The sequence below is a fragment of the Protobothrops mucrosquamatus genome, unplaced genomic scaffold (genome assembly GCF_001527695.2).
Source record: "Protobothrops mucrosquamatus isolate PMUCROS unplaced genomic scaffold, P.Mucros_1.0 scaffold709, whole genome shotgun sequence".
NCBI lineage: Eukaryota > Metazoa > Chordata > Lepidosauria > Squamata > Viperidae > Protobothrops > Protobothrops mucrosquamatus.
Window position 1 is genome coordinate 20,180 of NW_015386990.1, and position 72,089 is coordinate 92,268.

The 72,089-nt window shown below is 36.6% G+C and overlaps 2 protein-coding genes across 5 annotated transcripts; both read left to right on the plus strand.

Annotated features, from left to right (window-relative positions):
- The first annotated feature begins 4,346 nt into the window (after positions 1-4,346).
- On the plus strand, positions 4,347-36,490 carry ACSL6 (acyl-CoA synthetase long chain family member 6). Of its 4 annotated transcripts, none has more exons than XM_015818260.1 (20): positions 4,347-4,565; positions 7,870-7,984; positions 9,148-9,212; positions 10,420-10,521; positions 10,610-10,709; positions 11,757-11,935; positions 12,508-12,540; positions 13,821-13,872; positions 15,784-15,857; positions 17,534-17,611; positions 19,401-19,535; positions 26,302-26,436; positions 26,975-27,070; positions 28,022-28,094; positions 28,645-28,733; positions 30,455-30,571; positions 31,296-31,439; positions 31,914-32,015; positions 33,880-33,951; positions 36,286-36,490. In XM_015818260.1, the coding sequence occupies exons 1-20, from the start codon at positions 4,371-4,373 to the stop codon at positions 36,424-36,426; spliced, it is 2,097 nt and encodes a 698-aa protein (XP_015673746.1). In that variant the 5' UTR covers positions 4,347-4,370; the 3' UTR covers positions 36,427-36,490. The 4 variants fall into 4 exon arrangements, with proteins under 4 accessions (XP_015673746.1, XP_015673747.1, XP_015673748.1 ...); XM_015818261.1 differs by lacking the exon at positions 17,534-17,611 and adding an exon at positions 17,673-17,750 and having other exon boundaries at positions 4,356-4,565; XM_015818262.1 differs by lacking the exon at positions 17,534-17,611 and adding an exon at positions 17,673-17,750 and having other exon boundaries at positions 4,356-4,460.
- A 9,546-nt stretch (positions 36,491-46,036) lies between these two features.
- On the plus strand, positions 46,037-70,011 carry MEIKIN (meiotic kinetochore factor). Its single transcript, XM_029284547.1, has 14 exons — positions 46,037-46,041; positions 49,017-49,255; positions 53,172-53,262; positions 53,803-53,881; positions 54,955-55,015; positions 58,655-58,798; positions 59,282-59,398; positions 60,971-61,007; positions 63,640-63,698; positions 65,890-65,984; positions 67,534-67,692; positions 68,976-69,095; positions 69,183-69,306; positions 69,965-70,011. Exons 1-14 carry the CDS (start codon positions 46,037-46,039, stop codon positions 70,009-70,011), a joined length of 1,377 nt encoding a protein of 458 aa, XP_029140380.1.
- The last annotated feature ends 2,078 nt before the right edge of the window (positions 70,012-72,089 follow it).

The window sequence follows — 72,089 nt, forward strand, 5'->3', positions numbered from 1 at the left end:
AATTAAATCAAAAGGGTAAGAATTAGAGTAAGTTACTTGAAGAATAACCAAGGGATTTTATTTAAAATCATTAGTCCAGTAGTACGGAAAGAAAGGGAGAGGGGAGGAAGTGGTACTGTACTCTGTAATTAAAGTATAAGCAAAGAAAAAGCATCTCCTCCTTCCCCCACAACATTTGGTGGAATTTAACTTGTAAAGAAATGAAAGAAACTGGAATAAATAATGATTTATTGATGTGATGGCTGTAACTGGAGCTTCTGAGACAGGACAACTACAGGTAGTCCTCAACTTATGACCATAATTCAGCCGAAAAATTGTGTTGCTAAGCGAGATATTTGTTAAGTGAGTCTTGCCCCATTTTACGACCTTTCTTGCCACCGTTGTTAAGCGAATCACTGCAGTTGATAAGTTAGTAACCCGGTTGTTGAGTGAATCTGGCTTCCCCATTGACTTTGCTTGTCAGAAGGTCGCAAAAGGGGATCACATGACCCTGGGACACACAACGGTCATACATATGAACCAGTTGCCAAGCTTCTGAATTTTAATCACATGATCATGGGGATGCTGCCAAGGTCGTAACTGTGAAAAACAATCATAAGTCACTTTTTTCAGTGCTGGTGCAACTTTGGTCACTAAATGAATTGTTGTAAGTCGAGGACTACCTGTACTGCTATTAGAGCTCCTTTCTGCTTCTTAATTTCTTTATGATAGCCATCAAAGGTTAGGTTTACCAAATTTACCATTCATTTTTGAAATATTATTCAGTTGTATCATAACTGGCACTATGGTTCAGCCCAGAGAGATGATTTCATCTATACTTTGGTGGTTACCTAGCTTTTTAATTTTCACTTATGTATAGAGGAACAGTAAGTTTGTTGTAGTATGTTTGGAGAGAAGCCATACTTGTCTTATGCTTGTTACCGTATTAACATAAATAACATTTATTTCTCTGATGCTACCTCATTAATTTATTTATATGTCATCTTTATGATTCACTGCTCCCAGTGTGTTGGCCATTAATTATTATAAATAAAAATTCTAATTGATGAAATCCAACTATAGTAAGAAAACTAAAACTTCAAAGTACAATATAAATTCTATAAACGAGAGCAGTGACCCTATATATTGCATTATATGATTTCTCAATTGAAAACAAATATTAGGAAAGGGAGGCTTGAGTGTAGAAATGAGAGGGAGGACTTCGTACATATGCATCCCACAGAAAGCTCTTGCCTAGGGGTCTTCAAACTTGGCCCTTTTATGACTTGTGGACTTCAACTCCTAGAATTCCTCAGCCAGGCATGCTGGCTGAGGAATTCTGGGAGTTGAAGTCCACAAGTCATAAAAGGGCCAAGTTTGAAGACCCCTGCTCTTGCCCTAGTCAGTTCCAACAGGTTATCTTTCCAGGTCAGCACTTGCAAAAAATCTTTGGAGCTCCAGGTTTGTAACATATGTAAGAAGCTGCTGCTTCAAACAGATAGGCTAATATCCCCAAGCTATTTAAGGATTCATGTTGGGCTTCAGCTGGCAGAAAGGAACCCAAAAGGCAAGTTTAACAGAAGTCATGAACTGTTGATAAGTAGTATTGAAAACTATGCAAATGCAGCAATAGGAAAGTGGAGCCTAGCATGTAGGAAGGTGGAGCCTAGCATGATGGAAAGAATACAATGCTGAAGTTGACAAACATCTGGGAGATTCAATCCGCTCCATCAGCAGATTAGGACCTAAATTTGATAGGTTCTTCTTGACGGCCATAAAGACAAAGCCAGGATCAGTAGTACTCATTACAATATGTTCATGGTTTGATATGCCTTGTTAATTTTTTCCCTCTTTCTCTATTCAACTCAAAAGAAGCACAGCAGCAGAAAATTCAATCCATTTTATATTCAACAAGAATGTATACACCGTGTTTCCTAATCTAAAGATTTTAAAAATAAGGACATCACAGAAATATATAATAAAGAATTTCATCAAATTACTTGACAACCTTTGTTTTTTCCTTTTTTCAAGGAATCATTTCAAAAACTGAAAAGGAACATTTGTTAACTATCCTCTGTTCAAAGTTCTGTAATTATTCTCACACTGAAGCTCTCCATACTTGGTATGCAGTCTAGGAAAACTGTCATATCTTGTCACTGTATTGCAGTATTTTTACCAGGAGTCAATGTTCAAAATGAAAAGCATCACATTACATAGACTATGGCATCTAGAAATGAATTTGTTTTGACAGCATCTTCTCTTAGTAAGAGTTTGTTGTCACAGGATAGGAGTTACCACACATAGACAATAATCTAGAGCTAGTATATACATTATTTTAGTCAGAAAGGCTGGCAATTATACGCTAAGTATTGGAAAGAAAAAGAGATGGTGACTGTTGAAGAATGAACTTTAAAATTTACTCAACTGGCAGAGATAGTGAAATTAACAGCATTGATTAGAGCAGATATCCCCAGCCTGTGAGCCGCAGCCCACTACCGGGCAGTGACCTATTCCCAACCAGGCCACGTGAGTGGTGGGTTGGTGCGCATATGCACGCAGCCCCACTCACGGGAATGGTGGACACCCACCAACCTGCCATTCTCACAAATGAAACTATGCGCGTGCGCATTTGCCCCTCGCTCAAAACCATCCCCTTTCCCCCCCCCCCCGTGCCGGGTTGCCAACCCAGAAAAATTGGGGAACACAGGATTAGAGACAGTGGATTAGAAAATGTATAAGAGTTTGGAAGCTGTTTGTGGAGTTTCTGCTTGTTAAATACAATAATCAGTGGTTAAACAGAGGGCTTCAAAGATTAGTTTTATTCTTGGGGTTACCTGTTGACTGTTTTCTTTTTTTATATATAGTGAACAGATGATGGGTCGACGGATTGTTAAATAAATAGCTTTCCAAATAGGTGACTTTTTTTATGAAACAGTATTTTTATTAAATATAAATGGGAAAGTTTCTAATTACTTGCAGACCTGTTATATAAGGGGGGAGAATGTACCAGATACATCAGATATATTTTTCAGCATTCAACCAGGGTGGACAATTTATATTTAACCTTAGTGCTAATAAATATATTTGTCATTTGTTATATTTTGTACACGTGGTTTTTATTTTTATTGTCAGCATTTGATGTTCGTTTGTTTATTTTTTTCCTCTTTTTTGTTTTTCCCAATTTTATATTTTAACTTTGGACATAGATAGATAGATAGATAGATAGATAGATAGATAGATAGATAGATAGATAGATAGATAGATAGATAGATAGATAGATAGATAGATAGATAAAGACTGACCGTTGAGTGGCAAAGGTCCTATTTCTTTCTTTCCTTGGAAATACTGTGAAGCAGAATATATTCTGGAAATCAGAAGCTCACTGACTGGCCTGCTGCAATGTGCTTTACATAACACAGAAAATACAATTGTTTCAAATGGCAGAAGCCCACATGCTAATATGTCAGGACCACTTCAACCTTGTGACCCTTACTCTGGCCACTGCATTACCTCCCAGGGATTTCTTAGTTCTCTGGTTTGTCCAGGACACTTCCTCAGGGTAGAATTAACCCATCCTGTGTGCACATTTTTGTTAGAGATGCTTGGTATATGAGAAATGAGAACTGTGGGAACCTTTAGACCGGGAGTGTCAAACTGCCGGCCCGCGGGCCGGTTGCATCATGCGGAGGCCACACCCACCCCAGCTCCAGCAATGCGAGAAAAGTCATGATACGTCACGACACGCCATGTGACATGGCAAGTTTGACACCCGTGCTTTAGACAATATTTTTCCATTGCTTTTTGGGCTGCCAAGATAGGACTATTCCACCGGGCTTTTGAAGTAAAGTACTGTATTGCCATGATTGATTATACTGGTGCATGTGGTTTTACTGGCGCATGTGATTTTATTTCATTGCTTTTATTGATTGGCAATTGTAATAATATATCTGTTTTATAGTTATGCATATTATAAATCATTACAATTTGCCCCAAATTTGGTAGTATAAATGTGGAAGGAAGGAAGGAAGGTTCAATGGCTTCAAACCTCATTAGAAGTGTTTGAAAGGACCAATAATATCAGAATAGAAAGTTGTAGCTCTATTTTGAAAGTTCCTGGAGAAAATCTATGTGATCACTAAGACTGAATACCATCAATCCATTTTAAAAGTAATGTTTAGGTCAGCCCCTTAGTTTCTTTTTAACTTATTTAAGCCTGGGAACATTTTAACAATTGCACTGTGATTTTTTGTGCTGAGATTGTAAGTTGAATTTTGGCCTTCAACCTAATGGAGTAGTTCTTTCTCTGGTCTGCAATTTTTAGACCTTGTCAACTTAATTTCATTATTTCTTCTCTGGATTCTGCAGAGGTGGTCATTTCAGTCTTTGAAAAGATGCAAGCACAAGAGATTCTAAGGAATTTACGCCTTCCAGAATTTGAAGACTTCAGCCAGTTTTTCCGAAGCCTACCAGCTTCTACTTTGGTGGGAATTGGTGCCTTTGCAGCTATCATTGCATATTGGCTTGTCAACCGTCCCAAAGCGGTAAAACCACCATGTGATCTTTTAATGCAATCAGAAGAAATTGAGGTGAGGATTATCTTGATAGAATTTTATGGCATGCCTTTCTCAGCAGTGTTTTTATTAGCAGTTGCTGTTCCTTTTATTAAATTGATCTTTTGACAAAATCCATAAGTAGATTTGTAAATATTCTAGCCTGTCCATTTAATAATTAGTACAATGGCTGACCCAGAGAGGCTTTTCTGGACCTTAGTTGTGAGAGACATGCTATTCTACAAAATGTGAATTTATATTTAGGTACATGAAAAGAGTCTGCAAGTGATGCATAGTATGCATTTTATAGGATGTATTCTTTGTGTGATGATGTATTAGTCTTTTTAATAGATGACTTGATTCTTAGTAAATATTGTCTTAGCCAAGATTTTCAAGAGGAAAAACTTGAGGTTAGCTCTGTGGAAGTGTATGAATTAAGGCAGAATGGTTATGTCCTTTATTATTTGCTTATTAAAAGAAATCATATTAGTGAATATGGTAAGCCAAATAATACTTCAGCATTTAATTAGTTTGGTGTTGATTAATAAACAGGTTAATTATGGCAGAATGTGCTAAAGTGAAATCTGATTCAGGAAAAGAATATCTTAAAGATATTCTTTGAAAAATGATATTTTACTGGGTACGTTTCCTGAATAACATGGATGATGTAATCAATTCTCTTAAGGGTTTTTTTGTTTGTTTATTTGTTTGAAATATGCTGTGTAATCCTTGGAGATATATTTGTAAAAGCACAGACAAAACAAACTAATTAAGCTATTGAGATTTCTTTTATAGTATCTGTGAATCTTCATTATTGCCTTATTTAAAATGTATTTCATTTCCTATGGAAATGATACACATACATTATTTGATTGTGCTTGGGACGGTTAACATGGTTATTCAAAAATGTTATTTTGAGATGTTCCAAGCCCATGTTTGAGCATGACATCTTAGATGTTTGAAGTAATTGTGGTTTGTGGTTTGTGGAGCTATTGCTGAATTAATTGAGTTGTTTAATCCAGGATATATCTGGCATTTTTCTTGAGGAAAAACATTAAGCATTCAGTAAGCTGGAGATGGTTCAACTAGAAAGGACAATTCAGCAAAAAAGAACCAAGATTTAAAACAATAACAACAACCAATTTAATACTATACCATTTTTCATCTCAGCAATCAAATTAATATTTATTGCTTTCTACTTTTCCTCCAGGAATTCATGGCAGCTTAACTTAAATTCCTGGAGCTTATTATATCTCCCCTCATTTTATTCCTACACTGAGAGATTGGCTGGGCTGAGAGTAACTGGCTACATTCACCTAGAGAGCTTTGTGTTTGAGTGGCAGTTTGAACCCAGGTTTTTCTGTCCTCAGTTCTTAACTATGGCATTGCACTATAGAACATATATTTTTATATTTTAATTATAAATTATGAAGGCATCTTCTTTATTTAGTACCACTAGTAGTGACGTGCAAAATATTTCAAATTTGAATGGTTTAAATTTGAAATGACCCAAATTCAGTGATTTTGAAGGAATTATTTTGAGTTCTAAACTGTTCATTTGCATTCAAGATGGCCTTCTGGTAGTGTTTTAAGATTGACATTGTTTTCAACACAAATCAACTGATTCAAATTCAAAAAAGGCATTTCCAGTTTGAAAAGCTTCACATTTTGTACACTCTTTAACAGTCATATAAATTGATTGGCCTTTTTGAAAAAAAAAATGCTGGACCATAGAGGTTTTGTCTAGAACAAGGGTGTCAAACTGTCAGCCCGCAGGCCAGATGCATCACGACGAAACCGCGCCCACCCCATTGCCGGCAATGGGGAAAAAGCTCCAATACATCGTGCGATGTCACGTGACATGACTGAAATTCTTTTGCATTCCTTATTATTATTATTTTTGCATGTTCAATATTTGCAACCATATTCTATTTATTAAGTCATATTTGAATTTAAGTTTCTTAATAGTATTTGAATTCCACCTTATGAAAATATGAGTTGTTCTGGAGATACCCTTCAGTTATTGATTGATTGAGGAATTCCTTGGCTGAATAGTTCCTTTTCTGTGACTGTCCATCCCACAATGCTTATTCTTTAAGCCCAGGGTGTAGACATGGAGTGTTCCAAGGATGGATTATTTTGAGAGAAAGAATCTTTTGGGCATCAAAACGGAGATTGGTCTATGCTTCAACCTGGTTACTTTTTCCCCTCCTGAGCTACATAATCTCTGTATGTAAAACTGAATATTTAAACAGAATAGTTTTTTAAAACTTAGTTATTTATTCTATTATTATGGATAAATGTAATGGCTTCCATATTTTATAAATTAAAGATAAGCCTACAGTGTCAACCAACATTTTGGGGGGACTATTTCCCTGGTGTAGATGTTTGTAAATATGTATATTCCAATTCATACATATGTGCCCACGCAGAGATGGATGGAGAATTCACTTTATCTTTGTACTTTGTGAGCTTGCCTGAGGCACAGTAAGGAAAAATATTTACAGATCTGCTTGACATAAGCATTTTAGCAGTGCGTTCCCAGCAGTTAAAACAAAAGAATTGTGCACATATTCTAATACCAAACCTAATAATTAATAAGATACTATTGATGTGTTTCCTCACTCAAGTTTTACAGAATAATGTACTGTACTGCGAAATACAAAGTGTTGTACTTTGAGTTGCTTGCAACCTACATTTTGACACCAGGAGAGACATTTAAGAGGCAGGGAAGCTCAGAATTACTAATGGTGAATCTGAGCAACCTTGTATGTAGTTTTTAGTTTGTCTGGGGACTGAAAAACGTTAAGCAAAGTTCTGTTATTTCACAATACAATTTTAATGGCTTCTGTAAACTTCCAGAAACTGGAATCAGGATCTAGCTATAGATACAATGCACCTGTATGTACACAGATAGTCCTCGACTTATGACCACAATTGAGCCCAAAATTTATGTTGCTAAGTGAGAAATTTGTTAAAAGGTTTTGCCCTATTTTACGACTATTCTTGCCACATTTGTTAAGTGAATCACTGCAGTTCTTACGTTAGTAACGTGGTTGTTAAGTGAATCTGGCTTCCCCATTGACTTTGCTTGTCATTAAGTTGCAAAAGGGGATCACATGACCTCAGGATAGTGCAACCATTATAAATATGAACCAGTTCTCAGGCATCCGAATGTAAATGCCATGGCCATGGGGATGCTGCAATGGCCGTAAGTCACCTTTTTCAGTGACGTTGTAACTCTGAACGGTCACTAAATGAACTGTTGTAAGTCAAGGACTATCTGTATTGTTTCCCCTTGATAGATTCTTGATCTGCACTTACCTATATTTCATTGTAGGGCTGGAATGGTGCACGGAGATCTGTAATTGGTGACAGGACACATTTGCTAACTCATTACTATGATGATGCAAGGACCATGTATGAAGTTTTTAGAAGGGGTTTTAATATATCTGGTAAGTTTTTGAAAGACATTCTTTGATCATACTGAATTTATTTTAAGCAATAATATTGTTACAGCTCTGTATGAAACTCCAACTTCTACAGAGGACAGATGTAGGTACTTAGATGAAGAAACTGTATTTAAATGAAAATTCATTCTTGGGGGCAGTTAAACTTTGTTGTTGAGTGTTCTTGAACTTACCATAGGGACAGTTACAGGGGCTAATCTTAGTTTAGAAGGGTTAATAGTTACCTTCAATAAACACGAGATTTTACTGCTGTAATAGCATAAATATTGAGTACACATTTTTAATCACAATTAGGAAACAAGTCACTCTTATTTTTTTCAGTCCCCATAAATTGTAGGGTCACAAAAGTTCTCTTGGAATCTTTCATAATTGAGTGGTTATTTTAGCTTATTTACAGAATTTTTGATCTACTGTTGGGGTAATTTATGATCAGATAGAAAGCCCACAATAGAGGGAAATGTTGATTATTTATTCTGGGCTACTATAATACTAAAAATTGATGATTCTGAACAGCTTACGTACCCATCATCTGTAAATCAAATTAATAAATAACAATTACACTTTAACACTTTGTAGGAGGAGAGTTGTGTGACTCCATGGGGTCTGATAGCACGTTTTCCAACTAATTTCATATGTCTGATGAATGAGATGTCACCGACAAAAGCTTGTGCCTTTTAATAAAATTTATTACTAGTAAGAGTCCTTACCACTCCTTCTGACATAAAGCAGCTTCACCATGGCTTTCGTGAATATTGCTTATGTTATAGGACACACCAAACCAATGGGATATTTGGAATGGAAGCCAATTTTGATTAGCTCATTGTAGTATTATAGAGAAAAGATAAATGTTAAGAGAGCATGTGTGCTTCATGTCAGGGTCTTACATCAAAAATAAAATTGTCATTGCTGGAATTATTTAAAAAAATGAAATCCCATTTATGAAGATAACTGTGTTTTGTGTTTTATGATCCCTGATATAAATTCTTGAATGGCTGATACGGCACATTGTCAATAATAGCACTGGTTTATTTTTAAATATGCTAACCTGCTGAGATATACGTAGGCCATCAGGAAATGCATTATTAAGCAGCTTTGAAAATGGCTTATCACACATACTATTCCTGATTTCGGGGTTTTTTTTTCTGTAGAAAATGGTCCCTGCTTAGGATTTAGGAAACCTAATCAGCCTTATCAATGGTTATCCTATAAAGAGGTAAGATTGATATTATTACTTTTTCTCTTAATTGAACAACAGTAAAAATGGAACTGTAATCTGAAATATTTTTTCTACTGCACCCTGATCTGGATAGCTAAGATAATTACCTGGTTAGAGATGATTATACTAACAGAACAGAATATTATAGGGCAGTGCTGGCAGGGCGGTTTTTGGGCACTTGGTCTCTAAAAGGTTTGCCAACATTGTTATAGGGGCTGCTGATGTGCCTTCCCCACTCCCAGGATACCCAAACTCTACTGTATAGAATATGCAATAATCCTCCTCTATTGTTTAGTTTGTAAGAAGCACCTTTTCAAGTGGACTATGCCTGCAATAATGGCAAACAGGTAGTACCGTGTTTCTCTGAAAATAAGACCCAACCAGAAAATAAGTCATAGCATGATTTTTTCAGGATGCTCATTAATATAAGCCCCACTCCAAAAATAAGCCCCAGTTAAGATCGTCAGTCAGATGGATGCATTTAGTACCGTATTTCCTCGAAAATAATACCTAACTGGAAAATAAGACCTAATGCGTCTTTTGGAGCAAAAATTAATATAAGACCTGGTCTTATTTTAGGGAAAACACGGTAGTCCTCGACTTATAACAGTTCATTTAATCAACATTTGAAGTTACAACAGCACTGAAAAAAGGGATTTATAACAGTTTTTCACACAACCATTGCAGCATCCCCATTGTCAGGTAATCAAAATTCAGACGGTTGGCAACTGACTTATATTTATGGCGGCTGCAGTGTCCTGGGGCCATGTGATTGTCTTTTGCGACCGTCTGATAAGCAAAGTTTATGGGGAAGACAGATTCACTTAACAACCTTGTTACTAAATTAACAACTGCAGTGATTCACTTAAGAACGGTGGCAAAAAAAAGTCGTAAAATGGGGCAAAATTACTTAACAAATTCACTTAACAATAGAAATTTTGGGCTCTGTTGTGATTGTAAGTCGCAGAGTACCTGTACTGTTATATAGTCCATTTCTGAATCACCTGGAAATGAAGTAACTGGAAATGAGTGGGGCAAAGGCTCTCTTAAACAATTAGTAAACCTGGAACCGTCTTGAGGTGAGACAACAACTAAATTAATTGGTAGTACAATTCTCAATTTTGAGGTAAGTTGAAAAATTGCTTGTGGAAATGTCTCACTGAATTTCACCTGGCATTTTAAAGTGCTTAATTTCCACTTTCAGGTTGCTGAAAGAGCAGAAGCATTGGGATCAGGCTTACTCCAAAAGGGATGCAAATCATCACCAAACCAATTTATTGGGGTCTTTGCACAAAACTGTCCAGAGGTGAGACTGCAAGAAATAGAATCTTATTTCCAGACTCTCATTATATTCACATTTTTTTCTATTTATATCTTTTATCATCTTCTTCCAGTGGATCATTTCTGAGCTGGCTTGCTATACCTATTCCATGGTTGTGGTTCCCCTGTATGATACATTAGGCCCCGGATCCATTCGTTATATTATTAATACAGGTAAAGAGAGGAGATTTGTTTGAGCAATTCTTCAAATACACTTTTTGGTATTTTAAGCAGGGGTCTGGTTGTTCAAAAGATGTATTTCAGTAGCAAAAGTCCCTTTAAAGTTGATTTCTCAATGAGACGTTAGAAGAAGGATCAAGATCATACAGGAATAACATTCAATTAATTGGATTTTTACAATTTGTCATTTTACTACATCTCTGCATTTAATATCTGCAGGATCACATGGACCACATGGATCCTAGAAAACCATGTAGCTTTCTTTCTCTGTTTCTTCACTTAAAAGGTCCTCATTCTAAAATCTAGAAATAATATTTTACTCAAAATATTTTGCTTTTGAATCAAAGTTGCTTATGTAATTAGAATTTTAGCAGAGAATCAAGGTCCAACTATTAGATCTTAAAATTCAGATGAGATTTCCAATATGGGAATTAACTGTTTAAAATTTCTATATTTTGAGCTTTTGAAGTTTACTAATCACTTGGAGAGGCCAGGTTAAAAAAGTCTGATTGACAATCTAGGGATAAATATCTTATGGTTTAAAATATAATTCCTGTAACCATTCACAAATTATATGATACCAGAAATACTTCCCATTTCTCTTCTGACTTTAAAATATAAAAATTATTTAAGCTATGAATTAGTATTTTGGAATGGAACAGTTTTGAACTGGTTTTAATTTAGTTTGAGTTTTGAAGCTCATTTTGATTACAGCTTAAAAATTCAGGTTAGTCAATTCCTTAGTCTAAGTCTCTTCTAAATTTTACTATTTTAAAACTAGAATAATCCAGACAAGAGGGAGAACTAGGGCTGGAAAATTGGGAAGATATTGATTCGGAATAAAAAATTCTGTACCTCTGTATACACAATGGAAATAAGAATACATTTGCAGTGGTTGGCTATTAGAGGGTTGGAATTTTCAGGAATCGATACATATTCTTCTTTGAATAAATTTCATAATTTAGATGGCTTGTGATCTGTAAATAAAAATGCAATGATATTTCAGTATAATTATCTGTATCATTTGATTTATTTTATTAGCTGATATTTCTATAGTAGTTTGTGATAAACCTGAAAAAGCCAGAGTCCTGCTAGAACATGTAGAGAAAAAACAAACACCAGGCTTGAAATCAATTATCTTGATGGACCCCTTTGAAAAGGATCTTAAAGAAAGAGGACAAAGATGTGGAGTCCAAATCCAGGCAATGTTGGAAGTAGAGGTGCGGTTCTTTTCCAGTGCTTTATTTGATCTTACGTTGTACTTTTGTGAAATGAAAAACTATTTCAAGGGGTGAGAATAAATGTAGTATTTTGTAATATGCTGAAGAAAGACGATTTTTAAAAACCAAAGACAAGTCATAGTTAATAAATATTACAATTTCATTTTGAGTCAGTGTTAATTCTTAGTGACTGTATGGACAAGTCCCTGCATTTCCTTGGAATGGTTTTTCAGAAGTGGTTTGCCTTTGAGTGATTCCTAGGGCTGAGTGAGAGGGACTGGTCCAAGGCCACTTAGCTGGCTTTATACCTAAGGCAAGACTAGAAATCACAGTTTCCTGGTTTCTATCCTGATGCCTTAATCACTACGCCAAAGTAGTTCAATAATAATAATGTTCAAAAATCTTTTAAATTTGATAGTGTGAAATTTCTTTATTAGTCCTATCTTTCCAATGTATCACAGCATGATGTAAGTTTAAAGAAGTAAACAGCAATAGGAAAGATAAGTCAGGCTAGAGAACTGTTCACATATTATTACAAATATGAATTATTATTATTTTCTTGTATTCTTCAGAATTGTGGTCGGGAATGCTGGCATGCTCCTGTAGTGAGTATAACCCATCCTTTTCTATCTTTAGTATTTATTGTAAACAACTATAGTAAATCCACCATTAACTGTTCAAGGAAAGAATGAAAATCGCAGAAGATCACACTGGATGCTTGTTCACATTGCATTTCTCTTAGTGGGAAATGGTACAGATGTTTTTGTTAATTTTTCAATAAGCAACTTATAAATAGCACTTCAGGAAAATATAGCATTTTAAAAAAATGGCTGTTCATTCAGAAAAGAGGTACCAGAGTTGCCCAGTGCATAAAAATACTTACATCCAGAGAATTCCTGTATCTTGTGAGGTATTTGGCATATTCCAGACTAAAATACAAAAGAAATAATTATTTCATGCTATTTTCTACTGCCATGGGAGGATGTTACTGAGCAGAAGCTGGGTTTCTTCTCATAGTGTGAATGTCCCATGAGAGAATTTTCTGTGCAGAAGAAGATTCCGGTTTTGTGCGACTCTTAATAGTTTATGTTTGTATGCCTTCACAACTAATATGAGGATCCTGAGAAAAATGCTGTGGTTCTGAGCATATGAGAATTGTGTAATGATAACTTTGCCCAAGCTATGATGTGAAAGCTCCAAAAACTCATTGTTGGATACTTTGTACATTACTGGAGTGGAGATGATAGTTGATGGGATGTCTGCGGCCTTCATTTTCCTCTTTGTAAGTCCCAAGCACTCAAGAGTTATTTGGCAGTACAAGTTGAGAGAGAGAGAGAGGGAGAGGGAGAGAGAGAGAACGTGATGAACTTAGGATCTCATTGTGAAGTGCTTAAATCTCAATCACATGTCCGTGGAAACCCTGCAACAGTTGTAAGTGCAAGGATCAGTTATAAATTTATTTTCTCAGTGCCATCATTACAGTGGTACCTTGGTTCTCAGTTGCTTTGAAACTCATCAAATGTGGTACTCATTTGACATGGAAATTTTGGTATTTTGGTATTCAACACACAAGCTAGAACTTGTCGATGTTGGCTGCCTTGTGACTCACTACATTATTCCTTATGGAAAAAAATTGTTTGGTACTCATCCTTTTGGAACTCTTTGTGCCTCCTGGAACCAATTAATGATACATACTGAGGTACCTCTGTAGTTCGCTAAATAGGGCCGTTGTTATTTTGAACCAGATTTTGGGGGGGAAAGAAAGTAAGCAACATCTTACGGAAATGATTGCATTAAAAATGATAATATTATTTCTCTGTTTTTGAAATTGATAAATCTGATGCAAGAAACTGTATTTCTTATTCTTATGGTTGTTTTTTTTTAGCCTCCTCACCCAGAAGATCTATCAATTGTCTGCTTTACTAGTGGTACCACAGGTAAAATTTATCACTTTAATGCTGATGAAATTTAATATAAGTATAGTTTATAGTATAACTTTTTAAGACCCATTTTAAATGTTTGTAAATAGAAAAGTGTACATTTCAATTCTGATTATTTTTACATAGTTTATAATATTTTGGTGGGAAAATGCAAAAGCATAAATAAATATATACATAAATATAAATACGTATGTATGTATGTATGTAAGTATGTATGTATGTATGTATGTAAAGTGCTTATCACCCTGACTGATGAAGTATATTTTGAAAAGTTAAAACATTTATACTGGTAAATAACTCTGGTTAAATTCAAGGATGGAATGATTCGTTTGGCCCATTCAGCTCCAGTGGATATTAGAATTTAAATCTTATATTCAAAGATTTGTGAACTCTGCCTAGAGTAACTAAATCACTCCTTTACTAAATATTTCCCGTCTTGATCTTTTATTTGTGCATCTCATTTTTTTTACTTGGAGCTATATGTATAGCAACTGCAATTTCCAATCAGTTTGAGAGTAGCAGGGTATCTAAATATCCCATGGAGAGTCAAATACATGAGTATTGAAGATATTATTTCTTCCTCTGGAAAATTATATTTCCAGAAATACTTAAATTTTAGCTACTTGGATTTTGATAATGCTAGTTCTGATTACTGCAATTTGCTTTATTTAATTTGACAAATGAAAAATCATGCTTATTCACGCCTTTTTCTCACACTATATTAGAATGTACGTAATTCAGATATTTTCATTATTTCTTTTCTAAATCTCAGCTCTATTAATGAAGTATACATTTGGAAAATTATTCTTTTTATCTATTTTTCAATTAGTGTTTTGGAACTTGACCTCATTCGTTCAAATTTATCTTAAGTTAAATGCACCAAGAAAAGATCTTTAGGAAATAAAATTGGAACAAGCGAAAGCCAAATGTCATATATTTGGATTTTTAAAGGACTTTGTATTACCTCTCCTTTTGAAAAAGATGTCCTCGGTTGGGAGCAATAATCCTGCCATCTCCATCCATCCTCAAATACTACATTTATTTAATGAATTTCTTAATACTTTCAAGCCTATAAATATTTGAAAGAAAATATCTTGATTGCTGTCCATCAGATAGCACTAGGAGAATTGGCTGTAGTTGTAGGAGATGACCTGACAGTGTTGCAGAAAGACTGTATTAAGTTCCAGATTCTATACAAAGCTCTAATACAAATCAACATTTGAACCCTGATAGTAGCTGATTGATTTCAAAGATAGCTCTGATACAAACAAGGTGATTTAAAATATGTTATTCTTAAAATATGGTTATAGTGGAGTATGTATCCTCAGCTTGGTTTTAAAAGCTTGTGGTAGCCTCATACTGAATGAGAGGAGAATTGACAAAAAGAAGAAAACAAGCATCAGAGAGATGGCAGGTGGTCCTGTCTGGAGTTCCTTGTTTAGCATCCTCCACCAAATTGGGCATGTTTTCCAAAAGATTATCGCAATGGAAATGTTGCCCTTAAATGAGAGGCAGGGAGAGAGCTGTTATTCCTAATGTAGATGATAAGACTTCACATTTAGTGCAGTGAGGGGAAAGCCTATGGGAGCCAAATTGCAACACCAGAACAATAATTGTTCATAGGAAATATTTTGTAGAGTCCTTGAAAATGCCTTTTGTGTATATATGGTGAATTGTTTGATTGATCCATCTTGCCTTCACTGATATTATATAAATGAAAACTTCGTAATCTGTAAGCGCTAAGCAGGCATTTAAAGGCTGGCAATGTACATCCTGTCAAAGATCATTTCATTAGCAAATAAGAAACAGATTTTGAAATAAATCTGTGGTGCTGACTTCTTTGTCCATGTTTCCTATCTGATAAATGAGAATATTTATTTGATAGATGCTTTTTCCTCCATTTTCCAGGTAACCCAAAAGGTGCTATGCTGACTCATGGAAATGTGGTGGCTGATTTTTCAGGTTTTTTGAAAGTGACAGAGGTGAATACTCTATTTATTTTAAAACCTGACAGTAAAATGAGCTATATAATTTTGGAAATAGAAACACCTACAAGATAGGAAACTGTCTTAGGAGACTACTTGTGAGTCATGACTGTAATTTCCAATGCCATTGATTTAAGAACAGAGCAACAAACAGAAGGTGTTAATAAAGAATCCGTGTAATTTAAAGCATGGAAGCATGAACAGGCATCCAGAAAGCAAGGTTGCAAGATTAATTTTATAACATGATATTAAAAAAAACTTGGAAGGATTCCTATCCCTTTAATAGTTGACCTAAACAGATTTTACTTGGCTATGAATTTTGTATTGTATCTTATCCTCATAAAAGCATCACATGATATATTCTGTTTAGGACTCAGAGATTGCCTTATGCTAATTGGGATCAACTAGATTAACTATATTTTATTAAACAAGCTTTAGTGGCCTTGTTGAGACATTCTGCTAACTTACAGTATTATGGATGGATTCACCCAGTACACTAAGCCAGAATCAACCACAGCATATTACAAATATCCTAACCACTACTTAGCTCCAATTATCCAGGATTTTATAGGAACCCTTTTCAGTCCTATCTTGATATGTGACTGATAAGCTGTTCAGTCTATTATATACAAATCATGATCTGTAGATTATAGCTGATCCTGTGGATCAAACAATTATTATGGGCCACAGATTTCCTCCTATAGGAGGATAAGGAAAACTACCAGTCTTGCAGTCTCATGTTGTAATTATCCAAATGCTAGCTGGGTTTTTTTTTGTTTATTATTATTGTTTCATTTTATTTCATTATTTATTTTATTTCATTATTTATCATTATATGCTGCCCTCTAACTACTAGAACGACCCTGGGTGGCTTATACCAAAAAGGGATCTTATTATTTTAATAATAATGTTTCATTAAATAAATAGATGGATGTTTCTATAAATAAATGAATATCCTGTCTTTCCATTACAAATAGAAAGTCTGCTAGCTAAATGGTTTGACTTGATCTAAAATATGTTCCTAACTTATGTGGATGTCGATAGTAATTGGTCAATCTTGCTGAAAATGTTAAAAGGAGGCACTTCTTTGGGGAAAACTCCAAGCAGCAAAAGTATCCAAAGTGAACCACGCAGCATTCTTGGGAGGAGGGCATTTTGAGTTGGCATCACAGATGTTTGAATAGAGGGCATGTTCATAGCACTGGTCTCAGAACATACAGGTCTTGCTTAGGTGTCTGGAGAAGGTTGGGGAAGGGAGAGGGATAAAATATGTGCCATGATGCAAACTCCACTCCTTCCATAATTGCACAATTGCGTAATTGTCATGATGCAAATATGAAAGGGCAGAATTTGTGTCAGTGATAGATAATACGATGCACGCTTTGTCATTTTGGTGTTGTGATTAGGAACGGACACCTTTGGTGCCCTGTACAGTGGAGAGAGCTCTCTGCATTACATCCTTGTGTTACTCACCACTCCTGCTAACATAGCTCCATTGGTGTCGTGGCCTAACGCATTATTTCAAACACTGTTCTCTTTTCTCACGTAATAATCTCCACCCCCCCTTTTGCTCCTCTTGGTGCCATTTTTCTTTTTATTGTTTTATGACTTTCTTGTTGTGTCTTCCTGTCAGTGTTTCTTTCCTTTCTGTCTCCCATGCCCTTCATCTGCAGAAAGTGATCTTTCCGAGACAGGACGATGTACTCATCTCGTTCCTACCTTTGGCTCACATGTTTGAAAGAGTGATACAGGTAAGAAACTGCTTAAACTGATGAAGCCTTGTGGGGCTCCCTGTTGTGTTTTTTTTTCCAGAGTCAGTGGTCTCCTACATATGAGGATGTACACATTTCCTATTTGCCTTTAGCACACATGTTTGAGCGAATGGTACAGGTAAGGCCTCAGTGTCAGTGGAAGCCAACATTTTTTCCTGCTGAACAATAAAAAGGGATTAAATAAACAATGCTACTACGTCAGTGTTTTTCAAACCTGGCAAATTTAAAATATGTGGATGTCAACAGCATGCTGGCTCAGGAATTGTGGGAGTTGAAATCTACATATTTTAAAGTTCCAAGACTGAAAAACACTACACTGAATCATGACATAAGAATGACTCACCTGTGCCTGGCTTCACCCATGCCCTACCTATTCAACTCATTAAAACAAACCATCTCCACAGACTGTGGCTTGAAGCCCTTTCTAGTAATTATAGTGACAATTATCCTTAATTTAAGGTGCAAAAACATGCTGAATTGGACTTACATGACTGACTCAAAGTTGACTCAGCCTTCTATGCCTCTGAGGTCGGTAAAATGAAGACTCAGATTGTTTGGGCAATATGCTGACTCTGTAAACTGCTTAAAGAGAACTGTAAAGCACTGTGAAGCGGTATATAAGTCTAAGTGCTAGTGCTCTTAATCTAAAACAGAAGCTGAAGTTTGCGTTTTTTTCCTTGAAGCTAAGAAGAATACTTAAAGAGGAACTAAGTTCTTTCTCCATAGTTTAACCATAGTTAAAAATTACATACAAGTCCTGTAGTGACTGCTTTAAACCTAAAATTTCAGTTACTCCAGAAGGGTTGTTGTTTTAAAATATATTTTATTGCTTCACTTGGAAAAGCATACTTTTAATTCTCAGCTCTTATAAAGTGATTATTCAAACCTACAATTTAACAACTTATAATAAACTACCTCTTTTCCAAAGACTATATTTCCTAAACGTCATAGCTAGCTGTTTGTCCTACAACTAGTGCTGAATTTTTTAATGGAATTTCTTTACCCAGAGAATGTAAAATACAGAGTGGAGAGCCATCACCCATCACTGCTGGCTTTCTAAGTAAATCAGTAGTGCAAGGAAGCAGATTTTGGATTCTTTAATAGAATCATCTGCCCCCTAATGGTAGAACACAAGACACTTGTTCTGTTATTCACATGACATAAACAAGACTATTGGATAGGACCTTCATATGAGAAGTTATTTAATAGTGAGGGTGAAGGTTCATTCTCCAACCATTACCCTCACTATTAAATGTGGGTTGTGGGTTGGTTTCTGAATGTTTTGTTACCAGGCTAGGTAACATCTTCAGCAGAGTTTAGGAGATGTCAATGTTCTTCTGTTTATAAAGGCTTCAGGTGTGGGTGTGTCAAGTGAGAGTCTGCATGGGTCTTTTGATGGGTCAGGTGTGAGTCATCAGTGAGTCTTGTGCTGGGTCTTGTGATGGGGAGGTTACCTCAGGTCAGGGTCACTGGGAGGTGAACTGCTGGTGGGGAAGGCTTGTATGGGTTGGTTGAAGGTCGGTGCTGTCTCTAGTTGGCTGTGCGGTTGATTTGGATTCTGAGGGGTTCATAGGCTGGTTGTAGGTCAATATGTTGATGGAATTGCTTGTGGAGTGCCACTATTAAATATTATTTAACAGTGACTTTACGGTACCACTAATAAGAAAGATGCCTAAAGAGTATTGTATGGGTTTTATAATGCCACACAATTGGGGCATATTGGCTAAAAACAGGAATTAATTTGTTTCCTTTGCCTTTCTTATTACAGTCTGTAGTGTATTGTCATGGGGGACGAATTGGCTTTTTCCAAGGGGATATTCGCTTGCTGTCCGATGACATGAAAGCTCTGCGTCCCACCATCTTTCCTGTTGTGCCAAGGCTGCTCAACAGGATGTATGATAAGGTACTTCTTTTGTATTTATTTATTTTTGTCATATTTATGTAGTGTATATTGGAGGTGGTGACCCTTTGAGAGCTGTATGCAACGAAATTTCATTTTAATGTATGCCAATTAGTGTACATTCAAAGAGATAATAAAGTTATTATTCTATTCTTCTATTCTTATCATTTCTGTTGGCAAATTAAAGGGAAAAAATGATCTTCTCTAATATGGTAGGACTGGATGCTTCTTTCTTTCCTTAAATTCTTTGGCTGCTGCATTTATAACTTTTATGTAAGCCAGCTTACTTATCCAGAATGTTGTACGAGAAATTTGCAGTGGAACAATATGTTCCATTTAAATTTATTTCAGAACTTGAGTACTTCTTAAGTTGGATGTTGTTTTTATGAACAAAAGGAATGCAAAATATTTATCTGATGTTTGAAAATTGATTTTGTTGAAGAATGGAAAAAAATCTATCATCTAAGTGGCAGTATCATCAGACTAATTATAATTATGTGCATACTCTAGTTTAAAGGGTTGCTACATTTTTGTTTCAAAACAGCTCGTGTCTTTTTAAAACACATAAGAAACAATCTAATTATTATAATATTGTAATAGGCCTGTAGTACTAGGTGCTCTTTTGTCAGGCAGCAAGTGAAATAAAGTTGGTTCTGTGTAAAAAGAACCCTATTCAGTAAAATGTGTTTTATTTTCAGCTATTTCTTTAGCTTTTTAACCATTTCTAGCAAGTGTCAAAATTTTGTTCTTTCCCCACATTGCATTCTCAGGTTCTCCATCACTTCCATTCTCACACACCTGTTTACGTATCTTAATGACAGCAGATTTGGTTGAACAATTTCATGTTAAATTCCGACCGCTCACATTTTGCAAATTGTCTTTGCTTGCAAAGAAGAAGGAAAAATCCCCAAAATGTTGTCATATCTTGTTCCCTCCATTCTGGTGGGAACGTTCTGATCAGTGCTGGTGTAATCAGTCACTATGCCTTGAACTGGAAGATAGAAAATAAGGGTAGATGATGTGATGTGCATTGGAAAATAAACAGTAAGACATTAACCACCACACAGTGCCATAGAATTAAAGACAATAGATAAGGTGCCAAAAAACCTGTGCAATGGCTCAGTTTTGTGGCCGTCACACTGTATCTTCAAATGAACATGTGTGTACACATGCAAGGCTCTATCAAATTGTTTTATTTTAATGCTCCTATACAGAAGTCAAACTATGTCCAGTCTCACTATTATGCTATGTGAGAATTGCAATTACTGTAGAATCCTTTTCATAATGAATTCCATGCATAGAATAGAAAGGAGAATATGAGCATGGAGTCATGGGGGTTGGTTGGTGCTAGGAGAGCCTTCCCTTTGCCTTTGTCGACTAATTTTTAACAAGGTTTAGTTATTCTTGCCTTCATTAATTTTTTAATTTTTTAATAATTAACACTTTAATTTTTATATACTGTTTTATATTTTGATGTTTTATTGTATACCGCTCAGAGTCCCTCTTTGAGGAGATGGAAAGTTCAGAAATGTGATAGATAGATAGATAGACAGACAGACAGACAGACAGACAGACAGACAGACAGACAGACAGACAGTGTTGTGTCCTGAGCCTGCAAGAGCTGAAAGCAGGCTCAGAATTGTTGCAAATGGTCCCGGGCAATCCAAAAGCTGCCCGGGACCAGACAGAGTGGCGCCAGCCTTGCGCGCATGCGCAAGGCGCGAAAAGGGTCAATTCCTATTGGTTCACACTGTCCGGGTTTCAGGCACTATAAAAGGCCTGCGTGCCTTTTGCTGTTTGCTTGGTTGTAGGAGTGAGTAATAAAGAGCTTGTTGTTTTCACCATGCGTCTTCGTCAATTGTTAGCGAACCGAAAACACAACAGATAGATAGATAGATAGATAGATAGATAGATAGATAGATAGATAGATAGACTCCCTCATGAATATTGCACTTTTAAATAATATATGAGGGTTGTAATCTGGATGTCTCTGTTTCTTTTTACCTGGAATTTACTGTTGCTCACAGGACTCCCAAGAGGTCAGGTTTGATTTCTGTTGTCACTATTGCCCAGGGTTTGATGCAGGAGCTTGAGGCCCAGAGGGTCAAGGTTTTCTCTTTTACAAAAAGTGTATTCTTCTCTCCCATAGACACTTGTCTAAATATGTTATCTGCAGTATAAAATACTAAGTATGTCTATACAGCACAATTAGTAGCTCGGAAAAACTTTGGCTTCAAAATGTTGGTCTCAGGTTTCCATCTCTATGCATGTGCCTCTATGGAAACAGGCAGTCTTTTGGCTAGCAGCATAAGCTGACTGGGCTCTGGCCACCTGCATCCTTACGGGGGGATGGGGAATGATACTAGAGTCTGTGGTGGCGGAGGCACCAGCAATGCTTGGATGTGTTTATTAGTGATGCTGAACTGTTTTTCTTTCTTCTTCTTCTTCTTTTTAAATATATTTTATTAATTTTTTACAATAACAGCCTTTAGTGCTTAGTGAACAATGTGTTGTCTGTGTTCATATATTTAAAAACAATAATAATTAATTTCTATAATTGATCAATATGTTAGTTGATAATATATTTCCTTGTTCCTCTCTTCTTCCAGTAATATTCTCCTTTTGTCTACATTAAACAAATATAATTCTTAATACTTTCAATACATACAGAATTGGGTATAAACATTTTTCTAGTATTTGTACATATATAACAATAACATCAACATATAACATTTTTTCTAATCAGCTTATGTTTCAATTGTATTTATAGAAGTCATCTTATTAAGTCATTATATAGCCTGCTTTCAAGATTCTTATTTAAGCTTAATTTCCCCCCAGTATTGAAACCACTCTTATCAGTCAATAATTTTCTCAAAATTCATTACTTTTGACTATCCAAACTTTTCATTCAAATACACCGTCTCAATATTTTTACATTTCATATTATACTACTTATATATCTTATCCCTCTTACTATAGGGCCCCTTTATGTCCAAGCTTTGTCTATTCTTTTAACCATGTTCAAACAAATATTTAATCATATAGTACACCATCTAGCAATCTTATTATAGGATCTCTTTATATCCAAACTTTATATTTTTAACAGTATTCAAATAGGTGTTTAATCATATAGTATTCCATCTGGTAAGTTGAATCAAATCTCTTAAATCTAATTCTAATCTTCTTTTTGCAGATTGCTTTCCAAATCAGTAGGTTTAGCTTGCCAAGTTGTATTTTTGTAGATATTGTTGGGGATAAAAAAGACAAATTAAGTAGAATAATCATTTTTTGTCTCCCACGCTTTAATGATTCTCCTGACAGCTCCTTAATCCATTTTATTAAATCTTCTTTTTTGTCCTCAAGTTTGTTTTGAAGTCCTAGAAGGTAAAACATTTTTTTTATTTCCTTTGTTGTAGCAAAATTTTGCGGATTTTCTTTGGTTTGTATTAAGTTGTAGTTCTCTTCATTTGTAGCTTCCATATTTAAGTCATTTTCCTCTGATTTGTATTCTTTTGTCTAATTTATTTGTTCATTCTTTATCATCATTTTTGAGCGTTGTTTAATTGCGAATTTAGGTTAGAGATATGTTCATTTATGTTATCAAAGTTGTCATTTGAATATGTCGCAGCATTGCATATATTTTCTTCTGGAATGTATTTGCTTTGTCTTGAGTCATTGTTCTTGCAGATCTCTGATGTTCCATGCTGGGTCTTCAGCAGAAGGTGTTAGGTGTGGTTTTCTGTCACTTTTAGATAAATATACAACATCCATTTTGTCTCCCTCCTCTAAGTAGTTTTTCACCGGTACCATAGTCTCTTTAATTAGCTTTATCAAACTTAAAATCGTAAAATCCAAACAACCAAATCTTGTGTAGTTCTTATCTTTATATATGGTTTTTGTAATCCAATATGTTTCCAATTATCAAAGCACCATTGAAAACAGTATTTTGTAACAGTTCTTCTTTTCAGGGGTCTTATGATTATCAGCCAGCCAATATTTCAGTCCGAAGTATTTAACCACCTGAAAGCTTTCCAGTAACTTCCCTTTTAGAAGATTAACCAAAGGCCAAGGTTTTTCTTTCTCTGCAAGCAGTTCGTAAACTTAAAAATGCAGCTCAGTGTGTTTATAATTCCAGAAGGTCAGCAATTTCTAAACATATATAATTTCACTCTGTAGTAGATAGCCCAATGCTTTGTTAACAGCTGTTTTTTGCTATTTCTGGGCATCTTGCCAAATTCTAAGTCAATGCAGCTATAGTTTTTTCTAATCCTCCACTAGGTATCAGTAGCTATTCATTTTCCAGCTTTTAAAGCAAAGAGTTATTATTATTATTATTATTTATATATAATTTCATCAATACTTTTTCAGGTATGGAATTTTAACAGTTTTCTTAGTTTTCAAATTCATCCAGACTAGTATTTTTAACCTCATTTCAATATATTTTTGTTCCCCATAAGAGTTTTCGCTGCTTTTGTCTATGTGAGGGTGGGGGTGTAGTCCTCTCCCTTCTCCCTTTGGGAGGATTTTTGCTTCTTGGGAATCTTTTTCAGGAAATCAGATACAAAATAGGAAAGAGAAGATCGAATTCCTCACCCAGTTTCAAGCACGTTGTTCACCGTTGTTCTGGTTAGTGCCTTTGGACTTCGGCTGCAAGTAGCTTGGGCTGGTCACCGAGGTGTGGCCAGCCTTTCTCCTGTCGGGTTAGAGGGCTTCTCCTGGATTGAGCAGGACGACCATCGTCATTCCACAATCATCGGAGCGCCCATCTTTCTTCATTGCCTCTCTGGGGCAACTTTAGACCAATTTAGGATCCCCTGGCAGGGCGAAACTAGCCATGGGGTGAGGAGCTGCGCAATCCCTCGGCTGCACGCTGTGGTGCAAAACCAGATTTTGAACTGCTTTTCTTGTCACATGGTGTTAATATTGGACTTTGAATGACTAGATCTTGCTTACTTTAATTACTTAACTCTGTTATCACTGAGATTTAGTATGCCAAAGATACAGAATTTGCCTACTTTATTTTATAATTTTATAATTTTATAATGATGTTCAAATACAGTAGGGAATGGGACTTGCAAGTCAGGATTTTTATTCTGGTTCCCAGCGGTGTCTAAAGAAACTTTCTGCTTTCATCAAAAAAGCAGCATTGTGTTGCTAGCTCAATCCATATGGGCATCTATGACAAAGGCCCAAAAGGGGTGGGGCTTGTATTGGGACAGCAGAATACAGGACCCTACTTTTGGTGGTAGCGCTTAAGATTTTAAGTAGCAAGGTACTAGGATAATCGAGAAAATATTTTTTATCTACACCTGCCCAGCTTTTGCAAGCATCATTGGATAATAATAACATAATTACCATCATTATCAAATGCTATGTCCAATGGAGGTTTCTTTCATAACACCCAGGAAGAGAGTCAGTTCCCTTACGGCAATCTTTTGATTATCTTCTCTTTGTAATAGCACATATACTCCATTGCAGTTTAGGCTATTGTTCAATGTTATTTTAGCCTGCATTTTAATGTACTTGTTTCTGCAGTATATTTGTATATACAAATACATATATACAAACACACTTGACAGGCAGTATATAGTTTTGTAGAATGATTAATGCAACATAAATGAAGTTGACTTCAATTCTTTACTCTTTTTGTATGTAAAACTGTGCATAAAATGTGATTCTAGTGATTTATCCTGAAGACTTGGCATAATTACTGCCTTATATGATAGTAATAAAAATAACGATCAGCCACAATTGGCTTTTAAGAGCTAAGGATTTCTCTGCAGTTACCAGATGTCTTTTTATTCTGTTGCCATAATTTCCCAAATAATTATATATAACCATGCCAAAATAAAGATCTAAAACACTCAAAATATCTTAATCTCCATTTAGATTTCAGTTATTTAATTACCTTGCAGAATAAATGTCTGTGGAGATTCTCAGTCATCCTGATCCTAGTTGTCTGAAAGGTCCTTTTTCAAAAGGCAACTGGACTGTTTTTTTCCTTGAGGAAGAAAAAGAAGTTTCGCTTCTTATCCAAGAAGCTTCACCGGTTCTGCCAGAATCGATAAAGCTTCTTAGATGAGAAGCGAAACATCTTCTTCTTCTTCCTCAAAGAAAAAACCTGCAGAATGAAGGTAAAGAGAGCATAATTCAAACAATGATAGATTAGCTTTTTCCTAATAGTTTTATGACGCAGTTACTATTAACTCCAGAAACTGTATAGAGCAAATGGCATTTGTGAGAGTCAGTTTGGTCTAGTGCAGGGGCAGGCAACCTTGGCTCTTTTATGACTCGTGGACTTCAACTCCCAGAATTCCTGAGCCAGCCATGCTGAGGGGAAAGGGAGAGGTTTCCAAGCTGAGCCATGCTGGCTCAGGAATTCTGGGAGTTGAAGTCCACAAGTCATAAAAGAGCCAAGGTTGCCTACCCCTGGTCTAGTGGTTAAGGCATCAGGCTAGAAACAAAGATGTCATGAGTTGTAGTCCTGCCTTAGACACAAAGCCAGTTGGGTAACTTTGGGCCAGTCACTTTCTCTCAACCCTAGAAAGGAGGCAATGACAAACCATTTCTAAAAAAAATTGCCAAGAAAACTGGAGGGATTTGTCCACAAAGTCCCTGAGAATTGGATACAATTGAATCAAAGAGGAGAAAAAGACATTTGTAGAGTCATACCTGCTTATATAAGTAATACATTTGCTTCTTGTCATTTTTTTTCTGTCCAAGTGACATTTCCTTGCCTTTCTCCTTGTTCTTTTACACTTATTTGTAGATTTTTAGTCAAGCAGACACTCCTGTGAAACGTTGGCTTCTTGAATTTGCTGCTAATCGAAAAAAAGCAGAAGTCCAAAATGGAATCGTTAGAAATGACAGTCTGTGGGATATGTTATTCTTTAACAAAATACAGGTAAGGATTTATTAGAAACCGGAACTTGTGAGAATCACTCACAATAGGGATGCAATTTACCTTGGATGTTTCTCAAGATATTTGAAAATGGTAGCTTAAATGTAGGAATAGGTGAAGCCCCCGAGCGTATACTAGATTCAGATGATAAAAATGGGAAAATAGCTTGGTTATAACCAAGCCATTTTTTCCCTTTGGTGCAAACCTGCTGAACAGCCTTACCTCTGGGGAAGTGGTTAAGCAAGGCCTAAATATTTCAAATAACTTTAAGTCCAAGAGAAAAGAAAAGGGAATATTTGTTTGTATTTTTTAAACCTGTTTAATTATTCAGATCAGTAGGAAAGGTGCTTTAGAAGATGGCTCAGCTGCCTCAAAATAGCTGTGAGTGCAGAAAAGGGCTTTCTCCTATATGGACGTCAAGCTCCAGAATGTTCTCCCCAGGAAGATGGATTTAGCCCCCATTTCCCCAGTATTTAGGAAAGTGCTAAGACTCACACTCAACATTCATACGTTGTATTTCAAAATTGTGTTTATCTAACAGGCAAACCTGGGTGGTTGTGTTAGGATGATTGTTACTGGAGCTGCTCCTGCTTCACCTACAGTTCTGGGCTTCCTTCGAGCGGCATTAGGATGTCAGGTAGGATGTACTAGAGGATCATTCAGATGTACCTTTTCTGTAATTCTATTTAAGAGTCAGGTGGGGATCAGATACATTCATAATAGAAATTGTAACTATCCTAACAAGATCAGTTTCTTATAAGAATATTTATGTCTTATAGGAATCACAGGAAAGGCCAGATTTGACTTTTTTTTCTCAACTTTAGCCAAGTTATTGGATTGAATCATTACAGGATGAAGCTAAATTATTATGGCAGTTGCCATTATTCTGCCTTCCAGTTCTGCTGATTAGCTACCCTCTTGAAATTATCTTTAATTTAAATTTAAGACCCTTATTATTTTAATGTTTTATTGTGTATTTTGTTCAGTGCCTTTAAGCCACCTATGGTCACTTTTGGCAAGATTGGAGGCATACAAATTTGATAAATAATTCTGTGTTCTCCAGATGGATTGTCTACAAGCCAAGCTTTCTTTCCAGGACTTTGACATAGTAGACACATATTCAAACTCTCAGGGGTTCAAGGTCATCTTGGGCCTCGACTTACAGTGCCCTCTTCCTTTGTTTGCAAGAATAAATACGGTACTTCTTCCTTAGTCCAGGCAGAGCCTACAGCATTAGCCCTCTGAAATGTTATTGTTGGCAGATATCAATAATTTAGCTCTCGGCCACTTAATTTTTTCCTGGCCTAGCAACATAATAAAAAAACAAACCTTTCCCTCTCCACTTTATAAGAAGTTTATAAAGAAGAAAGAGTTTATACGAAGAAAGAACATTAACCACCATTTCTAATTTCTTTATTTACCTGTTATGTTCAAGAACCAAAAATTTGGCTCATACAGTGGCAATATCAGTGATTCTGAATGATAGATTTTTTTTCCCCTTCTGAGCCCAGCAGAGAACTTTACTCCTCCCAGTTTTTAAATAAAATGCTAACATTAGTGTCTTGTTTAAATAATGTGTCTTTGACAGGTTTATGAAGGCTATGGTCAAACAGAGTGTACAGCTGGGTGTACCTTCACCACTCCGGGAGATTGGACCTCAGGTAACAACGAGGCAGGAGCTTCATAAAAGACAGGTGAATGTGGTCATGTAAGGTTGAAAGCACCAAGACCAGAATCCTAAAATATGCTGGCCTGCAAGACAATTATCTATTTAGGCTGCTTCTGACTCATTTAATGTCCTCTGCCAAACAGGCAAGTTCTTTTTAAAACCAATCAATAATTTACCTCCCGTGGAAAGTATAAGTAATGCTAAGCAAAATGCTGTTATGTAAATCTCTGTAGTCATGTAGCGATTCCAGCTTCAATATTTGTGATAAATTGCAGCTCTATTTCTGCACTGTTTTTCCCCCCTTCGGGAATAGTTTTCAGGGAGAGACAAGCAGTAGGTGTATAGGCTGTTTCCTCCACCAATCTCACTGTGAGATACTGTGATTTTGTAATTAATTTTCTCACTCAGTTACACATACTTGACTTCCACTATTTTATTAATATGCAGATAGCTATGTGATAACAAACTGCTGTGGGTTTTTTTGTTTCTTTGTTGTACCTTTTTAAGAGAAGAAAACCACATATTTCTTAATTTGATTTCAGGCCACGTTGGAGCACCTCTGCCTTGTAATTTAATTAAACTGGTGGATGTTGAAGAATTAAATTACTTTTCTTCCAAACGAGAGGGAGAGGTAATATGTACAGTATTGGTTCTTCTTCATTTCTGTTTCTTAGCTACAGATTTAAACGCACCATTTGTTATAAATAAGAGCTGTAGAATAGGAACCAAAATAGAGCATTTCAAAATATGTTCCATTACAGTAGGTTGAAAAGGAATTTGCTAGAAGTAAAGCAAATGGTCAAGTCATGTACTTAATGTTCTTTTTTAAAGGTTTTTTTTAAAGGTTTTTAAGGTTACTATCCACTTGATAGTAACAAGAATGTTCTTAACTGATATGGAAAGGAACATAAATTGCTGTCTGCAGTATTAAAGCATTGTAGGTTTTAGGGTGACTCATATCTTCCTGCATTAATGAAAGTCAGTCCTTGCAAGCTTTCTTTTTGTAGTGTGCTGTTTCTTAATTTCTCACTGCCCCCGTTCCACTTTTAAAAATTATGGAGGATCCCCAAAACAGCTTGTGTTTGTACGAGTTATATTTATTAATATTTACCATATTAAATTTTTGCATTGATGAATTTGTAGAATATTTGTTGAATTATGTAAAAATAACAGTATTAAATCCATTAGATATTAACATACTGTGCTATATTTTATTCACAAAAAAACTCTTTTAACAAATTAATAAGAAGAGTGACATTGTTTTACATTTTTGCAAATATCTTCAATATCTGGCAAATGTTTTTGAGTTTGCAGACTTCTTGGAGGGTTTTGAAGGACCCTCAGGAGTTTTGGGCACTTTCAGAAATTCCTTTTGCTGCCCCAGAACTGGTTCTGTGAAAGTAATGTCAAAAGAGGGCTTTCTGGGAGTGAAAATGGAATCCCCAAACCTCCCTGATTGCTCTCACACTGGGCCATGGTGGCTAGTTACCTGCCCACCTGCCTGCCTGCTTGCGAGCTCCCTGGGACTTGCAATTTCCTGCCAACTTCCCCATTGAGCTTGCTTTTTGGAAGTTAGCAGGAAGTTGCCAGGAGGTCCTTGCTTAATGATGGCAATGAGAACTTCTGGGATTGCCATTGCTAAGCAATGCAGTCACATGACATTGTTTAGTGCTGGAAATTCCAGTCCCAATTACCATTGTTAACCAAGGTCCATCTGCATAATAGTGATAGTAGAGCAGAGAACAGTTGTTCACCTGTTCTCAGAGTTAGATTATTATTTATTATGGTTTGTTGCATAGTCAGCCAGGTATTTAGTCTGGATTTGGCATTTTTATTCACTTATTTTTCAAGGACCTTGGGATAGGCAGATGTGGAAGTTGACGATGTTAAAGGCATCGTCACAGGATGTAAGTTGTTCTGAGTAAAGCTGCCTTTTGCAATTGACTGGTAGTGATTTTGTCAGTGCCATCAAGTGTTCAAGTGTTCCTCCACTTATTTGGGGATTATTATTAGTTATTAAACCTGTATGCCATATTGATTAGTACTTGCTGAATTTCTATCAAAATTTTATTTATAATAGTTCTACTCTGCAAAATTCAAACAACTCTTGGCAGCTTACAGGCAATGGTGAATAAGGTTGGCAGCACTGGTTTGCCCGGAAGCAGTTGGGTTATCAGCCCAAATGAATGCTTGAAGTCCCTTACAGTCTGTAAGTGCTTCTTTATGGGAGATTGCCATATTAGTCTAGCAGTACATAACCTAATTAGTTCTCATTGCATCTAGCAGCTGTGTTGTAAACAATAAGCTGTTTACTACTCTTACTGTTAAGCAGCGTGTTGATCTCTCTTTCAGATCTGTGTCAAAGGTCCCAATGTTTTCAAGGGCTACTTAAAAGACAAAGAGAGAACAGCTGAAGCCTTGGACAAGGATGGCTGGCTTCATACAGGGGACATTGGAAAGTGGTTGTCTGTATGTACTGAACTGCTAATTTTTCATTACTGCATTAAGAATAAAGTTGAAAAGCTACATCTTCATTGTTTGGAAATAATAAAGGGATAAATGAGTTGGGCACCGGTATTTATGTGTATATAGGTGATGAGATACTATAATGTAGCAAGGAAGTATCAGGATTTCTCCAGGGAAATTTGGGTTTACTTTGATCACCCTTTTGGTAATTCAGGTTGTTGTTTGTTAGCTTTATGGTCTACCATTTCTCCATGAGCTCAGTCTGAGGAGTGGGAAGCACCCTTCATTTATCCCCAATTCCAGTCTTGTGAACTAGGTTGAATTACAGAGATTGACGACAAATGTCCAAATCTCTATGGTTGAGGATAGATTAGAACCTAAATCTCCCCAGTCCTGCAAACTTAACCACTATATCATATTGGCTCTCTTGCTGAGGGATCTTCAGAGAAAAGACATACTATTGATGTGATTTAATACAATGTAAGATTGTGATCCCAAAACCATTTACTAAATGGGAAGCCTCATTCATAATAGCAGATTTTTTTCTATTAAGTAAGTATAGGGTTGAGCCATATGCTGCCAGTTTTCCTAAACCATGGAGATATAACTTTAGCTTTTCTTACCATTCCCAAAATGTAAAATAAATTGAAATCTTGCCTAAGTATAGTTCTATTGCCTAATATTTTTTCCTAGATCAACATAATTGTTTTTTGTGGTTTCCTCACAGAATGGGACACTCAAAATCATCGATCGAAAGAAACATATATTTAAATTGGCTCAGGGAGAATACATTGCACCAGAAAAAATTGAAAATATCTACATTCGTAGTGAACCTGTCTCCCAAATATATGTGCACGGAGATAGTTTACAGGTAACTCTTGGCATTTCTATAATTTTCCTGTTTTGTAATTTGCAATATCTATTGCGACTTCCTATAAAGTTAAGATAGCTATTTTTTTCTGTGGTACACTACTTCCCTATTACGAGTGTGGCATAGTTGTCTCAAGATAATTATTTGTTTTCTTTCTACATATGTGAAATATAGGTACAGTACTTTATTCCTAGTATAATGTGGAGAATGTATATTGCCTGATGATGCCACAAATCTTTTGGAATAAATTCAGCTATTAGAAACTGCTATTTTGCTGATGCAAGAGGCATTTCAGAATATGTAGCAAGTGGAGATGTGCAAAACATTTTCAAATTTGAAATGACCCACTTCAATTGTTTTGGGCATGAAACATACATCTGCTTTCATTCGATAATGGCTGGTTTAACCACGTGGGGATCATAGGACTAAGCTGAAAAGCTGGTCACAAATGTGGCTTCCAATTTTATCTTGCAGGCTTTTTTGGTGGGGATAGTTGTACCGGATGCTGAAGTCATGCCAGGCTGGGCCACGAAAAGGGGCTTTGATGGAACTTTTACAGAACTTTGTAACAATACGGTATGTGGTCTTCTGCTTTTGCTTTCTAGTCCAAATACACAAGTACAATGTTCCTTTAACACAGACATGTCAAACTCGCGACATCAAGTGACGTCGCACAACGTATCGGAGTTTTTTCGCCATTGCCGGCAATGGGGTGGGCGTGGTTTCCTGATGATGCATCCGGCCCGTGGGCCGGCAGTTTGACACCCCTGCTTTAGCAAGATTATGCAAGTAAAAGGGAAGATGAACATTCTAGTGGGATCAGAATTTGCCAGGGTACTAAAAGAATTCTGTGGAAGGCAGCTATTGTTAAAATGAAGGGTTAGGCTGTATGTATGTAGTTGTACATGTCAAATGTTTGGAACACCACTCGTGCTCTATGAATTAATGTCTGATGTCATAATAGTGGTACAACTTAAAACGTTTCACATAAACCATTAATTTATTTAGGAGGCCACCTAACTCCAGAATGACTATAGGTAACTATCAGAACCAAAAATCAGTAGAGGTAGAATCTGAAATTTTCAATCAACATAACCCATAATAAAAGCAAACAAAACGGGAAAAGCCAGATTAGGCCAGTATCATATAATGTCAGGGATAAAAAAAAACTTTGGGAAAGTTAGGAAAATTCAAACATTTCTAACTATCGTTTGAATTTGGGATGGGGTGATGAGAAAGCAATGCATAGTTAAGAATGCTCAGGAAGTATGGATTACAGCTGCTTTTTTAAAAACTATTTTTTATTAAAGTTGTTAATTTTTAGTAATGAAAGCAATACAACTTTTAGTGAAGGGATAAAAGAAATAAAAAGTGAATACATAAGGAAGAAAATAAGAAAAAAGAAAGAGAAGAAAACAATATAAAGAAGCAATTTCCAATTCAATAGCAGTTACAAATGCTTGTACTATATATATTACTCTCTTAAGATGACATCATAATTTCCTTCTTTCCATAATCTAGCCTTTCTAACAGTCAAGCCCATAAATCACAAGTTCTTTTTTTTTCTACAGCAAAAAATTCCATAAGGGATTTCCAGTCAGTAATAAATGAGCTCATTGTCCTTTCCCTAATCAGACAAATCATTCTTGCCATCTCTACTAGTTCTATCATCTTTACTAAGTACCCCTCCATTGTGGGTATTTCAGAATATTTCCATGTATGTGCATATAATAGTCTTGCAGCAGTTATCATATAGCAAACAATGTTCCATAGCTCTTTTCTAAAAGAAAGAATACTTAAAACTGGGTCAGCTAGGGATATTGCCTTTACCAAATGCCTAGTGGAGGAATTACTGTACATTATACATTTAAACTGGCATAACCTTGGCAAATTATAGCATTTGAATTACTGTTTTCCTTGTAGTAGAAGGTAACCCATCATGTGTGCATTGGCCCATGAATTCTTTCAGGCCTTAATGCTAAATCTAGCATGGAAATGAAAGCTTTAGAAATTCAGTTCCAATGCCCAAATAACAGTTCAGCTTGCGTGTGATATGCAGGCATGTACATGCATACATGCATGCTTGAAAAATAAAGATGAAGGGGTCTTTTTGGAGATTGTTTACAGGGTTTTCTACCAAGGTTTTTGAACATTGCTTTTTATTGGGCAAGGAGGTACAACCTTCAATTAAATCAATTAAAGGCCATCACAAGTGATGCGTGAATGAAGCCAGAATTAAGAATTGGGAGAATGGGTGTGCAGAATCGGTGGGATTTAAAGTGGTACATACATTTTTGATTGAGGCATTCCGTGCCTCCTTCACTGCTACCTGTCCAGCACACAGGCACATAAAAAGGAGGAAAGTATTTGAATATTAATATTTTCTTGTTGCTAAATTGAGCTTCGTAGCTATAAATAGATGTCTTATGTTCTTATTTAGAAGCTGAAAGACGCTATAATGGAAGACATGGTGCAATTAGGAAAAGAAAGTGGACTTTATTCATTTGAACAGGTAAATACTAAAAATAACTTTGATGACTAAAATGAGATGAACTCCTTTTTGGGATGAACAGGAGGGGATTTTAGCATGCATTATATAAAACCTCACATTGTCACTGTGCTTTGTGGTTCAGCCATATATTCGCTGACATTTCTATTTTTATTAAAATATCTTTATTTAAATTGGTATATAAGAGCCACTTTCAAAAAATCTCTTGTAATAGATAGTACATATCAAAATAAGATGAAAGCAGTTCTGGGAAGTGAATTCAGGCCCTTAATTCTTATAGCTGACCTAGAAAATACAGCAGTTCTTTTTGTTCTCTGTATAGACTATTTTCTCATATGTGCATAGATAGTTTTGTAACAGAACTTACAATAGAACTTAAAATAGATGTTTGTTTATGGGGACTGTACACCCGTAGGGCAGAGGAAGAGAACTTATTGAAAAAAAAAATCCCTTGGGATATAATCCCATGCAGACTTACCTGACGGAATGTCTAGGTCCATTCTGTGAAATTTATGTTTCTACCATCTTGCATTTCACCACTGTCACAATTTGTTTTTTATTTATTAAATTACAAGCTGCTCCAGTGCACAAAATATATTACATAGCATGCAGAACCAGATTAAGCCAACTGATGCCCTGTGCACAGCCCCACAAGGGTGCCTTTCATTGGAAGCAATCAATGTGATATATGATAAGACCTTTAAACCAGAGAACGATAACTACAGGACACATAACCAATTTCAGTGTTAAAAACTGAAAGTATTTTTAATATTGCAAAAGCATGTTTTCCTGTGACAGTCCTATGCAGCCAATAGGAAGATAAAAAATATCTCCGAATTGTTTTCGGCCACAGAACATTTTATTATTTTGATGTTTCGATGTATTTTTAAAAGTCTGTTCAAAAGATAAATGTGAAATGCCAAGTGAAAACATGAGCAAAAATTATTGATTATTTATTTATAAGATAGATTTTATATGGCCCATGAACTCAAATAATGCCACTCTGATTAGTTTACAGCACAAAACACAAACAATAAATCCAAGTCATATAACATTAAACATGTACAATAAATAAATATTAGCTGCAGTTATTATTAATTATTATTAATTAAATTTATATACCGCCCTATCTCCCTTGCGGGACTCAGGGCGGTAAACAGGCGATACTAAAAACCACGATAATAAATAAATAGTTTGTTTTAAAATCGAATTAAATAACAGGCCTGTTCTAAAAACACCCGTAAAAAAAAACAAAACCCCACTGAAACATAATCAAACTACGCCAGGCCGGCCGCACGGAATAGATGGGCCTTCAGGGCTCGGCGAAAAAGGCGCAGGTCCGCAACTGTACGTAGGTCGGGGGGTAGGTCATTCCAGAGGGCAGGAGCTGCCAAAGAGAAGGCTCTCCCCCTGGGGGTCGCCAGCCAGCATTGTCTGGCCGACGGCACTCTAAGGAGGCCCTCTCTGTGGGAGGGGACTGGTCGAAGGGAGGTGTTTGGTAGGAGGCGGTCTTGCAAATACCTAGTTCAGGCCTTTGCGTAACTATATCAAGGGTTCTGGCTTTTGAGGGAGTATGAAGCAGTTCTGCATTGATTGTTTTAGTCTAGGCTTATGTTTGTAACAGTTGTTACCATTTAAATTAACTTAGAATTAATCCATTTAAATTTATTATAAATACCCAACCCAAAAGATCTATGTGGGCATAATAAAAGTTAATATAGAATATATTGTTAAGTTATTATACTGGTAATAATGACTATAAACACACAGAGGGAGGGAGGGAGGGAGGGAGGGAGGGAGGGAGAGAGAGAGAGAGAGAAAATCTTCTGTGGATAGCAGCATTTACTCACAGGGAAAAATGCAGATTCCTAAATGAAAAGATGCAAATTGGTAGCAAAATAAAGTTAAATTTATTTATTTAGGAAAACTGGGATGAAGCAAATGAATGCAGGGTTAAATAGTCTAAAATGAATGTATATCTTGACAGAAAATGAAAGTAACAGTTGGGCTCCCCTTTTTTTAAAAAAAAATGGTCAACCATAAACATCTGTCAGTGATTATGCAATAAAAATAAACCATAAACTGCAGGTCAAAGGGATTTGCTTCATACAAAACCAGAGTAAAACAAAGCATATTCATATTTCATCAATTGGAATCAATGAATGTAATTTTTGTCAGAAAGGTTGTAAATTATGTTTGTTTTGCCTAATAAAATGCACAATTTATCAGCAAATTTCAGGAAGCAACCAAATGGAGTTTTCAGATAAGGATTTAGTTTTGTTTTTCCTTTTGATCCTTTTATACCTATATAATTTTATTTCATTTTTGACATTTCAGGTTAAAGCAGTTTACATCCACTCCGAAATGTTCTCAGTACAAAATGGTTTGTTGACACCTACATTAAAAGCCAGGAGATCCGAGCTGAGAGAATACTTCAAGAAACAAATAGAAGACCTTTATTCAAGTATCTCCATCTGACAGCACAGGAAGGTTCTTCAGAATAATGTACTCTGTAGCAATATTAGGATAATTTTGAAAATGGGAGGATGCAGTTGACATGAATAAGCATCTGACTTTCCACATGAGCCTTCTGCTGTCTGAAGACACGGTCACTGAATAAATACTTTGCCATCTAGTTCTAGGTCCTAGAAGATTGCATAGACCATACTGGACAACCATTAAACTTTTTAAAAGTTCCACTCCTTGAAAGTATTTGACAGGCCTTTCTTTATTAATGCGTGCAAAACTCCCTTAGCAAACAGGAAAGAAATCTGCTTTTTGTGAGATGCTCCTCTAAATCTGGATTCAGCCGTGCAATCTGTAGGATTTCCAGATGTCTCTCTGGATGGGTACTACTAAGAACTCTTTAGAAGCAGGAGGTTCTTGCCCTGATTCACAGGTATACATCATGCACGGATCTTCTTTAAGAGTTTGTCCTCCCAAGTACCACTGAGTGCATATGTAACCAAGAATTCCTCATTGCAACTGAGCTCTTAAAATTCCCAGGAGATATCTGACAAAGACTAGTAGTCTACCTCAAATATTCTTTGATGCTCAAAGCCACAATAAATCTATTAATCTGATATGAGAACTGAAAGCTGGAATTGTGTAATGGTTCTTTAAATGGCAGCTGTTATGCTCTGCAATACAAAAATTGAATTTGTTGGGGTAATCAGTTCACACATAGGAATAACTTGTATCTCATATGAATTAAATATGCTGAATCTATTGCCACGTGCTAGATGAATACTAACCTATGATTGTCACTATAGGGCCTCACGCTTTTCAAAATGGGCAAGACTTGTTTACTGGATACACTTTTGAAAGATGTTGATTGCTCTCTATTTTGGCAGCTACCCAACTGAAATTTATAAAAGGAAATCTAGTTTTTATGAACATGCTGTATAACTTTCGTTTATGGCTCCTACTCTAAATATTTTTTCCACAGATATTTAAGAGAAGAATGGGGGAGTGCCTGTTTTCCCTTTGCACTGCTTTAGACTACAGCATCTTGACTTTCTGAGCAGTCTCACTCATGTAAATATTGCTGAGATTATTGGGGATCTAATATTTAATAATATATTATTAATAATATATTAATTACAATGGAAGGCCTCAGGGTTCTTGACACGCTTTTTCAAGATTTCTGGAGAAATAATTTAAAATGATATAAAGAGGATGTGGGGTTTCTAAGTCAACTGGTGGGTCTCGAGTAACAGATTTTAAGGTATTTTAAAGGAGACTATCCACTTTCACCTTTGGCTGAATGAACAATACAAAAACTAGAAATCTTTTGGTCCTATATTTGAGACTTCCTTTCTCTGTTCAGCCCGTGAACAGTTCACTTAAATCAATATCAGAGCTTCCGTGAAGAAATTAATTGTTCTGGAGAAACTATCTAAAAAGAAAAGGTTGCTTGACCCATATGCATCAGACGTTAGTTCTTCTGTGGAAATTGAAAACTTAATAGTATTGGGTTTGATTCTACAGACTTGAAAGCAAAATCATTTACAAATATACTAAATAAGATGTGGCCCTGTAGAACTGTTAGTATAATCAGTTTTTAAGGCAAGTCTCATTTTTTATTCTTTTTTATGGTTTATTCTAAGTTCAAAGTGCTAAAGTAGTGGTTGAAATTAAGTTAAATTTTGCTGGAATATTCATATCTAAAATTCAGTTGGTTTTTTTTTTTAAAAAAATGGGACATAATGAAAAAATTAAAAATGTAGGCAGGGCATTTATTCATATCTCTTTTATATTAACTTAAGATATTCTTTAAAAGAAATCTGTTCATTGTTCCAATAGTCTTATTGCAAAAAGTACATTTTGTGTCAGTTTTCCAATCTCTTCATCACCTAACTAAAATATTTTACTTCATACTTCAGAATTTGTTGTTCAGCTGCGTCCTCTAAACTGATCCATACAGACTGTGAAGATTAATATGGTTTGTACAAATTCCCCAAGCAGGTGTCATAGCCATACCAGTTGGGGATTATGAGGGCTGGAATTTACCATACGGTATGCTTAAGACAGGCATAGTTTCTTCAATCTACACTGAAAAGTAACTAGTAGTTCCATTAATTTAGATCCAAACCTAAAGTGTAATTTTATAAAAGATAAAGGAGACTCGTAATGTTTGTATATTCACTGCAGGAAGATGTATAAATATATCTTTCCCCTTTTTTAGCTAGATTGCTATAATGCTTGGAGATAATTATTTTAATGTTAAGTTCCCAAGAACTGATATTTTGAGAAAACTGTCATACGGACTAAGCTCTATATTATTTTGATTATATAAATTCAGCATTGCCAGAAATGTCTGTCATGACCTTTTTTACTTAGAATTAAATATATAAGTACAATCTTATATATTTATTAAAGGTTTAGCATTATTTAAAACAGCACCTAGGAATTATGTTGGGTATAATCTATCTGAATAAAATTTTGATTTAAAAAATAAATTAAGCAACATCTTAAAATGCTCTTATCAAGAGGAAATTGTTTGCTTGATTATGCTTTTTTATGTAAAGTAATACATTTATTTCAGTTGTACATCCTCTCCTTTTCCCCAACAGTTACTGGAACTGTTTTAAAGACAATCTTAGAACATCCTAACAACCTAGTGATTAAACTGTGTTCTGTTATACTCAGGATCACCTTTAGGAACGTATGTTTAAAAAAGGGCTGAGCTGTCTGTAACTAATAAAAAAAAAAGAACTTGGGCCTAATGGATAACTTCATAGAGATGTCAAATCACAGTTCCTCAGTTGAGAAAAAAGCAAATTCCATGCCAGGGATCATCAGCAGAGGGACTGAAAATAAAACTGGCCAAAAACCATGCTGTAATACCCTTTCATAAATGCTATGGTTATATCTGCATCTGAAATACTATAGATTATTGGTGTCCAACCTTTTAGATTGCCTGGGCCTCATTGAGTGAAAAGGAATTGTTCTGGGCCACATATAATATATAATATAGTTAATGTATATAAATCATGTAATAAAGTTAAAAGGCTGCATTACTAGCTGTCTAGGGCCGCATGTGGCCCATGGGCTGTACATTGGACACGCCTGCTGTAGATGGTTCTGATCACATTTGAGTTTTTTAAAATGTGGTCAAGGTCTGCTGGAAAAAGTGCAGAAGACAACCAAAACTATTGGGCTCAAACACTTTCCTTACAAGCAAATATTAGAACATTGGAAATCTTTAGCTTAGAAAAAATGGAAATGATTGAGGTGTACAAAATCATTCATGGAAGGGAGAATTGTTTTCTCTTTTTTTCTCAAGTCACTAAAACCAAGAGTCATCCTATGAAGTTGATTGGTAGAAGATTTAGAACAGGTAAAAGAAACCAATTCTTTACCTAGCAAATAATTCACCTAAGGAATTCATTACTGCAAGAAACAGACTAAATTGGATTAATGACTTTAAAGAAGGATTGGATATATTCATGGAGGACAAATCTATCAAGTGCTATCAATTTCAAAGACTCAAATGTTCCCTCTGGTCTCAGGGCAGCATGTCTTCAAACGGGAATAAAAGCAGGAGAGAGAGAATTATCTCCTGCTCAAGAGTACCTTAAAAGTATCACATGCTGGACTAAGATGGGTTTTGGTCCGAACCAGCAGGATAGTCTCATATTTCTATGTAAGTGAAAGATCAAAAGATAAAAATCCACTTATTCCTAGTCAATTCATAAATTTAGGTAAATCAGAACACTAGTTTAAGGAGTTGTCACTACAAACTATTACCATATTAGTACAGCATGAATGACTTTGCAGCTGGGCGCTGAATTTTCAGTACTGTATTTTTTTCTGGTCAGAATCTGCTGGATATGACAGTTACATGAAAGTAATTGAGAAACAAGGCTGTTTTGTGGTATGGGCTTGTGTGCAAAATAGGTGCATTAGACGAAGTCTAAAAATTAAACACTGAAGCTCTAAAGCATGATCTGGAGGTATGCAACCCACAAGTTGTCTATTCTGTACAGTAAGCAACAATGCTGGTTTATCCCTAGATTTAGAAAATATTGAACTTAGATGTAGTGACTAGCATGAGAGCTTCTTGTTTTGTTTTGTTAAAACCCCTGAAGCGGAGCTCAATCCCTATGTTGTTGGGATCTATCCCATTCTTGGCAACAACACAATGGTCTGCTATTCCATCAAAGGATTTATTTATTTTTTACTTCCCAGGGTAGCCTAGAGCCCTCAAGATTGCTGGTGTTTGCCCACCAAACTAGATTCAATTCTAATTTGTCTGAGACCAGCTAAGATTGACTATATGCTGCCACCTGTGGAGGCTGAATGTTGCTTATTGATGTCTTTATTAACCACTGTTACCACATTTGGCTGCACATACGGTTGCTGAGCTCATATAAAACCTTTCTACCTGCTGTTGAACTTATCTCAGGTGGACAGTAAGTGCATTGGCAGTTCCTAAGTGATTTTGTCTGCTCACCTGGCCCTATTTTAAAAAATAGATATATAGAAAAAAGTATCTAAGGCCCTAATCAAAATATCTAATTAAATAGCCATATGTAGGTTGAGCTGTTGGTAGTCAAAGGAATACATTTGCATTCCGTTAAATAGCAGATTTATTTGAATTGCACAATTTGTTATCAACCAGTTTTATTAAGTATAATAATAATAATAATAAAGTTGGAAGGGACCTTGGAGGTCATCTAGTCCAACTCCCTGCTCAGGCAGGAAACTCTATACCATTTCAGACAAATGGCTGTCCAGTCTCTTCTTAAAAACTTCCAGTGTTGGAGCATTCACAGCTTCTGGAGGCAGGTTGTTCCACTGGTTAATTGTTCTAACTGTCAGGAAATTTCTCCTTAGTTCTAGGTTGCTTCTCTCTTTGGTTAGTTTCCATCCGTTGCTTCTTGTCCTGCCTTCAGGTGCTTTGGAGAATAGCTTGACTCCCTCTTCTTTGTGGCAGCCCCTGAGATATTGAAACACCGGTATCATGTCACCCCTGGTCCTTCTCTTCATTAAACTAGACATACCCAATTCCAGCAACCGTTACTTATGTGCTTTAGCCTCCAATCCCCTAATCATCTTTGTTGCTCCTGTGTGTATGTATGTATGTATGTATGTATGTATGTATGTATGACTTGTTTAACATTACAACTGTTGTTGGATATAGAAAAGTTCTACCGTAATTATTCTAGATTAAAATGGCACCAAATTAATAATTTCAGTCTATGATGCTATCAATATGCTGTATAATATATCACTAGAAGCAATAGTAAGGATAATGGAATTAGTTCATCAGTCTGAATTTACACACCAGTAAACTAAAATTGGGTTCATAGTGATTATGAAATCCTGGTCATCATAAAGGTAGCCATTCTCCCTTCAATGAATCATAGGTGGATGTTCATTGCTTAATAAGTTGGATAAGTGAATTATGTCTAGTGGATGTTTGAGTGACATACTAGAAACTTTGTATTAGTGTATTTGTGATATTCACTGTTGAGTGAAGAACATGCAGGAATGAATAAGAGATGAGACTGATCTCTCACAAGAAGAATGGGCCATTCCAGTTATAAAAATGTTGCATAGTTTTACATTATATACAGTATACTGCTAACACAGACTTTCCTCCAAAATATCAATGAGATTATATAAGTAAAATTTAAAGCTTCACTTTAAATATAATATAATATTTTGGGGAAAATAAAAAAACCTGAACTGAAACATGAATTTATTTTATATGAAAGAGAAGCAGAAAATCCTTTACAAAAGTTGTAATGGCACATTGCTGGTAAAATAACAAAATCCCATTTTGGGGATTAAATTATTAGTGCATATATCAGAAAATAGCTTCAGTTTTCTTGGAATGCATCTAATCAACTTGAAAAAAAATAATCTTTGGTTTGCAATGTGTGGAAAGCACAAATCAGCGATCTATATGTAAATAAACGTGTGAAATGAAATGTAAATTTTAGAAGAATATACTATTTTTGCATGAAATCGAGCAATTTAACAGATGTGCTGATGTCTCATGGAAAATGTTATTATACAGATGGCTCATACCGTAGCTGCATATTGGTTTGCTTTCTTTACATTCCTCTTACATAGTTTTAATTGAACTTGCACTAAAGATAGAACTGTTGTTGCTTGGTAGAATTTGCCTTAAGAAGGCTACATGCCTCTAAATGACACTATGCCAGCGGGCTGCATGTTCTAGCTTCATTTAATGTGTCATCCTTCGATTTGAACTTTCCACTAACTAACTCAGGGGTCCTCAAACTTGGCCCTTTTATGACTTGTGGACTTCAACTGGCTGAGGAATTCTGGGAGTTGAAGTCCACAAGTCATAAAAGGGCCAAGTTTGAAGACCCCTGAACTAACTAGTAGAAACATCATACTTTGCTTGATGCCCTTTTATAAACCAAACTTATCCTTTCATTCACTGGGAATGTTCTTCAGTAGAAATCAACAATACTTTTTTTAAAAAGATTTTTATTTTACCTTCAAAGTTACTGGTAACAAAGGTAGAAGGAAGCAACCTTTTTGTCATTTTGCTTGTGTTCAGTGCTCAAGCAAGCAAACAAACATGATGTAAAGCCTAGTTTTAAAAAGTTAAATCAAGCTACTTTTCACTCCGCACTGCTAAGTACTTCATGTGCTACACCTTGAAATCAGATGGAACAATACTGTCATTTCCCTCAACTTCCATCTTCTGCAGATATGATGGGACGTTGGTTCCCGGAAATCTTCAACTCTATGTTAGCTGGAGAATTCTAGGTGTTGAATTCCAAACACATCTCAAGCAGGTGAGGCTGCACTAGATTTATATCAGTCCACATTAGAAAAGGTTGCAAAGTGTAGCTTCTAGAAGATGATTATAACAATTCCTATTAATTCCTATTAAAAACAAACAGGTGAGCAAATCTACCAAATACCCAAAATAAAAAAAATCAATGAGTAATACTGAAGTGAATACCGAAGGAAAGGAATTCCTTCCTAATGATTATTTCTGCACAGGTGAGAGGATTGAGCATATTCATTTTATTTTTCCTAATTTGCTAGTCAGGTTAAGCAAAATAATAAAGATGAATAGACTAAAAGTAGTTTCTACCAGGAGAAAAGGAGACTTCATTAAGTAAACTTTTTTTTAAAAAAAAAATACTGCATCTTGATTTATGCTCATTTCCACATCAAGGAAAACTCCGCTCACCATATTCATTCTTACTGTTACCATTGGAGAATTTTGCTTAACTATTTTTCCCCCCAAATAAATTGCTACATTTAGCTGTTCTATTAAAGACAAGCATAAAATACAACTTAAAAATATAGTTATGCAAGTTCAAAACAGTTGCAAAAATAGTTCTGATTTTGTAGAAACAGTTAATAAAGAAAGAAAAAAATCTAGCTCTAAATAAATTGGTTAGGAAACCAATCCAAGCAACTGAAGGGATTTGGGATCCAGTGGCTTCAACATTACTTGCAGTATTCTCCATTCAATCTCTACTAGCAGAATTGTCACCTGTAACATATCATGTTCTTGAACATTTTCACCGTTAAGGTTTTCAGAGCTCATCTTCTGCCCTTCCATTATAGCATCTTCTATTCTGGGCGATGCAGTGGCTCTTCCAATCTGCCCAGAGGAAGCTCAGTTGAGTTCCATTTCCTGAATTTGGGATTAATCTCAACATTCTGAAACCAAATAATGCAACTATTTTGCTGGGCAACAACTTCAGGACATCATAAAAATATTAATGTATTTCTGTTGCATTATATTCAAGTAGAAATTCTATCCTGTTTTACCAGGGAGTACGTCCCACTGAACTCATTCTAGTTTATTTCTGAATAGACAGAAGCTATTAGACCATTAAAATGTGAAAATAAGAAGACATTAAACAAATAGCAGTTTTAGTGTGTCCAGAGTTTTAACAGAGAACAAAATTAGTGCTGCCTTAGCATGTTTAGAAAAGAGACATTTCAGCACTTGCAACTTTTAATCTTGCATGAGGATCCAAATCTACCAAAATGACCTTCCTGAGAAACACTAAACAGCACAAAGTCCTGAGCATTGCTGCACTGAGTTATACACCCTGGTAGTAAGCAAGAAAACCAGGAAGAAAAATAATACATAAGTTGTTTTTCAGTTATTTTTTTTCTGTGAGATAACAGCACCTCACCATACCTTTCTATCATGCAACAGGACAACATATCTGCATTGAAATAAACTGCAAGTAAATCAGCTGTTTACTTATATATTACTTATTCTATTTTCAACAAAAAGTGAAGATTAAAAATGTAATGACTAATTAAAACATCGGTAACTAACCATTTTTTGTTTCAATTTTGGGATATCCGCATGTACTGTATACTTAAAATGCAAAGGGGAAGATGCAGACTTTTATTTTGTAAAAAAAAACTGTCAGGTTTATCAAATTTGTTAATATTTCTCTCGAATGACAAATAAAATATTTTTTAAAATCCTGTTTTATTCCAATAATCTGTCTATGGACTCAATAATAAATTGTTCAGAAAGAGTGCCTATTTTAAAATGTGTGAACTTTCCTTTTTTAGAAAAAATATCCACAAGTACACTTTGGAAGTCTTCAGTGAACTCAAATTCCAATATTGAAAATGAAGACAATTTTTGAGCTTCTCCAGTGGTTTGACGGTATTATTATAAAATTGGCAGCACAGCACAATGTATTAGCTTATTCAACATGAACTACAAACTAGAAATATATAGCTTTTTTCAGATGTCTTTAAAATAACAAAGTTGAAAGAACTGTTCTGCTTATGTTGTCCCTTAGTATCTGACAATACTGTATTCAGATGACAGAGAATGTTACTTTTTGGTTGCATGTAAGGAAAAACCGTAAGGCAAACTTAATAATGCAAAGGCTAAGGAGCCATATGATCTGTCAGGCCTCAGATCTTACACTTCAAATTTTAATGGAGCAAAAAAAAATTCCTGTATTATTTATTTCTGTTCTTATAGAATGAACTTGGATTCTATGGGAACACAGAAACTCTCTGAACTTAAAGCCACAGCAAACTTTTATTGACATATATATTTGCAAATATATATGCAAATATATATCCGTGAAAAAGCCAACCTACAAGTTTTTAACCACAATACCATGAAAAATATGCCACCCATTGATAAGACAAACCTTGAATTTTTGTATGTTTTTTCAATATATTCTGAAGTATTTCATCTGTTTTTATATTCTGTATCAATAAATGTTTTATAGAACAGATTCTGCTTTAAATTTCCCCAATTGGCTTATCACCCCTCATGGTGCTTTTTTTCAACAGCTCCCATATTCATGTTTTCTCCCTCAGTCATTTACTAACCCAAATCCTAACCGCAAAGCTGGCCAGGAATTGCCAGGCCTGACACAGAATGACTCGAACTGGAGTAGCCCAGGATCCCCTTTTTATCCCTAAGAATCATTACAACATGATATATGATGTGATATGACATGACATGATAGATATGATATAATCTAGAATATAATGAATAGTATAATATATAAGGCGCAGTGGCCTAGTGGTTAAGACACTGGGCTTGTCAACTGGAAGGTTGGCAGTTTGAGACCTAGGGTACTGCATGATGAGGTGAGCTGGTCCTGCCCCAGCTTCTGCCAACATAGTAGTTTGAAACAAAATGCAAGTAGATAAATAGGTACCACTGAGATGGGAAGGTAACAGTATTCTGTGTGCCTTGGCATATAGTCATGCTGGCCACATGATCATGGAAATGTCTTTGGACAATGCTAGCTCACTTGGCTAGGAAATGGAGATAAGCACCGCTCCCTAGAGTGAGGTACAGGGCAGGAGAAACCTATAATAATGTCATATCATACCATCATATATATCACATATCATATATCAATCATATATAATATATAAAAACCAAATCTTTTAACAAGAGTCTGGCTTTTGTCTGTTCTGCATAATACCTACAACCCTACATATGTTTCATTAGGAATGGATTCCATGAGCTTGTAAGCAAACAGGTAAGATTTCCGAATGAACTTTAGGGCAGGGATATCAAACTGGCGGCCCGCAGGCCGGGTGCACTACGGCCAGGCCACACCCACCCTAGCTCCGCAAGGCAAAAAACATCACGATATGTCACAATATGTCATGTGCAGTGCTTTTTTTGTAAAAAAAAAAAAAAGGTGCCGGAACTCACACATGTCATATAACCCACCTTGCCTACCCTACAAGGTTCCATCCAAAAAAGGTGCCGGAACTCCGATTTTCTGTGAGAAAAAAAAGCCCTGGTCATGTGACACAATCAAGTTTGACATCCATGTCTTTGACAATGTTATCAAGGCTCAAATTTCAGAAGAGGTTACAAGGGAAGCAAAACTAGATTCCAAGTAGTTTTAACATGCTGTGTAGCTAAAGGGAAGCACATATACTTTGCTTGCAGTCCCAGGATCAATTCAAGTAGGCTAGCACATATACCTTCCTGAAATCCTGCCAAGCTGTCTTGACAATATTTTGCTAAATGCATCTTTCTAACATATGAAACATGCTGGCATGCCACAAATCAGGAAGGAAAAAAAATATTACTTCCTGTCCTGGGGAATCTTTTGGCATATTTCCTGAAATAGTGATCTTAGTGTTCTTTAGTATCTTCTTCTTATTGCTGAGTAATAATAAAACTAATAATGTTGAAAAATAAATAATTTATTTCTGAAAGACTGTAAAATATTTAAATTCACATAAATAATTTTTAAAAATACTTAAAATATTTAAAAGTAAATAAATATGCATTGCTGTGTTCAGTATGTGGACCCTATAAGGGTGTATTGTTTCTCACATGTACACAGCCATGTGTACTCCTGAGAAAAAAAGCCCCAATCTCTAGCTGAATAGTAGCTATGTTAAGATTTAGCAAAATGATGCAAAAGTTCCTGCAAACTTTTGAGATCTCTTCATCAAACAGAGTACTAAATACAAAAAATGGGGAAAAGTGGAAAAGTTTTGTTTTTAAAAAGCCAATTCTTAATCATGAAACCTTCAACTTCAAATCCATCTCAGAAGGGCAACTGGAGAAGTGAACACATTAATCACTATTTAATAGTCATAGAGGTCAATCACACCTAAGCAGTGCTGAACAAATAAAACGTTCGGCAAACACAATGAGTCTTGTCAATTTGACAAAGGCGTCTCCTTGAGTGACAGAAGGTAGGAGTATAAAGAAATTACAGAGTCTTCCGTATTTAAAAAGCCAGGATTCTACGTCAGGTTATACACAAGTAAAGAGATTATGCAACAAGTCAAATTGTACTGTAGGAGGCGGCGAAAATAAACTCTTCAAAGTCTTAACACTCCTCTTAGTTCGCAGAAATCAATCCCCCTTTGGAAGGATAATGGGATCTGCCACCCAACGCATCTGGAAAACATCAAATTAAGAGGCGAAACACACGACGAAGCGCGCACGTGTGAAGTAAATCAGATACGAGTATCGGCAGCCGGGCTTTTGATTCGATCGAAGCCTTTCCGCAGATTGTTCTCATTATAGACGCCCAGCCGCTGCCGTTCATGAGCTGAACAAATGAGGCGAAGGAAGGAGAGGGTTGAGGACTCCGATAGGATCATTGGACCCGTTCCTGAGCGGTGATTGGGTGAATGTAGCTGTCTATCAGAATGCCGAAATGTCATTTATTTTGTTTTCCCGCGGGAGGCGACTGTCTGTTATTAAGGAAGCTGGTGCAGCGGACGGAGAGGCGGACGGTGGGTTGTGGGTTGTGGGCCATAGGACCTCTCGAACAGGAGGTTCTCGTCCTTTCGCTGGTATTTTTCAGAGTTATATTTTGAGACAGCTTTTGCTACCCTTAAAATCAGGCGGCCACGTTAACGGTAGGGCAGTTTGTTCACCTGGTCATCTCACTTTGGGCCCAATCTTTATCATTAGATCCGGGTTTATAATTTATAGTTAGGTCTGGATTTATAATTGCATCCAAGCATCCTTACTTCTCCCACACCTACATCTCTTCATCTGCTGATTCTTGGCTGTTCTGCATTTCTCCCTATATTGGCTAAATTTTCACTTCAGCTCTTGAATCGTTTTCCTGAGAGAGTGTCCTGGGTGTAGCACATATTAATGCAAAACTAATTATACTTTTTGAGTCGCTGTCTGTCTGTAGCAAACAATATTCCTCTAGAAAATACCTTTTGGTATTTATCTTGGAGGGAAATGGTATTTAACTTCGTTGTAGAAATAATAGCAGATTTGGAGTTAGTTGCTGCAGCTCCTGGGCAGCATAACAGAGTTGGAAAGGATCTTGGAAGTCTTCCAGACCAGCTCCCTGCTCAAGAAAGTCCTAGTAGTCAAACCCTGTTTTCTCTTTTTTAGGGCACATTAAATTGGATGACTGCTTTATTCACTGAAATGATATCAAGTTCTTTTTGTGTCAAGGTTTGTTGTACCTTGGTTCCTGTTTTCCTGAGCCATCCTGGCTTGAGTAGAGCAAGTATTGACAACCAGTAGTATGTCTAAAGATCTTTAGACTTCAAAAAGATGCCTTGGCTTATATTTGACTTAGAGCTTGTCTTATTTTTTTCCATTTGGACAGTAGTTTTGAAGGAGGAAAAGCAGAGGAAAAGAGGATGGATTGGATGAAATTACGTTCATATTCCCAGAAGAGGCAAACCCAAAAGAGAACACATTGTGCTTCTCCATTGCCAGCTAAAACAGCATCTGTTGCAATGGTCGAAATGAAGAGTAAAGCCAAAGCCTCTCGGGAGCGTCCAGATCAGCTTTCTAAGTTTAATTGTGATCCTCAGGTGAAAAGTACTGTTGGTAAAAAAAAAGGTGAGATCTTCATGAATAATTAAAGTATTCTTTATGTTTCAGACTGTATAATCTCTGTACTTTTTTGATCATCCTCGAGAGCTTTTAGATGACCTGAAGGCTGAAGAAGATCTGATCTAGTTTGAACATTTCTCTACATCGCATTTAAATCACTTATGCTTTCTGTGAATTTGATTTTCAGTTAAGGTATAGGACAGGGGTGTCAAACTGCCGGCCCGTAGGCCGAACGCGTCACCAGGAAACCGCGCCCACCCCATTGCCGGCAATGGGAAAAAACCTCTGATACGTTGTGCGATGTCACGTGACGTCGCGAGTTTGACATGTCTGGTATAGGAGAACAATATAGCTCTAAGGCTCAAGATTTTTCACAACAGATGTTTTTCCTGTATGAAATAAATGAATTTGACTGCTTATAGTTCCTGAATTGTGGTGAACTGAATCCTGCCTAATGTAGATATTTAATTTGATTGTTAGAGTTATTATTTGAATCATTTGAAATCCTCTCAAAGCTCTGAAGAGGTAACTTCAAGTTTTGAGGCAAGACATCTTTTAAATACTGCACTCCATCCTCTTGCCTTCCCTGAGTTAATGGTGAAGGTCTGAAGTTGAAATGTAGCTGTGTACTCCTGATTTTATAGGGCCCTGGATCTCACAAAAATATACAGGGCAATCATGGTTAGTTCCTTTTAAAGCCTGAAGATTCATATGGAAGAACCAGTGGTTTGGTGAGGGCCCATTTCATCTCTATGCTTCTATTTCCTGAACAGTTTGTGCTTTCCAAATAGTTTCCTTCTGCAATCCAACAAACTGATTTCAAGAGTCAGGAAGGTGTCAGGAGTTGTTCATTGTGTAGCTTTAGGAGAAATGCTGTAAGTTCTAGTTACATCACAGCCTTATGTGTTTTATTAGGAAATTTATTCCACAATATATTTTGTGGTTTGTTTATTGCCCTGTGTGCTTATAACTGCAAGTGGATTATTCTCTGAATTGCAAACTAGGTTTGAGCTGGAAAAGAAAAAACTCTCCCCCCCAAAAAACTTATCCTAGACAACTTTTGGAATAACAGCACAATAGGATGGAATGTGACAAGAGTGCATTTATCTAGGATTCAAGTGTTTAAAGAACCTTGCTTTTAAAAAAAGGGTTCCTATTGGTAAAGCTGAGATTAAAATGTTCATTTTGTGTAGGCTGATAGTTTTTGGATGAAGGAAAAGCACTTTTTGCTGGACAGTTCGAGGGAAGATAGTTTCAGGGATAGGGAGGGCTATTTGGATTTTCTCAGGCTTGAAATGGATGGCATATATACTGCATCTGGTTTATAGCCTGTACTTATTTTTTCTTGAATACAGGTAGTCCTTGACTTACTATCACGTTTGAAGCCAAAATTTCTGTTACTGAGACAGTTAAGTGAGTTTTGTCCCATTTTATGACCTTTCTTGCCATGGTTGTTAAGTGAATTATTGCAGTTGTTAATTTAGTAACAAGGTTGTTAAGTGAATTGGACTTCCCCATTGACTTTGCTTGCTGGAAGGTTGAAAAAGGGGATCCCATGAGCCCAGGACCCTGCAAATGTCATAAATATGAGTCAGTTGCCGAGCATGTGAATTTAGATCATATGACCATGGGGATGCTGCAACGGTCGTAAGTGAAAACTATCCTAAGTCACTTTTTTTTCAACGCCGTTGTAACTTTGAAGAGTCACTAAAGGAAATGTTGTAAGTCGAGGATTACCTGTATGCATTTTTAAGAAGCTTTATGGAGAATATTCTGATTCTGAAATCCAGAAGCATTTCAGGAACAAGAAACAATGCCTTCTGGTTCATTTTTAGTTACATGGGTAAGTTGTTTATTCTATTAGATTTATATGCTGCTCCAGTCATAATTACTTCTGAGCAGTGTATATACTGATACTTTATAGCAGGGGTCTTCAAACGTGGCCCTTTTATGACGTGGACTTCAACTCCCAGAATTCCTCAGCCAGGCACGCTGGCTGAGGAATTCTGGGAGTTGAAGTCCACAAGTCATAAAAGGGCCAAGTTTGAAGACTCCTGCTTTATAGCAATAAACTATAAAAAACTAATGTAATACAGAGAGTCCTCAACTTATAACCATTTTGTTTAGTGACCGTTCAAAGTTACAACAGCACTGAAAAAAATTATTTGTGACTTTTTCACATTTACAACCATTGCAGGGCCCCCACGGTCAGGTGGTCAAAATTCAGACGCTTGGCAATTGGCTCATATTTATGACGGTTGCAGTGTTCGGGGGGGTCATGCGATCCCCTTTTACAACTTTCTGACAAGCAAAGTCAATGGGGAAGCCAGATTCACTTAACTACCGTGTTACTAACTTAAGAATTGCAGCGATTCACTTAACAACTGTGGCAAGAAAGGTCGTAAAATGGGAGAAAACTCACTTAACTCTCTCACTTAGCAACAGAAAGTTTGGGCTCAATTGTAATCTTAAGTCGAGGCTACCTGTAAAATACTCCACTGAACAGCCAGTGCAAACATTTCCACTGCTAAGGGGCTCAAAGCTAGCTGAAAAAAACCCCCCAGTTCTTAATTGCTTTTTGAAACTTAAAGCTGAAGCTGTTTTGATGTCTAGGTATATGTACCAGAAAAAAGGAACAGTGTCTGAAAAGGCCTTCAGATGACACTTTATATCATGGGTATCTTTATACTTTTGACTTGCCTGGACTTCACTAAATCAAGAGGAAGGGTTTTGGGACACATATAAAATATAGAATATAGTTAATGTATATAAACAAACTTTACCTTAATATTTTTTATTATCTCTTACGGGGCACATTACCAGCAGTCCAGGGGAACAGGGTACCCATGGGACGTGGGTTGGACACACGTGCTTGTACACTAATGGCACGGGTCCAATGTGATCTTTCTTTTTGAAAGTTTAATAGATGAATAGAAACAATCAGGGGAAGGGCTTATGAGCTTATAAAGATAACAACACACGCCTTGAAATGCTCCCCAAAGCAAACTAGTAACCACTGCAGCTCTCAAAGTAGTGATGTTATGTGACTAAATTGTGTGGGTCTCCTAACTGCCCAAACCACTCCATTCTGGACTAGACAAAGTTTTCAAGTGGTTTTCAGTGGCATCCCCATGGACAACATATTGCAATAGTCCAAATAAAAGATGATTCAGTGACTGGGGAAGGCCTTCCAGTTCAGGAAAGGTTGTCCAGGAGAAACACACACACACACACCCGTCCAGATAACAGTTCAGCTTGGGGAAGCGTGATCATATCCAGAAGGTGCAATATCTTTTATCCAAACTATAAAAATATGATAATTTATGGAAGAGAGACACTGTTCCTCGTTTTAAGCTGGTGATCCAGGCCTCATTTTCCAATAATCTTTGACAATGTTTAACCCAGAAGTGTGATTATGAATAGGCTTCACCAAGTGTACCATAGATGTAAGAAATTCTTCCCAATTTGTGAATAGTAACTCACCTCTTGATTAGTCTGCCACCTTAAAACTGCCTAAACTTGGAAAAATGAAAGCTTTCTGTGTGCTGTAGGTGGATTGCTTACAAAGTTATTAAATTGAGTAACCAGAAGGGGGAGCATTTCTCCTTTTGAAGAGAAAGTAAGTTTAGAGAGTAGGGAAGTTTTTTCAGAAATGATTTAGGCTTTCTTAGGCTGGGAGAGAGTGATCACCCAGCTAATTTTGTGCATAAGTCAGAACTAGAACTCACAATCTCGTGGTTTGTAGTCTGATGCCTTAGGCACTACAGCAAACCGGTTCTCTATGCCCCGTTTACATAAAACAAATCATTAGGTGAATGCAAGACTTTTAGATAAGCTTAATAATGTTGAAAATCTTAGAGCTCTATTTTCCTCCTTACTCCTGCTCTTCTAGTAACTTCTACTCTACTTTCTGTCTTGTTAGGGCAAATGAAAAGCACTGTTACAAAAGCATTACCCAAAATTCAAGAACACTCTCAAGTGACTCAGATGGTTTGTCCTTCATCTGAAGAAAGGTAAGGAATAATAGGCATTCAGGACTTTTTATTTATTTTTCCTCTTTTAATCTTATGAAAGGTTTTAGATCACTTTGTTTTAACAGTAAAACTCCATGTGGGCTGGGGATGATGGGACTGTAATCCATTACAATAAGGCAGTGATGGCGAACCTTTTAGAGACCCAGTGCCCAAATTGCAACCCAAACCCCACTTATTTATCACCGGGTGCCAGGTGGGCGTGGCCGCGGTGGTCGTGGCAGACTGGGTGGGTGGGGCCAGGGTGGCGGGGGCCAGTCCCCTCACCATCTCCGGAACACAGCACGCCCACAGAGAGGGCTCTGAGTGCTGCCTCTGGCACGTGTGCCATAGGTTCGCCACCACTGCAATAAGGGAATGGTGTTCTTGGGCCAGTTTTCTTGTCAACAGTATTCTTATTAAATGAATGCTCAGGAGCAAGAATAATACATTTACTGTTTTACTGAAGGAGGTTGTAGATATCTGAAAAGATCTGAAATTGCCTCTGAAAATATAATTGCCCTCATTTTTTTTCCTAAATAGCACTGAATTAAATTGCAATGAATATAGCAATACAGAGGTGACCAACGATATCAATGACATGAAAACAACTCCTTTAAAGGTAGACATAGTACTATGAGATCACTTACATTGAATATATTTCACTGGTGTGGAGGCATAGATGAGGATAGTAACCAGGATTCCATTAAACCACTTTCCGCTATGATTGTAATTGGAGAAAGTTGATCATATCTGGCTCCCATTGACTTATATTGGGTTTACACAATACACTGAATCATAAATTAACTGAACTATTCACTTAAGTCATAAAACATTAACCAGGGTTAAAACTAAGTTTAGTATGTTTTATAATAGCGGTCCCCAACCCCTGGTCCATGGACTGGCACCGATCCATTGCATGCCAGAAACCAGGCTACACAAACAAGCAAAGCCCCATCCATGGGATGCAGGCAGTACACGAAATCATGCCCCTCCAGTCCATAGAAAAACCTCTCTCCACGGAACTGGTCCCTGGTGCCCAAAAGGTTGGGGGGGAGCTAGGACATGAAGAAGCATGCAAGGGGAAGTCAAGAGTATTTTACACAGCAAGACATTGTCCTGGGACATTGTGGTGTCCTTTCCAGTCTTCTTGATGAGAAGGATGATAATCATAATAATTTATTAAATTTATGTGCTATCTGATTCCCAACAACTGTGGGCAGTTTACAGATGGTTAAAACATTTAAAACAACTTTACAAAAATATAGAAGAAAGTAATAAGATGTCAAATAATCATAATAATTTATTAAATTTATGTGCTATCTGATTCCCAACAACTGTGGGCAGTTTACAGATGGTTAAAACATTTAAAACAACTTTACAAAAATATAGAAGAAAGTAATAAGATGTCAAATAAAACAAGCCCAGATGGGATGATGAACAGTAGACCTATGTATGATGTATTATTTATTTATTTGCTTGCTAATATAGTTTCTTTGTGTTCACTGGTGTAATAGTTTGATCATAAGAATATTAGTCCCTGCTTGAGGAAAAAAAATGCTGTCCCAGAATTACAGCATAGCTTGGGTAGGTTAACTGAAGAAAACATGTAAAGGATCACTCCAAGGAAACAATTTGTGAGAAATTGTATGATGATATTTGCTATGACATCTGGTCTTTCATTGTTGCCCATAGGATTCCTTGCATTTAGCCTCTGCAGGTACACAAAGCCTGAGATACAGTGAAGCTACTTCAGGTAAATATTTCCATGTATGCTGTGCTATTCTTTTCACTGTAACTTGAAGCTTTAGTTTTGCACATGGGTCTCATAAAGTAACATTGATATATAACATCCCTGCTCCTTGTCAGTTTTTCTCGTGAGGATTGACACCGTTTATTGTTTGTTCGTTTGTTCAAATTTTTTATAGCCCTCCAACTCCAGAATCAAAAAATCTATAGAAACTGATAAAACATAAAACACATATAGCCTGGACTAAAACAACCTCAAAGGCAATATAAATCAAACATCTTAAAATACAATGATACGTACATTAACTCCAGGCCTGGGACCAAAGCCAGATTTTAAGAGCTTTTTGGAACCCTAGGAGAGAGGACACAGTCCGTATCTCTGGGAGAATGCTGTTCGGGGGGGGGGGGGAGGCACAAAAAAGGACATGCTTTCTCAATGTTTAATAAAGAGGACCTGCTGTGTGGGTACATGCAGAGTAAGTGAAAACTATTGGAGAAAAAATGTCCCTCAGCTCTTCAGACCCTATGCAATACGCATATTATTGTATATTGTATATGGGGTGAAGAAGTGGAATTAATGGAGGAATCTAGAATTGTGTTATATTTTCTTAGCTAGTTACTACTAAATAATTGGGTTTTGAGTTTATGTTAGTGATGTCATTTCAGGCAAAATGATTATTAATTGGAAAATTTTAGAAGATTTTAGACATGTGGTTTTCAGACTGTTATATATCTCTTTTGTATCTCAAAGACTTGTAGAGGCCAGAACTATAAATGAATTTTCAACCTTGCCATCATGGAAAATGGCAGCTTATAGTGGCTCTTTGTAGTAAGCATTGGTTTTGCTTACTTATTTCTTTTGTTAAATTCATGCACTACTTCTCTACAGCAATTGAATAATTAAACACTTAATTTAGCAGACCATTGGAGGAGATGAGTATGTATGTGAAACCTAGATGTCCATTAAATCCATAAATGAACCAAGTCTATACTAAAAAATGCAATTTATATGAATAATCCTCAGATACAACTGATTAGTTTGAGGTAATGTTTGGAGGAAATTTTTATCTGTTGAATCCTAAGTCTGCTATAGCAGACTTATTTAAAAGTTTGCTGGTTTGGAATATTATTCAAAACATATGTTTGCCTGGAAATATATGATCGCTTAGAGTTTCCATGTTCCCAAAATACGATTAGCCTGAAAAAAAGTGCCCATTTCTTCCTCAGTGAATGTAAAAGAACTCTGTTATTTAAAGTTATACTATTTGGGGGAAATGTAATTTTGAGAACTTCAACTTTACTAAAGATATGTTAGAAAACATAATATAAATAAGAATAAATATTATAACTATAATAAATATATACTTGATTAATTGCATTAAATATTATGTGTGTGTTTGTGTGTGTGTGTGTGTGTATATATTTGTAAATATTTACTGTTAAATTGATCTATCTATAAGTATCTATCTATCTTGCTTTGTTGTATTTTTTCAATTTTTTTTCCTTTGACAATGGGTGTATTTTTACCATAATGATCATTGAGGTGTTATCCCTTTTTGGGGTCATTATTTCAAAAGTATTAAAATAAAAATAATGTATAAGTTTAATATCTGTACTATAAATAACAATTTGTCAACCAATTAAAATGTACTTCAGCACGTAAGTCACCTTGATACTCTTCCTGATTAACATCTTATGTTTGTTTATTTTTGCTTTTTAATTGAAAGCAAACAATACACAGTGAAAACGAAAACAAAAAAAACAGCATATACATATATGACAATTCCACCTAAGTGTTTCAGCAAATGGTATTGATATTTCATTACAATCATCCACAGCTAATCAGTGTCAATCAGTAATTTGTTCACACATTTGTCAGAACATCAACTTAGCAGACCATTGAGTGGTTGGGGTTTTATGTTTATCCCACCAGCCCATGTTTTCTGATTGCTTATTAAAGACAAACCTGGTTCTAACCTGATGGATGTGTTACCATGCATGTGTATTTATTTAAGAACAGATTCATGGCAACTAAATTTGTATATGTTTGTGTACACATAATTTGGTGTAATGGTTAAGATGATGGCCTAAAAACCAGGAGACTATGAGTTTTAATCTTGCCTTAAGCATGAAAGTCAGCTGGGTGAATTTGAGCCAGTCACACTCTCTTAGCCCAACCCACCTCACAGAGATGTTGTGGGGAAGATGAGAAGGAGGAAGGAGTATTAAATATGTTTGCCACCTTGAGTTACTTATAAAAATACAATAAAAGGCGTGTAAAAATGTAATTAAAAATAGCTATATGTACAAACTTTTTGAGTATATTTGGTATTCTCTTGGTGATAGGAATACAATTAAGTTTGCTTTTTTCCCCTTTGTTGCTAAATACACTTATTTGAGAAAGACCATTTTTAAGGTGACCAACTTTTTTACAATGAAAAGGAGGACACAAATAAATTGAATAAAAAATACCTTAAAAGCTGGCTCGGCCCATGGAAGGTCAACAGCCCGTCGCGCTCCCGCCCGCAGCCACCCCGCCAGCACCGCTGCCCCACCGTGTAGAGTGGGCCCCGCGGCTCCCAAAGCACCAGCCGCGCTGGCTCCGGCCCCGGGGGCAGGCCGCTGTTGACACACCCTGCCTGCAGCCGCCCCGCCAGCACCACCGCCCACCCTGCACAGCCCCATGTAGAGAGGGCCCCGCGGCTGCCACAGCACGGGGGACAGCCGGCCACTGCCGCCCCTCACACTCCCGCCAACAGCACCCCCGCCACCCCTGCCTCTTGCGCCCGCAGCCATTATTGCCCTAGCAGAGCCGAAGATCAAGAGAAACTTACTGCTCCAGTCTCCTCCAGGTATGTTCGGAACTAACTAGGAGATGGTGTAGTTGGGTAGCACGGAGGGGTGCTAAGTTCCTGCCAATTCGCCTTCGCTGCAGACAACTTGCATGTGCAAAGTTTGCCGGCCGGGTGTTTTGGCGCGCTCAGCAGCAATTCCTATTGGCTTTTGAAAGCCAATAGGGGGAGTAGCACAGCTCATGCAAAATTTGAAAAAAAAACATCAAAAAAAGGTGCCGGAACGCCGTTCTGAGCGTTCTATGAGGAAAAAAAAGCCCTGCAGATTAGTCTTCAAATATCAAAAAGGAGGACATGTAGGAGGACACTTTTCGAGGGAGGACAGAACTCACAAAAGGAGGACTGTCCTCCCTAAAGGAGGACGGTTGGTCACCTTACTATTTTGTTATGGAANAAAAAAAAACATCAAAAAAAGGTGCCGGAACGCCGTTCTGAGCGTTCTATGAGGAAAAAAAAGCCCTGCAGATTAGTCTTCAAATATCAAAAAGGAGGACATGTAGGAGGACACTTTTCGAGGGAGGACAGAACTCACAAAAGGAGGACTGTCCTCCCTAAAGGAGGACGGTTGGTCACCTTACTATTTTGTTATGGAAAAGGATTATTAGTTTACCTTGATCAGTTTGTATGCTTCCTTTCTGTTTCATAACAGTGTGCTCCATAATGGAGAGGTAAGCAATTTGATAAAACTTAAATCTTTCTGTATTATTTTCCTGCTGCTTCCTGCAGAAGCTTTTCCGGGCTTCTGCAAAGTTAAAATTATCTTTTGATAATGTTACATTTTGCTGTAATTCCAGAAATGACATTACCAACAGGAGTTTCAGACTTTTTGCTGGATTGTTTGGATATGGAGACTACTCCGGACTGTAGTTATACCAAGAGTATTGATTCTACAAGTAGTTATTCATCACCTGAAAAATTTAGGGATGAAACTGGCTTAGGTATACATTTTTAAAATTATTTGTGAGAATAAATTAAAAGAGATGCACGTACCTTTTATGTTTTATATATGTACATGTATTTATGTTTTTTTCTTTGAATTAGAAGGCAGACCATTAGTACATTGTATTTCAATATATTAGGGAAGAAAGCAGATTAAATAGTCTTCTGCCCAATCCTTTTTAATTTGCTAATGTATGCATATTCCTTCAATCAACTCATGAATTCAAAATCACCCTTATTTTTTTAACTTTTGATTTGACAATTCGTGATCCAAGTTTCCTAAACCCAGAGATAAATCAGTTCCATTATGCATTAAGCAAAACATTTGCTTCTGATTATACTCTCATTATCAACCTATTTGTTCGCTCCCCTGAAATATATGGAAAATGTTCTGAAGACATTATAAAAAGGCATTATTAACATTATAGATCTTTCTGAATTTTAATAATAGTACCATTAACTGTATTGTCTTCTGTCTTCAGAAGACACTGCTAGTCCTGAAACATACCTTGCGTGCAAAAATTCAACTCTCTTGGATACCAGCAAAGCCATCAACATAGACAAGATGCCGCAACTGCCAAACCTTTCTAAAATACTCGGTAACTTTCAGAATATTTAATTTAACTTTGCCATTGAAGTTCTATAGAAAAACAGAACAATATATTCAGCAGCTGACTTAGGAATATGGGTAGGAATATGATATGGATGAACTTGTGTCAGGAAAAAAAGAAACCGGGGGAGAAAAGTAATGGACAGAACAAACAACATGTGCCAGTTTCCAGTGGAAATTACCTCATCACTGAAGGCCAAACACTTCTCAAAACTTAATTTGGCTTAGAAATCTCGTTGGGGATAGTTCTGCATGTCCTCTGGTCTCATCCACAAAGCATCATTTTCTGCTCTTCATTGCAGGAAGCAGCTTAAAGTATATTGGCTTAATAAAATGCTGGTTGTATTTCATATTTTGCCTCAGCAAAATAAGAATTATATCTGAATATGAAAAGGGGAGAGGAAAGATGTAGGGTGGGAAAACACTTCCTTTGTTGCAATTAGAAGATCTGAGGGCCTTTTGTTGTCAGTTCCCCATTTTATGGAGTAATTCTATGGGCTGGAGAACTGACACAAAGGGACCCATTATCTTCTTCCTCTTTTACTTTTTGTCATGCATTGCAAGAGAGATATGGGGAGATAAGAGGCTTGCTCTAGTTTTATAGTTCCGGCCTCAGTCACCTGAGCTAGAAGAGGCATCTGGGGGACATTTTGTCAATTTCACCTCAAACTGGGAAGTGCTACAAGGGACTGCTGGCAGCAAGTGACTATGGTATCCAGAGGTACTCCATGGAAAAGGGGAAATGTCATTAGACAGGGCAAAAATGGCACCATCTCTGATGTTTATGTGAGATATTCTTCTTTAGGAGGACAAGTAGGGCCAGCAGGTAAAAGCAGCAATCACAATACCCATTCAAATCAGCTGAAGTTCTTGAAATGTTCAACAGTACATTGGTGTCTGATCCATAAATAAGAGGAACTTGTATATATTAGTGTTTTAAAGCACATAAATGGTCTCCCAAAAGCCTAAGACATACCTTGCAAAACAGATTGTGGTTAGGTTTTCTGTAAGAGAAGACAGCCCAGCAGACCAAGAGCAGCGGAGGGCAGGGGCAGTGCCCAGAACAGTGTGTTAGCAAACTAAACATTGCCTTCAAGGAAATGAAATGTCACAGACAGACTACAAAGCACCACTCCCACTTTTGACATAGAGCAAAAAAAGTCAGGCAGAGATCACTTCAGGATGGGTCAAAGACTTGTATTCCTTTCTTACATGTTTATTTCTTCAATTTTTATGGGTGCCCCCTTGCCAAGCAACTTTATGTAGCTAACTTAAAATTAAAAACATCAAAATTCAAATTAGAACCCTTAAAAACATGCTGGACACAAACATATATTATACATCATGTTCATGAGTTCACATACCATCCTGCCCCACTGCTTGGGACAACAGCCAAGTCTTCAAGGCCTTCATCAAGGCAGACAAAGTCAAGCAACAAGTGGTTAATAGGGTATCTTTATATGGGGGCAAGCAAAATATAGATGAGCCCTATGACATAGGCAATTAGAAATACTGTGCTATCTTCTGCTTCTTATATTCAGCTAAGTTAAATCTCTTCCAGGTACTCCTTTAGGAATCCAAGGCCAGAACATTGCCAGGTAAAAGAGAATTCTCTTTAAATTTGATAATTTGTTTGCCTTATATTAGTAGTGTTCACAAAGCTGCTGGTGCAAAACAGTTTGTAAGAGTAAAGATGCCAACAATTTTATTGGACTCCAAATGTATTCTCTTATAAATCAAAACCACAACAGAAGAGTAATTTAAACTGCCATTATAAACAGGTGACTAGTGCTGTCATTGTGGGAATCATCTATTTTACAATATACAGTAGTACAAAATTAAATAGGCAGTTGAGAATGATCATAATCAGTAATCGTAAAAGATATAAACTTCTGTAACACGTGTTATTATTTTTATTTATATGATTAAGGTTTAAGTCTCCCTTGCCGGAGCAGTACACTTGAGTGCCGGATGCCAATTTCCATTTATATTTCACTCTACAGTTAGGAAATCAACAAAAGCCTTGGACGTGGCTATTTTACTTAGACAATGTCCCCCCACGTTCAGTCTCCAAGGACCATTTTATTCGGAGAATGCTTCATAGAAGTTTTAGAATTACTGGCATTTGTGCTTGGGAGAAATCTCCAAGAATTGTGGAAATCTTGCTGAGAACTGTAGTTCTGATGATCCCTTTAGAAATTACATTTTCTACAGCGTATCTGTAAAAGTAAATGTTTCCCTTGTCCAGTTGTTCCTGACTCTAGGGGGCAATAACGGGGAGCTTATCCTGTTGCATAGTGCTGGGTCTCGAAGCTGGGCTGTCACCTTTCCAACTGAAAAACTCAGTGTCTTTAACTCCTGAGCCATCACACATCTATAGTGAGAGGTTCATATTAAAGCAAAATTAACTGTATGAATCGTTTTGGCTGATTAGCTGATACATAATATGTAGTATCCCCCCTCCCCAGAGGTCAGATTGCCCCCCCCATCCTCCTGACTTTTTGTAAGAGCCTTAATGTCTGGTTCTGCCAGATGGCTTGGGGTCCCTGGGGGGGGGGGGAGTTTCACACTGGAGGTGTTTGACTAATTAAAAGCTAACTCCACCTGCCCCCCCCCAAGTGTATTTGGCTCTCTCCTTTTCCATCTTGTGTTAATGATTTTATTTTGTCATTTTATATTTGATGGTTTTAATGTTTTTTTAAAAAATGTTTATTATGTATATTATTGCATACAAGTATAGTCCTTAATTTATGACCATAAATGAGCCCAAAATTTCTATTGCTAAGCAAGGCAGTTGTTAAGGAAGTTTTGGCCCATTTTCTGACCTTTTTTTGCCATAGTAAGTAAGTGAATCACTGCATTTTCTGACCCTTTTTTGCCATACTAGGTAAGTGAATCACTGTAGTTCTTAAGTGAATCGTGCAGTCATTAAGCAACTCTAGCTTCCCCGTTGACTTTCCTTGTCTGAAGCCAGCTGGGAAGGTTACAGGTGGTGATCACACGACCTAGGACAGTGCAACTGTCACAAATATATGCCAATTCCCAAGTGCCTGAATTTTGATCATGTGACCATGGGAATGCCACAACAATCATAAGTGTGAAAAACAGTCATAAGTTAGTTTTATCAGTGCCGTTGTAACTTCGAATTGTTGTAAGTTGAGGACTACTTGTTCAGTGCTTTCTGGTTATTTTTTTCCCCATGTCTAAGAACATTGGACTACAAGCGTACACCACAGTTCTTGATCTGCAGCCGTCCTTCGGTATCCAATTGATTGTAATCTTTGCTGGACTTTGCTCACTTGGGGAGCATGTGTCCAGCAAAGCAATTTCTTTGTTCTGTCACTATCTCAGAAAGTCTTCGGGAATTACTTCTTTGTAGAATTTCCTTGTTTGTGACATGGTCCTTTATACCAGCGGTTCTCAACCTATGGGTCGCGATCCCATTTGGGGTTGATCGACCATTTCACGGGGGTCGCCAAGCAAGGCTGTCCGCCATTTTTTTCCCCCATTTCCGGCGGGTGCCTTACCTCCCTTGAGCTGGGCCAGCTGGTGGTCGGCCTGCTCCGTCTCTGCCGTTTGCCAGCTACGCCTCGGCCGGCGCAGGGGGCAGAACCACGCATGCGCGGCACTCCCGGGCAGGGAAAGTCCTTGACATACGACCGGTTGGGTAGTCCTCGACTTACGACCGGTTTAGTCCTTGACTTACGACTGGTTTAGTCCTCGACGTACGGCCGGTTTAGTCCTCGACTTACGACCGGTTGGGGGTCGCGGCATTAAAAAGGTTGAGAACCACTGCTTTATATGATACGAAGAATCTTTCTGATGCAATGTTGTTGGAAGATATTAATCTTATGAACAATTTTTGTTGTGGCTTTTCAGATTTCATTGGCATAGATGGCGTTTGGTATGACAATGGCATTAAATAAGCTGATCGTGGTTGCTGTGTTTATGGCGGACATGGTCCATACTGAGGGCATTTGTTGGAAGATAGCAGCTGCTTTGCCTGTTCCCCCATCTGTGTCCATGATGCTACCAGGATAGTTGAATTGTTCCACAAATTTTAAGGCCTGTCCTTCTAATGTTATCAAGATGTTGTCTTGAACACAACTTGGTTAATTAGGGAAAGAAACATGTTTCATCTTAATACATGGAGATTTTTATGTGCAATGCTAGTTATAGTTTTTTTCATAATGTTGAATATATATTAATACCACAGTCTTTTGCCTGCAGAAAACAATCCAGGCAGAAACTGACTTCTGAACCCACAAATACTTCAGCCATGGTAGCAGGTAAAAAAAAAAAGTTTTTTTACTATATGTAAGATACCTAGTAGATTTTTTTTCTCTCTCTTACTGTGGTAGGATTATGTCAACATCCTATTTATAGTGGTTCCTTTAAATACTCTCTAATCATATGTTATAAAACCCTTACTACAGCTGGATTGCAATCTTGGCACTGAAAATATCGTAACTAAAATAGTTCCCTTCTCATCCTTTGCATTGCTTTGCTGTCATTCATGGAATTTGTTTACATGCCCTATAATAATTTGGTATCATGTTTTCTCACAAGACTGATCAGGGATTTAGAAATGTATGTCTCGACTTAACTATCAGTAATTTTGGCTTGTTTGGGAGCCTAGAGGTACTACCCTATCTAAAGATGTGAACATTTTAAAATAGTTGTAATATATAGTTGAGGTTATAATCCTGCGTGTGTGTGTGAACTCAAGGCAGTGAATATACCTAACAGAAAAAGAGTGATTGGTCTAAAATCATCCAGCCGGCTTTCCTGCCTAAGGGATGCCTAGAACTCTTGTCTCCTGGCTTTTAGTTTGCTACAGCAAACTGGTCTTCTAGCAGCTGTTACAATTTGTTATGGAAGTTGTACCTTTTTGTGGAATTGCATGGCTGTTTTCTGAAGAACATTTGACTCTGAAGCTATAAAAATCAGCTGCAGTCAATTTAGTGAATGTTCATCCCAGATTTTCAGGGATATCTTACTAGGGAGAACTATTCAAAGCAACCTTCTATGATGTATTCAGGCTTGGCTGATCTTTGATCATAATAAAGTGAACTGATTCTCAACTAATTTGTTGAGAATGCTTTCCATTCTCTTTGAAGGGTCATGCTTCAAATAAATAGAAAGTGGCCTGTCCATCCATCATCTATCTATCTATCTATCTATCTATCTATCTATCTATCTATCTATCTATCTATCTATCTATCTATCTATCTATCTATCTATCTATCTATCTATCNCCTTGATCCTATGTCAGTAAAGCAGTAAAAATATGCATGTGTAAATGTGCATTCATAAGCAAGCTCCAGATCATACCAAATAATGTCCTCACACCAGAGGAGAATGTGCTGAAATGACATGGTACAGAACAGGGGTCTTCAAACTTGGCCCTTTTATGACTTGTGGACTTCAACTCCTGCCTGGCTGAGGAATTCTGGGAGTTGAAGTCCACAAGTCATAAAAGGGTCAAGTTTGAAGACCCCTGGTACAGAATATCATGGGGCCAAACACTTCCTCTAACACTATTAAGCACCTGTTTCCAAGCCAATCACAGAGGAATCTGGGAAGAAAGGAATTAAGAACTGAGGGTGTGCATTCTATTATAAAACATTCACACAAAAATTAGACCCGGATTGTGCAAAGGCGGGTGAGCAGAATCTTTAGCAAAGAGGGGAAAAAATCCTTACAAGAGCTATGTTAGTTAGATTAAGGAAATCTAACTAACTCAAGATGGAGGAGAGTTACTCCCTTCCTCCCATCATTTACGTGATTGGGAAAGAAAGAACCCTATTAGAGGGGTGATCTGGAGAGCATTTTGGGAGAAGTAAGAAAAGGTGGAGGCAGGGAAATCAAGTGAACGAGGGAAGTCTGATTCTTCTCTGATTGAGAGAGGATTGCTGACTGAGAGAGGATTGCTGTAGTGAGGAGCATTGGGCCCAGAAAATATAAAAATGAGCATCCCTACCTCTGTTGGAAGCCAGTGCAGCTTTGTAAGCGATTCCTGTACTGGTTTTAACTCAATGCATGAAGTCCAGCCTTTAAGGCGTATCTTGCTACACTGCCTCAGTTTCCAAGCCAGTATCCAAAGGACTAAAGAGGGTCTGCAACACTTTGATTGGCTGCTAGTGGGGAAAAATGGTGGCAAGCTGCAAAATCATAGCTATTTCTGGCTGCAGGCTGCACCCCAATTTTTTTGGTTGCTATGGTAACAGTTGTGAGTACCTGATTCATTCTAAAGTAATTGGTACCCTTGGCTACATACATCCAAGTGCAAAAGCTCATTCCCTCTCTAGAGAGATTTTGAATAAAGTGGGTAAGCTATATATATAGTGTGAAGATATAATTATATGTTCTGAAATTGGGAATAAGCACATGATGCTGTTGATTTGAGTCACAAACCTATGGCTGGCAAAAATAGGGCCAGTTCTTTCAGATGATTTGAAACATCATGTATTTTTTCAGGGAAACAGGTGTACAAAATTTTGCCTGCAAATGAAAAAAGACTTAAATCACAGCCTTCTGGAGTTTCATTATTGCTTCCAGAAGAAAAAAACAAGGTAATAGTTTTTAATACTCTTAGGTTATCATGTATAAATTGAGCAATGTGTGATTTCCTTTATTTCTGTGCACAGTTTCTTGTGTATTTAACCTCTCTACCACAACCCACTGTTTTTATAGTCTAAGGAGAATATCTTTACTCCTTAACAGTGAATGACGATTGTGAGAATTTCAACTGAAGTGTTAAATTATTCGTTGCCAGGCTGTTATAAAAACCATAACAAAACACCCCTTCCAGACAAAGTAGTAACACATCTATATTAATTGATAGAATTGGACATGAATTGGACATGATTCCCACTTGACAATTGTAAACGAATACTAAAGCACTGCATCCTTTTTGGGAATATCAAGCTGGTATGAATGATTGAAAGGGGATTATAATTGGGGCCTGTAATGGATAAAAAAGATAAACTTCCCTTGAGCTGAGCTCAACTCCTAGCAACTACTGGTACATGCATATGTCCATGTAGCTTTCTTGGCAAGTTAAACTGAAGTGATTTGCTATTATCTCCTGAGAATTTTTACAGATTTCCCAATCTGGTCTACAATCTTAGGATTTCCTGATAGACCCTCATTGAAGTCATAACCAAATGTAACCCTGCTTAGCTTTTTCAAGATTAGCCAAGCCTAATTAAATGTTTTAATTAGGAAGGGAGGAAATCCTTTATACATCAGGCATGTCAAACTGCCGGCCTGTGGGCCAGATGCGTCATGCCGGCAATGAGGAAAAAGTCCCGATACGTTGCACGACGTCACATGACATCGCTAGTTTGACGTGCCTGGTCTACATCCTTCTCTTCTTTCATGGACTTATAGGATCTTAAGGAACTGAAGTCACCAAAAATCCCAAAATATAGAGCACAACATTAAGGAGGGGGGGAAAACCCATGTGTTTTTCCACCAGTTGTTGGCGCCCAACTTTCCCTACCAGATAGAGAGATCCTGAACAAAGGAAAATATTTCTATAGCGGATGCAGATTGCAAAGTGGGAAATCCTAGGGATCTTATTTGCCAGCCAGTTTGGGGAACCTAGGCAGGTCAGTGTTACTGGAGTTAGTTCTAGTGTTAGGCAAAAGGGGCCTTTCAGGGGGACAGAGAAAAATCCATGGGTAAAGGGGGAAGGAATATTGAAGTCATCAAGCTGATTGAAGCCATGGAGTTTTCTTGACCTTGAGCGGGACTACGAGCCAGTGACTATGCTTTTATTCTTTGGTTTAGACAGGATTGCAGGGGGCTTTGTTTAGGGGCAGGGAGGGTCAGTTTGGGTCTGATATAGGAGGAGGCAATGAGAGGCTGTGGGCTTGATTCCTGTCATGTTCAGAAAACGGAGGAAAAAGGATGCAGTCTCTGTTTTCATTGCTAGATCCAAAAACATCTGTTCTTTAGAATAGTGGGAAAATGAATGTAACCTCCTCCGTATAATTTGTTATGTTTTTAAAAAAAGATCAAAAATGAATAATGCTTCATTAGGTTGTTTTAAATGTGAGTTCGTTTTTCGCCAGTCTTGATTTTATACTGATGCATCTTTCCTTTTCTTAACTTTAGATTGAGCATCAGCAACCTGTCAAAAGGAAATGTAGAAAAAAAATAACATTCAAAGATGTAAGTTCTCTATCCTCTCCTCGTGTATCGCCTTCATCTGGAAAAAACAGCTCCAAGGAAATGTGTGGGATCGTAGCATCCAAATTATCAGAGGCTGACATGGTATGTAACTACTGCCTGAGACTGAAGGCCATGGGGTAGGTGGAGTGTATGAATAAAAGGAAAAAAGAAGATATATAAACCATATTGAACCTTGCACTTAGAAATACTGACATAATAGCAGAAAACCACCGGCAGCTATGAGTTACTTGGCATCTTGACACTGAGAATGACTTTATCCACTTATTACAGGAAAAAGAACCAATGGGAAGAGCACCCTCATAATCAATCAAGGCTTACTTATTCAACACTGGATACAAAGGTCAAGGGCCTTCTACCATTTGTGAATGCAAGCTTGCTCATTTGACTTTTCCATGGTTCCTCCTTTTGCGCAAATGTAGATATTAAATTCATCTTATCAAAAACTAACTCTTTTTCATATGAGTAGATGAATCTGGAAATGTTTGATCAATGGGTTCCTGCTTATAGAATAATCACATATTTTCTATTGAACTAATACTCTATATAGGGCACTTAACCTACAATAGGTTTCTAACTTTGAACATTTGAGTTTAAAGGCAAGGTATTAATTGAATGCATAAACATATTTATTTCTTTGCTACTAAATGAGGTTTTGTTTTTATTGTGTGCTTATTTTACAAATCTTAAACTACCTGGAAATGTTATGTTAAAAGTATCTTAATGGCACCAGACATTCTGGCTAAAATAACTAATATTTTCATCATATAGGTAACAGTATAAATGTTTGTTTGAAGTGTGCCACTTAGTAATGTTTTCAGAAAAAAATGTCTTTTTTTAATGAGCCAATTTGCTCAACTGCAAAAACATTAATATCCTTTGAACATTGTTATTTCTGGAAACAAGTATCCTTACTTGCTTGGCAGTTTTGGCTTGAAAAATAAACATTGATGTAAAAGGAATATCCACCAGAGTTTCCAATTTAAATGACTTTTAACAGAAACTCCAGCAAAAGTGAATAAAGGATTACTTTCTGTACATTTTGAATTATCAGTAGCTGAGATGCACATTAAGACTGAAAGTTATATCCAGACATTTTTGTATTAAACATTTTTCCAGTTCAAAAAAGTATCATGTAATTATCTACTTGAACAACAACTACTTTGTTGATCTTGAGCCATAATGGTGTCTATGAAAAGCCAGTTTTTTTTATAAGCCAGCAGTATTTTGACAAAGGGAAAGCTGTTTTATCTTGTCCACTCCAGACAAATTATACTTGTAGACTGAAGGTCATGAAATATTGTCCTTGAGAAACATACCCTCTGATTAACAATAACCCCTTGCATTTTTATTTTGCTTCGGTACAGTTAGACGTATTGTCCACACATGAAGCCTCTGTCAGGGACAGCTGTTTGGCACACACAAAGAGTCCAAATGTGAATTCAGAAGCAATTGTTCCCCTTTCTCCCCAAAGGACCATTTATCAGGTTATATGTTTATTTACTTTTTCTGTAAATTTAATGTTCAAAATACCATCCCATGTTGTACGAATAATGTCCTTCTATTTCATTCAGCATTTACACAATCCACCAGAAATCTGCTGTATTATTCAAGCTTCACCAGGATTTAGACCACTGAAAGTACTCCAACATCCAACAAATAGAAAAAAAGGCTTTATCCCACCAGAGGCAACTGAAGGTAAAAGGAAAAGAAAGAAAATATTATGATGAGCTATCTTAAATAGGTAAACATGCTTTCAGATTCTGCGTGCAGAAGATAGTTTGAGATAGTTTCGGATAAAAGCTTCAGAACAAATTCCAGACTTGGAGTGAATCTACAATACAAATTGCTTGGAAAATGAATTGAAAAAAATGTGAGATTAGCTCCTGAGTTCAGATTATTTCTTGGCTATAAATCCACAGAGTAATTTGTGGGCAAATCATTTCTAACACAAAAAGCTATTTAGTTAGTTCTATTTTTACCTTTAAAAGTTAGTCTAATTGATTAATTAATCAGTCTAACATAATCAGCAAAGGTAAAATTGGTGATATTGAGCATAAAAGTACCTTTTTGTCTAGAAATAATTATAAGAAAATATATGGGAGATTGTTACTATCAAAGGATGGCAGTTGTCTGTTACCAAAAAGTATATTATAAGAACTGCTTTTTCTGCTTTATGCTATCCAAATTTCTTGTTCTACCAGGCACTGCATTTTTTTAGACTTATTTCCATTTACAGTTCTGACTTTTCTACAGTTGTAGTGCTGTTCTCAAGTTCAACAATATAGTACTGATGTATTTTCTCCAAAAGGTGAAACAGAGAGTTTATTCCAATACAAAATTATTTATATTCCAGATATTATTACAAGCTTAGAAACCTGGACCTGTGGTAATGGTAGATGAACATTTCAGTTGTTCCCTCACCAAAGCAGGGAAGAAACTAAGTAGAGAACCTGTTGGATCCTGCTGCAGTATCTACTATAATCAGCAGGTATAATTAGCAAAATTCATGGGCATTAAATTTTATTGGAATAAATTAAAAAAGGGGAAATGGGAAATTGAGAAAATGGAAGATGCACATAATTAAAGTAAATACCTGGCTTTTGTAAATTTGAAACCTGATGATAATTTAAAAAAAAATGGGGGAAAATATACTTTAGGATACATGTATTTTGATAAGTAAAAATATTGTTCATTGACTGTAAAGTCGTAAGTTTAGTGTTCATGTTTTGAATTACATTTTTGAAACTATTTTATATATCTTTGTATGATATATATATATATAGTAATCCTTGATATATCTTATTCAAAGGTATTAGCCTAAATTCAGCTAAACTGAAATATTTGTATTTAAGCTAATTCAGAATGATTGCTTCTACCTTTTGTTTCAGCTATACTGAATGTAAATTAAAATGTGAAGCTCTAATACTTTTGTCCTATTGAATATGTAAAAAAATAAATTATTTTTGTTAGCACTGTTCTTTTTAACAGAGTTACTTCTTTTCCTCAACTGGTTTCAAGACAAAATGTTAATCTTCATTGCTACACTTTAAAGAGACTCTTCTTTCTGCGTATTACTTTTGATAAAGAAGCTTCCATGGTACTGTTCTCCTTACATGTTTATCAAAGTTTATTCACCCCAATTTTCTGGCCTAACACAACACACTGAATTATAAAATATAAACAAATCAAGTTGAGTTTGCAGAATAGAGTAAGCTAAAACGTATTTTGCTTCTTGGTGACTCAGTGTGCTGGGCAAATCTAGTCTATGTTCTGCTTTACTCATCCTCCTCCCTCTACATTAAAGACTGTTCTTAAAATTTTGTCAATGACATAATGTTTAGTGTACCTTTTGATTTGTAAAGTATCTAATATACTTACAAAAACTGAAGGGTGGTTGGTGGCTGGAAGAAGCTTCAAGTTGCTGTGAGGAGGAGATCAGAAGCAGCAGTTGCCTTTTGTAAACTAACCAATGTTCCGTATTATGCCTGATTTGATTTTGTACAACCTTTTTGGAGAACAATTTTACTGGCTATTCCGTGAAAAAGTAACCAAGACAAAGTAAATCTTTGCTGGCTCTTGTTGCCTTTGTCATATGGTTATACCAGTGGAAAGAGAAGCTTAATATTCACTTCTGATTTCCCTTGATGTTATTTTCCAAAACATCGAATGTGGTCAAGGTCAATTTATAATGAAGATTCTCCTCTGATGGATGTCTTCAGTTGTGTTGACATAAGCACAGCAACATATCCAGCAAGCTTCTGATTCCAGTCAAGAATAATCTGTACAATGTAGTCCTTCATGGTGTCAGTTCAAATTTTCATCTTACATAACACAAAATTGCTAATGAGAGAGATTGTTCCTATCAAAAGCCCTTGCTTTATAGAACAATAAAAGGCAGCTATTCAGTTTAATTTGACTGAAAATTAGATGGAAACAATATCATTTATTCTACAGATACATGCTATTAAACATAGGATTGACTGACGTATGTTTAGTCACTACTTGATGGTTTGCATATCAAGTAAAAACTTAGAAGTATGACTGAAACTTGAATTGTAGACATTTGCTGGAGGTTACATTTTGCTTGCAATCTACGATCATGGTCCTTATCATTTCACCTATTTAATTGTGACTCACCTAATGTTAAGAGAGTATATAATGTACTATGTGGGAATGCCATGGACTCTGGCATTGGAGTCCAGTCTTGTGCATTTGTTTTCATGCATGAGTTTATATTCTATTTCCCATTCTGTATTTCAGTTTTACTTTCCAGGTAACTTTGAGATTCTTGGTGCTCTCTGAGCTTGGTTTTTTTGCACACATTTCATTACCAAACTAAGTAACAGCATCAATGCTAGTAGGGACTAGGATTTACTCTCATTTTATATACTACTGGTTTGCTCCATCAGGTAGGAGGAGAAGAAGAAAATTCACAACAGTAAAAAAACAACAACAAAGTATAATATAAAAACAGAGAA

Excerpts from the sequence above, each read along its gene's own strand:
- ACSL6 (XM_015818260.1), top strand. The coding sequence starts at position 4,371 with ATGCAAGCACAAGAGATTCTAAGGAATTTACGCCTTCCAGAATTTGAA. Across the intron at positions 28,095-28,644 it reads TCCGGGAGATTGGACCTCAG|GCCACGTTGGAGCACCTCTG; the intron begins GTAACAACGAGG and ends ATTTGATTTCAG. Across the intron at positions 28,734-30,454 it reads CTTCCAAACGAGAGGGAGAG|ATCTGTGTCAAAGGTCCCAA; the intron begins GTAATATGTACA and ends TCTCTCTTTCAG.
- MEIKIN (XM_029284547.1), top strand. Across the intron at positions 58,799-59,281 it reads TAGGGATGAAACTGGCTTAG|AAGACACTGCTAGTCCTGAA; the intron begins GTATACATTTTT and ends TTCTGTCTTCAG. Across the intron at positions 63,699-65,889 it reads TACTTCAGCCATGGTAGCAG|GGAAACAGGTGTACAAAATT; the intron begins GTAAAAAAAAAA and ends GTATTTTTTCAG.